Here is a 72,089-nt window from a genome sequence, read left to right on the forward strand (position 1 = left end):
TTATGGAGGTGACGAAGAGCTCGTCGTAAAGGGTTACGTCGATGCTAGCTTCGACACAGATTTGGATGACTCCAAGTCACAAACCGGATACATGTATATTTTGAATGGAGGGGCAGTCAGCTGGTGCAGTTGCAAGCAAAGCGTCGTGGCGGGATCTACATGTGAAGCGGAGTACATAGCTGCCTCGGAGGCAGCACAGGAAGCAGTCTCGCTTAAACTCCATTCGTGAAAGTGTTCAAAATGGAGACATAGATATTTGTAAAGTACATACGGACCTGAATGTAGCAGATCCGTTGACTAAACCTCTCCCTAGAGCAAAACATGATCAACACCAGAACTCTATGGGTGTTCGATTCATCACAATGTAACTAGATTATTGACTCTAGTGCAAGTGGGAGACTGTTGGAAATATGCCCTAGAGGCAATAATAAAATGGTTATTATTATATTTCCTTGTCCATGATAATTGTCTATGTTCATGCTATAATTGTGTTATTCGGAAATCGTAATACATGTGTGAATACATAGACCATAACATGTCCCTACTGAGCCTCTAGTTGACTAGCTCGTTGATCAACAGATGGTCATGGTTTCCTGACTATGGACATTGGATGTCATTGATAACGGGATCACATCATTAGGAGAATGATGTGATGGACAAGACCCAATTCTAAGCATAGCACAAAGATCGTGTAGTTCGTTTGCTAGAGCTTTTCCAATGTCAAGTATCATTTCCTTAGACCATGAGATTGTGTAACTCCCGGATGCCGTAGGAGTGCTTTGGGTGTACCAAACGTCACAACGTAACTGGGTGACTATAAAGGTACACTACAGGTATTTCTGAAAGTGTCTGTTGGGTTGACACGGATCGAGACTGGGATTTGTCACTCCGTATGACGGAGAGGTATCTCTGGGCCCACTAGGTAATGCATCATCATAATGAGCTCAATGTGACCAAGTGTTTGGTCACGGGATCATGCATTGCGGTACGAGTAAAGTGACTTGCCGGTAACGAGATTGAACAAGGTATTGGGATACCGATGATCGAATCTCGGGCAAGTAACGTACCGATTGACAAAGGGAATTGTATATGGGATTGATTGAATCCTCGACATCGTGGTTCATCCGATGAGATCATCATGGAACGTGTGGGAGCCAACATGGGTATCCAGATCCCGCTGTTGGTTATTGACCGGAGAGTCGTCTCAGTCATGTCTGCATGTCTCCCGAACCCGTAGGGTCTACACACTTAAGGTTCGTTGACGCTAGGGTTGTAGAGATATTAGTATGCGGTAACCCGAAAGATGTTCGGAGTCCCGGATGATATCCCGGACGTCACGAGGAGTTCTGGAATGGTCCGGAGGTAAAGAATTGTATATAGGAAGTCCAGTTTCGGCCACCGTGAAAGTTTCGGGGGTCACCGGTATTGTACCGGGACCACCGGAAGGGTCCCGGGGGTCCACCGGGTGGGGCCACCTATCCCGGAGGGCCCCATGGGCTGAAGTGGGAGGGGAACCAGCCCCTGGTGGGCTGGTGCGCCCCCCTTGGGCCTCCCCCTACGCCTAGGGTTGGAAACCCTAGGGGTGGGGGCGCCCCACTTGGCTTGGGGGGGAAGCCACCCCCCCTTGGCCGCCGCCCCCTTGGATATTGCATCTCCCAGGGCCGGCGCCCCCCAGGGGCCCTATATATAGTGGGGGGGAGGGAGGGCAGCCGCACCATAGCCCCTGGCGCCTCCCTCTCCCTCCCGTGACACATCTCCCTCCTCCCGTAGCGCTTGGCGAAGCCCTGTCGGAATCCCGCTACTTCCACCACCACGCCGTCGTGCTGCTGGATCTCCATCAACCTCTCCTTTCCCCTTGCTGGATCAAGAAGGAGGAGACGTCGCTGCTCCGTACGTGTGTTGAACGCGGAGGTGTCGTCCGTTCGGCGCTCGGTCATCGGTGATTTGGATCACGACGAGTACGACTCCATCAACCCCGTTCACTTGAACGCTTCCGCTCGCGATCTACAAGGGTATGTAGATGCACTCCTCTCCCTCGTTGCTAGATTACTCCATAGATTGATCTTGGTGATGCGTAGAAAATTTTAAATTTCTGCTACGATCCCCAACACATGTAATCTCTCTTTTATGGTATGAATAGTAAGATCTGAATGATTTAAAGCAATATTATATAATTTCATATAACGACATCAATACTCAGGAATACTAACAAACAATCATGCCTTTCAAAATAAAAATGCTAAAGAAAGTTATCCCTACAAAATCATATAGTCTTGTCATGTTCCATCTTCTTAACACAAAGTATTTATCATGCACAACCCCGATGACAAGCTGAGCAATTGGTTCATACTTTTTAACGCGCTTCTGCTTTTTCAACCCCCATGCAGTACATGAGCGCAAGCCATGGATATAACACTATGGGTGGAATGGAATGCAGTGGTAGAGATTAACAAGGAGAAGTCAAAAATGGAAGATAGTCTCACATCGATGCGGCTAATCAACGGGCTATGGATATGCCCATCAATTGATATCAATGCAAGGAGTCGGGATTGCCATGCAACGGATGCACTAAGAGCTATAAGTGTATGAAAGCTCAAAATGAAAACTAAGTGGGTGTGCATCCAACTTACTTTCTCATGAAGACCTCGTACATTTGAGGAAGCCCATCATCGGAATATACAAGACAAGTTCTATAATAAAAAAATTCCACTACTATATGAAAGTGACTACATAGGAGACTCTCTATATGAAAAACATGGTTCTACTTTGAAGCACAAGTGTGAAAAAGGATAATAACACCATCCCTTCTCTTTTTTTGGTGGGATCTTTTTGGCCCCTTTTTCTTTCTTTTTTATTTCCTCACTGGGACAATGCTTTAATAATGATGATTATCACACTTCTATTTACTTACAACTTAATATTACAACTCGGTACTAGAACAAAATATTACTCTATATGAATGCCTTTGGCAGTGTACCAGGATGTGCAATGATGCTAGCGTAACATGTATAAAAAATGATGAACGGTGGCTGAGCCACAAATACTATGTCAGTTACATAAGGAAACTTCATGGAATTACTATAGGGCTATAATTTTGAAATAATTTTTAAAAGGGGAAGATAAATTGTGGGTCTATAAATGATATAAATTGAAACTTGAGTAGTTTTTTATAGTATAATTTGGATCAATGAGAGTTTATTGATAAATTATGATGTAGTTCCAAAGTGAATATTAACTATATGGAGATATAGCAGTTGAACTATATGGAGATATAGTGTTACTATAGAATGGTCTATATGGAGATATAGTACTAACCATTAAAGTAATAAAAAGAACTACATAATAGAACCAGGTATTACCGACATAAATTGGGATTTGAAGAATGCCAGATTCGGTGACAAAGACTCTACCACTAGCAAATCATGGACAACACAGTATAGGCATGGGTGTTACACAAAACATGCAACTAGATTATTGACTCTAGTGCAAGTGGGAGACTGTTGGAAATTGAAGGAAATATGCCCTAGAGGCAATAATAAAGTTTTTATCTATATTTCCTTATATCATGATAAATGTTTATTCCGGAAACTTGATACATGTGTGGATACATAGACAAAACACAGTGTCCCTAGTAAGCCTCTACTAGACTAGCTCGTTAATCAAAGATGGTTAAGTTTCCTAACCATAGACATGAGTTTTCATTTGGTAAATGGGATGACATCATTAGGAGAGTGATGTGATGGACAAGACCCATCCGTTAGCTTAGCATAATGATCGTTAAGTTTTATTGCTATTGCTTTCTTCATGTCATATACATATTTCTTTGACTATGAGATTATGCAACTCCCGAATACCGGAGGAATGCCTTGTGTGCTATCAAATGTCACAACGTAACTGGGTGATTATAAAGATGCTCTACAGGTATCTCCAAAGGTATTTGTTGGGTTGGCATATATCGAGATTAGGATTTGTCACTCCGAGTATCGGAGAGGTATCTCTGGGCCTTCTCGGTAATGCACATCATAATAATCCATGCAAGCAATGTGACTAATGAGTTAGTTGTGGGATGATACATTACGGAACGAGTAAATAGACTTGCCAGTAACGAGATTGAACTAGGTATGAAGATACCGACGATCAAATCTCGGGCAAGTAGCATACCGATGACAAAGGGAATAACGTATGTTGTCATTATGGTTTGACCGATAAAGATCTTCGTAGAATATGTAGGAACCAATATGAGCATCCAGGTTCCGCTATTGGTTATTGGCCGGAGAGGTGTCTCGGTCATGTCTACATAGTTCTCGAACCCGTAGGGTCCGCACACTTAACGTTCGATGACAATTTTATATTATATGAGTTATGTGATTTTGTGACCGAATGTTGTTCGGAGTCCCATATGAGATCACAGACATGACGAGGAGTCTCGAAATGGTCGAGAGGTAAAGATTCATATATAGGACGATAGTATTTGGACACCGGAAGTGTTCCGGGGGTACCGGGTACGTATCGGGTCACCGGAAGGTGTTCCGGGCAACCCCCGGCAAACTATATGGGCCTAATGGGCCAAGAGATGGATAGACCAGCCCCTAAGGGGCTGGTGCACCCCCTATAGGCCGAAATAAGGGGGATAGGAAAGGAGGGAAGGGAGAAGGAAAGGGGAGGATTCGGCCTCCCCCTTTCCTTCCCCTCCCCCCTCTCTTTAATTTCCTTCCCCCCTCCAATGCATATGGAAGGGGGGAGGCCGACTTGGAGGAGGCGCCCAAGTAGGATCCCTCCTACTTGGGGTGCCCCTTGCTGCCCCACTCCCTCTCCCACCTATATATATGTGGGGGGCACCGCTAGAACACACAACATTGATTCCTAGCCGTGTGCGGCGCCCCCCTCCACAGTTTACGCCTCCGGTCGTATTGTCGTAGTGCTTAGGTGAAGCCCTGCGCGGATCACTTCACCATCACCGTCACCACGCCGTCGTGCTGACGAAACTCTCCCTCGACACTTTGCTGGATCAGGAGTTCGAGGGACTTCATCGAGCTGAACGTGTGCAGAACTCGGAGGTGTCGTACGTTCGGTGCTTGATCGGTCAGAACGAGAAGAAGTTCGACTACATCAACCGCATTGTCAAACGCTTCCGCTTTCAGTCTACGAGGGTACGTGGACACACTCTCCCCCTCTCGTTGCTATGCATCTCCTAGGTAGATCTTGCATGAGCGTAGGAATTTTTTTGAAATTGCATGCTACATTCCCCAACAGAAATATGCCCTAGCGGCAGTAATATTTGTATTATCATATTTCCGTATTCATAATTAAAAGTTTATATTCGATGCTATAACTGTTATGATCCTGGAACATGTGATTCAGTGGAAAACTCATGTGCACGTGTGGGATAATAAACAGTAAATAAAAGATTCCTAGTCTCGCCTCTGAGACTAGCTCAAGTGTAAGGTCTAGAAGTATTTAGAACATTTTATATAATTTAAATATCAACATGCCTTAAAAGACCAAGAGGTGGAAGGAGTTATGGGCCACAAGGGCCCATAAGGAAGTGCCCCCTTGCCATATGGGGGGAGAATTGGACTGGGGAAGGATTCCAAGTCCTTCCCCTTGGCCGGCGCCCCAAGGGGGGACTTCCCCCCCTTGGTGGCTGCCCTCTCCTCTGTAGGGGAACATAGCATGAAATTTCAAAATTTTCCTACGATCACGCAAGATCTATCTAGGAGATGCATAGCAACAAGACGGGGAGAGTGTGTCCACGTACCCTCGTAGACCGAAAGCGGAAGCGTTATGTTAACGCGGTTGATGTAGTCAAACGTCTTCACGATCCAAGTACCAAACGTACGGCACCTCCGTGTTCAGCACACGTTCAGCTCGATGATGTCCCTTGAACTCTTGGTCCAGTAGAGGGTCGAGGGAGAGTTCCGTCAGCACAATGGCGTGGTGACGGTGATGGTGATGTGATCCGCGCAGGGCTTCGCCTAAGCACTATGACGGTATGACCGGAGGAGTAAACTGAGGAAGGGGGCACCGCACACGGCTAAGAGCATTCTTGGTGTGCCTTTGGGGTGCCCCCCGCCCCCGTATATAAAGGAGGGGAGGAGGAGGCCGGCGGCCAGGAGGGGCGCGCCAAGGGGGGATTCCTACTTGGACTCCTAGTCCAAGTAGGATTCGCCCCCCCCCCTTTTCCTTTCTCCATCGGAGGGAAAAGGAAGGAGAGGGAGAGGGAGAGGGAAAGGGGGGCGCCGCCCCCTCTGTCGGTGTCAAAACCGGCGGATCTCGGGTAGGGGGTCCCAAACTGTGCGTCTAAGGTCGTGGTAACAGGAGACGGGGGACACAATATTTACCCAGGTTCGGGCCCTCTCTATGGAGGTAATACCCTACTTCCTGCTTGATTGATCTTGATGAATATGAGTATTACAAGAGTTGACCTACCACGAGATCATAATGGCTAAAACCCTAGAAATCTAGCCTGTATGACTATGATTATTCTTCGAACTAAGCCCTCCGGTTTATATAGACACCAGAGGGGACTAGGGTTGTACAAAGTCGGTTACAGAGAAAGGAATCTTCATATTTGGACGCCAAGCTTGCCTTCCACGCCAAGGAGAGTCCCATCCGGACACGGGTAGAGTCTTTGGTCTTGTATCTTCACATCCCATTAGTCCAACCCATGTCCAACAGGCCGGACGCCCGAGGACCCCTTAGTCCAGGACTCCCTCAATAGCCCCTGAACCAGGCTTCAATGACGAGGTGTCCGGCGCGCAGATTGTCTTCGGCATTGCAAGGCGGGTTCCCCTTTCCGAATACTCCAAGATATTCTTCGGACGCAACTAACGTGTCCGGATCTGCAACACAAGTACCACACTCAACCGCAGAGAGTATAATATTTCACGAGTCCAATCCGCTGACAATTTTTTGTAAGGTGACATCACGTCTACCCGGTTATTATTTCGAACCATTTTCTTCTGCCGTTCCACGTTTTGAGATGCGGTTTTCATTGGCACGTCTTGTCAAAGCAGAGACCGTGTCCCCTTATTGCGAGATTCTCATCAATACGGGTGTGGGTAATCCAACCGTGCCGTTTGCACAGCCCTTGGGAACAGGCGAGTTTTAAGGCGAGTGGGGAGGCACTTGATATTCACTGCCTTTATAAGGGGATAAGGATTCCCTTCTTTCACCCACGCCTTCTCTCTTTCTCTGCCCTTCCATTCTTGAGCTCCAGCGCCCAAGTCCTCATCTTTTCCGCCTCAAGAAAGCACTCAACCATGTCCGGATCTGGAGGGCAAGGCAAGTGGATGGCCTCCTCCGTTAAGGAGAAGGACATCACTGAGCTTCGGGAGGCCGGGTATCTGGCGAAAGAAATCGCTCACCGGCTTCTGACCAAGGGGCAAGTCGTCCCCATCCCGAAGCCCAATGAGAGGGTAGTGTTCATCCCCCATTTCGTCCGCGGGTTAGGGTTTCCTCTCCACCCTTGCGTCCGCGGACTTATGTTCTATTACGGGCTAGATTTCCATGATCTAGCCCCAAACTCCTTCCTCAACATCTCGGCATTTATTGTCGTGTGTGAGGCCTTCCTCCGCATTCCTCCCCACTTCGGACTATGGCTCAAGATCTTCAACGTGAAGCCGAAGGTGGTGGATGGCCATCACGCAGAGTGCAGAGGTGCCATGGTGAGCAAGATGCCCAATGTCACATGGCCCAAGGGTACTTTTTTGGAGACCGTCAAAGAGTGGCAGAAATTGTGGTTCTATATCACAGAGCCCCGCGACGCCACCTGTGCCGGGGCTGCCGAGTTCAAATCTGGAGCTCCAATGCGGCTCACCTCCTGGATAGAGAAGGGCCCAAATTGGTCTTCGTCGGACGAACTGATAGCGCTGCAAACGCGCATCCAAAGCATGGTGGATAAAAACATCAAGCTCGTCAACGTGATCCAGGTGATGCTAGTTCACCGGATCCTTCCATGCCAGAGCCGAACATGCCCTTTATGGGTATTTGATCCGGAGAAGCACCAGACCTTGGAGAGGCTCTTCGGAACCACTCACGAAGATGTCTGGAAGTTGCTCTTTAAAGGCAACGAGACGCCGCCGGACATAGACTCGGACTGCGGGCACGATCTAGCCCATCCTGCCAGTGCGGTAAGTCCCTCACATCGAGGTGCATCCTCTACTTGCTTGTTCAAGGAAGATATCTAAAACTTCACTATCTATTTTTTTCAGGTATGGATAGAGAAAGCGGAGAGGATTCGATGTCCGGCTCCGCTGCCAGAGGAACCAGTCATCCCGCTCCTGGCGAAGATGCTGGTTCCGGCACCCTACAAGGCGCCGGAGAAGAAGGCCAAGGGGGTCCGGAGTGGCCCCCGCCGCAAGGGAGCTTCAGACGTGTCGTCCGAAGACAAGACTCACTCCTCTACCGCCGAAGACGACGACGAGGAGGAGGAAGAAAGCAACTCTCCCCCTGATGGAGGAAAGAAGAAGAGGGCAACCTCCACAAATCTAGAGGCGGAGGCGCCCAAGAGGGGGAAGGGCCCCCTCACGGATAACTCCGCGTGGGACGTCGATAGCAGCCCAGAGCGATGCCCCCGAAGCAAGCCCCTGGCCGCATCGTAAGTACTAAAAACCCGTATATGTCCATGTACCCGGCCTCTCCTCTTCATGGTATTAACATGTTTAATTATGCTAGTGTAGTCCAGCCCACGACAGCTCCCTGCGATCCTCATCAGGAGGTTCGTTGGATTCAAAGGCGATGGCCAGCGAGTCACCGCCAGCCGCTCACTCTCCCAAGGCCAAGGGCGATGACGAGCTGTTGTCTCAAAGGACCTTCCCGGGCCAGGGAGAGGTTCAGGAGGCCATCGGGGTGACGCCAGAGGGCGAAACCTCGGCCGCCAGACACATGGGGGAGCAGATCCCCATGGAGACTGGCGATGGGGGCCATGTTCAGTTCGGCCCCCAGCCGAATACGGTTGCGGAGACCTATACGGCTCCGGAATCCGGCGAGCAGCCTCCTTCGAGAGAAGGAGGTGTGCCTATCCCGCCGGTGACCTCTGTCCAACCAGAGGCATCGGATAATTTACTGGAAGCGCTACGAGGCGCTTCCATTGTGAAGGAACACCGTATCCTCATGGGTACGGTGATTGAGAAGGTTCAGTCCGTCAAGAGCGGACTGACCGAAGCCTGCAGTAGCCTGCTGACAGGCTTTGAGGTAAGCGACGCAAAAGAAAAAGTCCTAGTATAGACAGTAGCCCCTAAGACACTGTCCGGTGTTCGGAAAGAAAAGGCGGACAAAGGATCAATTTATTTTCGCAGGAAACTAACTAAAGATGTCTTATATGAATAAGCACGCGTCGTTGCTGGCCGCAACCTCTCATGTTGCGGAGGTCTCCGGACTAAAGCAGAGTCTGGAGCGGGCCTTAGAAGAGCTCGGCCTTGTAAAAAAGGCAGCTGGAGGACAAGCAAGGTATGTTGCGACTTGCTGTATATTTAGGAAGAATGAATAATGTGTATTGACCATAGTGCCATAATATTTGTAGGAGCGGCAACCGAGGTCGAGGTCCTTAAAAAGGCCCTGGCCGAGGCTGAGGAGAGAGCTGCCAAGGAACAAGCCGCTTGTAAGAAGCACGAGGCCAGGCTTGATGAGGTCCAGCAAGAGCTCCAGGATGTCGTGAAGAAATGCGAGACCTTGGAGCGTGATGTTTCGGCTCAAGAGACCGAACTCGCCAAGGCTCGCCAAAGCACGGAAGCGGCCCGGGTTGAAGCCCAGGGCGCCCTCCAGGAGATCCAGGAGGCCAAGAAGATCGCGGCGGGTAAGGAGTTTAGTATGCAAAGCAAGTATGTGGAGAAGAAGTATCTCTTACTAACCCGGATTTGGAGTTCTCCAGGGGCGTTTGCGGATCTGCCGCGCAGTGTTTCTGACGCTGCGGAATTCTTCCGAGCCGAAGAAGGGAGCTCAACGGAGAGGCTGTTCTGGTCGCAATACCTTGCGCCGGAACATCCAGTGCCCTTTAGCGACCAGCTAAAACAGCTGGTCGAGCTGCATAGGGTGGCCGAACTGGCCATGAAGGATTTAATAATCCGGCTGTGGCCTACCGAAGCTATACCCAGCAGCTACTTCGGGCTCGTGAAGCGGCTGGTGAATGCCTGCCCTCGGCTGGACGTCGTCAAGCGGTCGGTCTGCATTGAGGGCGCGCGCATGGCCTTCGCCCGCGTCAAGGTGTGGTAGGCGAAGATGGACGCCGTCAAGCTTGTGACCGAGGGACCGCCTGAGGGCAAGGAGCACTGCACGCCCGAGCGGTATTTTGAAGACGTCCTAGAGGGGTCTCGTATTGTGGCGACGCAATGTGCGCAAGACATTATTTTCGAATGAATACATTCATGTTGTCTCTGCCTTGTATGATGAAACAAAGTCGTTATGTAATATAATGTTTGTTTAAAAACTTTCACCTCCTGTGCGGCCGTGTTGTGTGAAATCTGAGAGTTGGCCAGTCGTCGGCTTCTGCCCCCACGTAGGTCGTACAGGGGTGTTCGGAATGTAATCTAAACACTCTTGATCCAATTGTTTGGTCCTTGAAGGAGGTGTTTAGCGCAACGAACCAGGCAATCGGACTATGCAACTTTAGCACCCACACTTAGCCATAGGAGTTTGACAATAAAAATATAGGCGCAGCCCCTAGTATCCGAACTAGGATGCTGTAAACACCTGATTGGGTAAGTACCTATCCCTCGCGTAATGCGGAAAAAATCTCTAAAGATTTGAGACCTCCGAAGAGCTGACCGGCTCTCGCCGCATCATGACAGTCAGTTTTCGGCTTTCTCTACTGAGGTGCTCATCCGGGTGAACCAGGGCACAATCGCAGTAGTTCTCCCTTTACTACCCTAGCCGATATAACAGAACGTAAGGTAGCAAGCACAGGAGCCGGGCAACCCAACTATTGACCAAAGACATGATTCGGAGCCAATGCATATAGTGCTAAATTTGGGGTGCCGAACTATACTGTAAAAAGTGTTCGGACTTTGTTGCCGTATTGCGGGGCGCTATGAAGCCCCTGGCAAATTGAAACGTACCAAAGTGTACGGGTGCTATCTGATAAAGTTATCAACAGAAAAGGAAAACAGGAAAGAAGAAAGGGTAGTAAGCTAGGGCCGCAGAATTTGGGCCGCAAACTGTTTTCATTATAATTTGGTTAATACGTCAAAGCGCATTCATACAAATAGTGCAATAAGCAAAATGCTATTTAACATGCCACAACCAAGGGAGTGCTCCGTGTGGGTCCTGAAAACAGGTAGAGTGATCGTTAAAGAGACCACCTAGAAATTCCCCTTACGTCTGTGCTTCTTGGCATCTTGGTATATTTATCCTTCGAAAGGACCGGTGATCAGGCCATCAGGGAGGGCCTGTGGAAAAGAAACCTGAAAAGGAGAAAAAGGAACAGTGAGAGGATGTGTGTCCGGGGTCGGTCGAGCCGTATTGTGGATCAAGATAGTTATGCCTCCATCTATGCCCATGGTATTTTGAGTGCGTAGTTATGTACGCGCGGTGCGAATGCCGCCACTTAATCGGGACTGGGACGGAGGCCGAATTGCTAGTAGAGCTCTTGACGAGCCAAGCTATCCTGCTGCAGAATAGTCCGGACTCTCTTGACAGTGTCCGGGAGCTCGGCCGCCGAATTAAGGTTCTGCTTGAAAAGGCCGCTCTGTACTTCTGCTGCTAAGGCAGCGGTGTGCTCCTCGGTGCGGAGGGAGCGTTTCGTGTTTCCATTAACTGTTATGACGCCGCGTGGTCTGGGCATCTTGAGCTTGAGATAAGCATAGTGTGGCACCGCATTGAATCGAGCAAATGCGGTCCGTCCAAGCAGTGTGTGATAGCCGCTGCGAAAGGGGACGATATCGAAGATTAACTCTTCGCTTCGGAAGTTGTCCGGAGATCCGAAGACAACCTCTAGTGTGGTTGAGCCTGTACAGCGGGCCTCTACACCTGGTATGACTCCTTTAAAGGTAGTCTTTGTGGGCTTGATCCGTGATGGATTAATGCCCATTTTGCGCACTGTATCCTGATAGAGCAGGTTGAGGCTACTGCCACCGTCCATGAGCACTCGCGTCAGGTGGAATCCATCAATTATTGGGTCAAGGACTAGTGCGGCCGAACCGCCGTGAAGGATACTGGCCGGATGATCCCGACGATCAAAGGTAATCGGGCATGACGACCATGGATTGAATTTTGGGGCGACTGGCTCTATCGCATAGACGTCCCTGAGCGCGCGCTTGCGCTCCCTCTTGGGGATGTGGGTAGCGTATATCATGTTCACTATTTTGACCTGAGGGGGAAACTTCTTCTGTCCCCCTGTGTTCGGTGGCCGGGGCTCCTCGTCATTGTCCTTGCTTTGCGATCCCTTCTCCTTGTTTTTGGCGTTTAACTTGCCGGCCTGTTTAAAAACCCAACAATCCCTGTTGGTATTGTTGGCTGGTTTTTCTGGGGTGCCATGGATCTGGCACGGACGATCGAGTATGCGGTCCAAACTGGATGGTCCTGAGTTGTTTCTTTTATATGGCTTTTTCCACTGACCGGACTTGGAGCCACTGAATCCGACGTTGACTGTAGTGTCATCGGTGTTATCACCATTGCTTCGACGTTTGTGCATATTGCGTCGGAGCTTGCCGTTGCTGTTTTTGACCTCGGAGGTGCCCGCTTCGCTTGCCGTGTTTTTGCTACGGGCCAGCCAACTATCCTCACCCGCACAAAAGCGGGGCATGAGTGCCGTGAGGGCTGCCATGGACTTGGCTTTTCTTGGCCAAGGTGGCGGGCGAGCCATTCGTCGCGGATGCTGTGTTTAAAGGCCGCTAGGGCTTCGGCATCTGAACAGTCGACGATCTGGTTCTTTTTGGTTAGGAACCTAGTCCAAAATTTCCTGGCTGACTCTCCGGGCTGCTGAACTATGTGACTTAAGTCATCGGCATCTGGTGGCCGGACATATGTACCTTCGAAGTTGTCGCGGAAGGTGTCTTCCAAGTCCTCCCAGCTGCCAATAGAGTTTTCAGGCAGACTGTTTAACCAGTGCCGAGCCGGCCCTTTGAGTTTTAAAGGGAGGTATTTGATGGCGTGGAGGTCATCTCCACGGGCCATATGGATATGGAGAACAAAATCCTCGATCCACACCGCGGGATCAGTTGTTCCATCGTATGATTCAATATTCACGGGTTTAAACCCTTCCGGGAATTCATGCTCCATTACTTCGTCAGTGAAGCAAAGAGGGTGTGTGGCGCCTCTATATCGGGCCACATCGCGACGTAGCTCCGATGGAGTCCGTCTGCGGTTTTCGGCCCGGGCGTGACCAGGCTTCTCACGTCCGAATAGATAGCCGTCGGCACGTGTCGGGGCACGTCCTCGTGATCCGTAGATCGATCTGGTATGTCCTGCTCTATTGTCCAGTTCCTGCCGAAGGTCATATGTATAACCACGAGCTGTTTTATCTCTGCCTTTACGATGAGGCGGGGCGGGCTGGTGTTCGGCTTGAATTGCCGCTTTATCCCGACCGCGTGGTGGCCGGTCAGCCGCATTGCGCGATGATGGTACGGGCTCCGGTGCCTCATCATCGAACTGAGGTAGCAATTTGCGCTTCGGGTAACTTTTGGCTGGGCGCTTGAGGCCGTATTCTTCGGCTTCTAGGACATCAGTCCATCTATCGTTGAGCAGATCTTGGTCAGCTTGAAGCTGCTGCTACTTCTTTTTCGGGCTCCTTGTCGTGGCTATTAGCCAGCGCTTAAAGCGCTCCTGCTCGAGAGGTTCCTCAGGCACGATAAAATCCTCGTTTCCAAGGCTCACCTCATCCTCGGAGAGTGGAAGATAATTACTGTCCTCCGAGTCATTGTGTATGGCCTGTTCATCAGGGCTAACTTGCCCGTTTTCCCGTTCCTCCTGTTCGGAAGCTATCTCCACGGGGTCTTCATTATCTTCGGCATCGTCCGGAGTATTGTTTTCTCCCGTGCCAGTATTGCTGTCTTTTCCACGACGTGACTTAGAGCGGCGCCACTAACGCCGGCGTTTTGGCTGTATCACAGGAGGTTCATCCTCAACTGGATCTTCTTTGTCATCGTCGCTAGTTCTTTTAGGTGTATACACCATGTACACGTCGTAAGAAGAGGTGGTCGTCCAGCGTCTGGTAAACGGTGGGTTTTGGCCCAGCTCCTCATCGGCATCGTCGTCCATACCGTCCAGAGCCGTAATCGAGCATGTCGGTTAAATCTTCGACAGTGGCTATGAAGTGGGCGGTGGGTGGGAAGCGAAGTTCTCCGCCGTCAGCCTCCAGTTCAAACCGGATATAATTCGGCTGTGAGCCCCCCGCCAAGGATAGTGCTTTTAACGAGTTTAACACATCGCCCAAAGGCGAGTGCAGAAAAATGTCCGCGGAGCTGAATTCGACGATCGAAGACTGATCGAGCTCGACGCACGTGGACGCACATGGTTCGGAACCTGTAGCCGGAAACGAGTCCGAGGCTCCGGTGACACAGATTCCACTCGAGGTTGGGTCTGTGTGCGGCTCTGACGCCGCTGAGACTGCGACATCCGTGGCGGGGTTGAGCTTCCCGTCTTCGGATGGCGCGATCTGCTCCGGATCTAAGGCCAGAGCAGTCACAGGTGCTATCTCCTGGGTATGGTCCGATGACAGATTTAAGTCATGTTCGTCGTGGTGACGGGGAGTGGCTGCTGTGGTCTCGAATCCGTCGAAGATCAAGTCTCCGCGGATATCCGGGGCGTAGTTCAAGCTGCCAAATCTGACCTGACGGCCAGGGGCGTAGCTATCGATCTGCTCCAGATGGCCGAGCGAGTTGGCCCGTAGTGCGAAGCCGCCGAACACAAAGATCTGTCTGGGGCGATAGACTTCTCCTTGGACAGCATTGCTGTAGATGATTGAAGGGGCCATCAAACCTTTTGAGGACGGCACAGTGGAACTCTCAATGAAAGCACCAATGTTGGTGTCAAAACCGGCGGATCTCAGGTAGGGGGTCCCGAACTGTGCGTCTAAGGTCGATGGTAACAGGAGACGGGGGACACAATATTTACCCAGGTTCGGGCCCTCTCTATGGAGGCAATACCCTACTTCCTTCTTGATTGATCTTGATGAATATGAGTATTACAAGAGTTGATTTACCACGAGATCATAATGGCTAAAACCCTGGAAGTCTAGCCCGTATAACTATGATTATTCTTCGAACTAAGCCCTCCGGTTTATATAGACACCGGAGGGGACTAGGGTTGTACAAAGTCGGTTACAGAGAAAGGAATCTTCATATTTGGACGCCAAGCTTGCCTTCCACGCCAAGGAGAGTCCCATCCGGACACGGGTAGAGTCTTCGGTCTTGTATCTTCACAGCCCATTAGTCCGGCCCATGTCCAACAGGCCGGACGCCCGAGGACCCCTTAGTCCAGGACTCCCTCACCCTTCCCCTAGTCCAATTCGGACTGCCATGGGGGGCAACCCCTTGCGGCCCTCCGCTCTCTCCACTAAGGCCCAATATTTCCCCTGGGGGGTTCCGGTAACCCCTTGGTACTCCGGTAAAATATCCGAATCACTCGGAACCACTCCGATGTCCGAATATAACCTTCCAATATATGAATCTTTACCTCTCGACCATTTCGAGACTCCTCATCATGTCTGTGATCTCATCCGGGACTCCGAACAAACTTCGGTCACCAAAACACATAACTCATAATACTAATCGTCATCGAACCTTAAGCGTGCGGACCCTACGGGTTCGAGAACTATGTAGACATGACTGAGACACATCTCCGGTCGATAACCAATAGCAGAACCTGGATGCTCATATTGGTTCCTACATATTCTACGAAGATCTTTATCGGTCAAACGCATAACAACATACGTCATTCCCTTTGTCATCGGTATGTTACTTGTCCGAGATTCGATCGTCGGTATCATCATACCTAGTTCAATATCGTTACCAACAAGTCTCTTTACTCGTTCCGTAATGCATCATCCTGCGATAAACTCATTAGTCACATTGCTTGCAAGGCTTATAGTGATGTGCATTACCGAGAGGGCCCAGAGATACCTCTGCGATACTCGAAGTGACAAATCCTAATCTCGATCTATGCCAGCTCAACAAACACTTTTGGAGACACCTATAGAGCATCTTTATAATCACCCAGTTACGTTGTGACGTTTGATAGCACACAAAGTGTGTTCCTCCGGTATTCGGGAGTTGCATAATCTCATAGTCAAAGGAATATGTATAAGTCATGAAGAAAGCAATAGCAATAAAACTTAATGATCATTATGCTAAGCTAACAGATGGGTCTTGTCCATCACATCATTCTCCTAATGACGTGATCCCGTTCATCAAATGACAACACATGTCTATGGTTAGGAAATTTAACCATCTTTGATTAACGAGCTAGTCTAGTAGAGGCTTACTAGGGACACTGTGTTTTGTCTATGTATCCACACATGTATCAAGTTTCCGGTTAATACAATTCTAGCATGAATAATAAACATTTATCATGATCTCTACTCCTATAAAAGACTCGGTTGGTGATGATGGTGTGTCTACCATCCGTCATTTCTGACCATTAGATCTGCATCTAACGGCTGTGAGGTAAGTTGTGGCATTTTTGCAACAATAGCTCACATCTCTGCTCCAATTTGCAAAAAAAAAACTTATTATCTTGAAAGCAACCATATCCCTCCCTCACCTTATCGAAACAGCCTGAGAAATATATTGTGAGTGAAGCGTAATATAATTTTAGTGCTATATGTATATCAAAACAAGAGTGTTTTCTTTCAAGTTTGTGAACAAGTACTATTCTACTTTGGATCCGTTGCAACGCACGGGCACATTGCTAGTATAAGGAAATATAAATAACAACTTTATTATTGCCTCTAGGGCATATTTCCTTCATCCTCCTCCTCTAACCTATATATACTAGGGGTTTTTGCTCTCTTGAATATACAAGTTTTGGAGCCTCCTCTAGTTCTTCTAGTTCTAGTTGGTCCTAGTTGACTAATTAGAGCCAGTCTAATCCTTTTGTCCTCATAATTAGAAGTCCAGTGTGGTTTTAATCTTCTCCCTCTAATACTCCGGCGATGATTCGTTCTAGATGGCGAAGCACTGCCGGATCGTGAAGGCTGCACGCTTGCAACCAAGTAGAGAGACCGTACTTTTGGTCTTCAATTCGAGGGATCGTTCGTGGACGGTTCGAGGGACTTCAAATACGATCTACACCGACATGTTCTTCTTCCGCTGTAACCCGGTGACGGTAATGATCATGATCCCAACCCTTTGTGCATCTTTATATTGATCTTGGGTGATCGTAGGCATGGATTTTTTTTGTTTTCTACTACTTTCCCAACATATCAGCCTAACCTCAATCCACAACCCTAGCTCGCACCGCCCCGCCCCATCGGTTGATCTCTGGAGCCTCGCCACCGTACCTAGGGTTGGTCCTCCGGTCATGTTGATCGGCTGCCCTAGAGAATCCTTTTCCTGATCCTTTGATCTGGATTTTTCTCTCATGTCGGTCGTCTTGATCGGCGTTTCTTTTTGGTTTTCAATATAAGATTGGTTTGCGTCGCTCGTCGCCGCTGTCGACCCCCCCCCCCTCGCGCCTCTACAATGACACCGACATGATAACCCGGACTCTTCTCCGACCCGGCGACCCGTCATGGTCGTCGTCCGCGAGTCTGCCCGCCCGTCGTTGTGCGCCAGTTGTCGCCGCCCTATCGTCGAGTACAACGCACCCCTTCACCGTTCGAGCAACAGGTTGCTGCTGCGTCGCCCCGTCCGGCCACAGCATCGTCGCCCCATGGTTCTTTCCGCGGCTGAACCAACCCGTGCCGCCGCTGCGTCACCCTTTCGGGTCGTAGAGCTGCGGCACGCGGTTCACGCCGCTGCCCCGAGGTCGTTCCCGCGGTTACACCGACCCGCACGCTACCGCTGTGTTGCCCCTTCGGGCCGTATTGCCGCGGCCCGCGGTCCACCGCCGCCTTGAGGTCGTCCCTGCGGTTGCACCAACCCGCGCGCTGCTGTTGTGTCGCCCCTTCGGGCCATAGCGTCGTGGCACGCAGTCCATGCTGCCGTTCCAGGCCGTCCCCGCCATTGCACCGACCCTCGCGATGCCGCTGCGTCGCCCCTTCGGGTCGTAGCGAGCGTGGCACGCGGTCCCCGCTGCCGCCCTGAGAGTTTTCTCCGTTGTCGCCCCGACCCGCGCGTTGCTGTTGCGTTGCCCTTCAGGCTGTAGCGCCACGGCACGCGGTCCACTTCGCCGTCCACGCGCGTGGACTTTTGTGTGGCATGCGTCGCCTCCCTAGGCGCGGGGACGCCATCGTCCGCGTCGGTCTTCGTCACGCTGATGGGTTCTTCCTTCCCTACTTCAAGCACCGTCGCCGCGCTCCTAACCTAGCCGCCGCCGCTGCTCCTCTTCGCCAACACCACTGTGCCCATGACAAACACGACGCCTCCTTGCGCCCGCGACTCCACGGTGACTACCTCGACACCGGCCACCCTGACTCGACATCGACCATGGAGTCCTTCACACGGCTACCTTGACCACGACTACACCGCCCTACACTCTCGGCTACATCGACACCGGCACAAAGGACTGCCGCCTTGCTTCAGCAACCTCGTTGAATTGTTCTCCAGTCTCACCGTCTGGCGTCGCTGCCGTTATGACTGCGGGGATGTTGAGTATCGTGATTAGTTAGGAAAGATAAGATAGTGCAGGATTTATTCTACCTTGTCTTGTACTCCAGGTACATCTCCTATATATATATATATATATATATATAGGCTCAAGCAATACAATCATTCAATGTGCCAATCCCTCTCTATTCCTTCTACACGCCACGGCTACCTCGGACCAAATAGTTGGACATGACTTGATAGTTCCCACAATGCTGCGACAATCTTCAATTAAGTGAAGTAAATCAGGCAACTTTGATCCTTTGATCCTAAAGTATACTCCTACCTCCCTTCTAGACACCTGACTTAAACTTCTCTAACTTTGATTTGACTATGGATTATAAAATAACACTCGTAACTCGTCAGATTGTTCAAATAAAAATATAAAATTAAGTGTTTTTCCACGAAAAATGTTTCATAAGAAGAATACTAACATTTTGACGTAATAAATAACATTCAAAGTTGCGTCTTAAAAAGTGCCCATGTCTACAGGTCATGCATTTAAAAACAGGAAATTTTGATTTTATTATGAACTAGTCTTGAATTATAATCGACACAAACGGGCCTTGCATCAATGTCTGAAACATGATCATACTAGTAGTTAGTATACAACCATGGACACAGATAGACCATTAACATGGCAGAGCCAGTAAAATGGCAAAGTAGCCAGCACATATAGACCATTAACATATTCCCCAAGCTCCTGCCTCGAAAACGAAAACAGCCTTTTTTCACAATGGAAGAATACCAGGATATTACACGGTACATGTTCATAAGGTTTCCAGTTTTTACTGGTGCAGTTCAAGCTGGAATTATAAATTATAAGTTCACTTGCTTCCACTGCTACTAACAAATTCACAGTTTTCAGTGGAGACCCGGGAGAAGTGAGAAAAAGAAAATCTGTATATATGGAGCATGTGGCAAGCTTCCGTGACGAAAACAATCTAACTAGTGTAGCTTAGAAATTCTCTTCTCCCTCGCACAGAAGACAGGAATGGGGGTATCTATTCTGTCAGCTTAGAAAAAGGGGCGAAACAAGAATGCTGGGATTTTACTGTGAACAGTGGAAGTTTGATCCAAACATCATGCCCTTCTCCGCTACTGAGTCCAAGGAAGGTTCCCAGAGTATGGCACCATACCGCAATAGGAGAATAGACCCTTCAATTCAGGGCAGCCATTGGGGTATGGAATGGTCCGGTGAAACGGGTCTCTCTTGAGCCTCTTTACACGAAGAGAACCAACACATCCATATGGATCTTCTTGGAACTGAGACCTGACAGAGGCTTCGCCTTTCAGAGCTGCCTCCTTTGCTGTAGCTGTAGCTGGGGTACCTGAGAAGAAGAACCTTTCTTCTGGGAACCCGAGTGCAGACCTGTGCAGTTGTGCAAACCTTTCCTCCTTAAAATCATAGCTTACGACCTAAGCAACAAAATGTTCAGAGTTGCAGATTAGCAAAATATCAGATGTTCATGAGTTAATTGAAAGTGCAGATAAATTATGGGCAATTGGAATTGCCGAAATGATTGTGTGTTTAACAGAACAATAACTCCAAATATTTTGCAAGTTATTTTCCATGCTACAGGATGGATCCATATGTGCTGCTCTCTTTAGGGATGTCAACCGGGTCCCGTTTAATCCCGTTTAAAGTCCACTTATGATATGATAGTTCAAAAAGGTTTTTTGTTTGTTTGAGGAAAATGAACTATCAAGCTAGCAAAAACTAACTAAACGGGATTGTGGACGCCATTTATTTGCCACTTACATCCCTAGCTCTCTTCTTCGTGCGGAGGATCAGGTGCCTATGATTTGGGTGCAACCGTTGGGAGACAGTAGCACAGGATACATTCAACTGGTTCGGGTGGCGTACTAGTGATAGCATTTGTGTTCTGAGGCATGTAATCCCATGGCTGACTGATTGTAGTTAGGCCTAGTTCTATTTCTTATGCTTATATGGATGTTTTGCACTCTTTATTTAGTATAGTTGGCTGTGTCCATCATCTGATGCGGAGGCCGGGGGTACTCCCTCCTTTTCGGAAAAAATATGTGAAATAAGGTTTCAGCAGAAAGTCTCGATGAAAGGGAAAAAAACTTACAGTTATATTCTGTGGGTATGTTCCGGTGAGTTCTCTGAAACGGCAAACGCTAAATAGGAGATTTTCAAAACTATCTCGTGCATGCTCCTCGGTCAGTGCCCGGCTCCTTACACTATCATCATTTCCTGTGCATGCATACAAACAGTGAGCAGCTCATTACATATGGTCGGCAAAATAACTAACAACTCAAAGTGGATACATAGACAATGGTGATAATACTGCACTGAGATGAGAAATGAAGCACTATAAGCTACAGGAAGCATGAACCCTTTTGATCCAACATTCTGACTATCCATGTTAAAGAGATGGTTATGAACTGCATTATATTTCCCGATTTGGAACTCATCAGCCATTTTTCAATGCCATGTACAAATAGGAAACAGCTTTCTATCAATTAGGTCGTTTAGAACCATTTTAACTATTTACTTCCACCACACTAGTAATTCCTAAATCTATGATCATGCATAACAAGCATGTTGTTCGCTTTGCATTTTCATCAGAGCAACTGAGTGCGTATGTAGTAGTCAGAACTCAGAAGTGATTGTGCATCTAGGCCTTGTTTTCGTAAGTTCAGGATACATATGACTAACAACCTCCAAAAAGACTAATCAGCACCAGATTTCCGAACCCCATTGTGCCAATAATAATAATCTTACTAAAGCACGAAAGAAGGAATGTTGATGTAACCTGAAACTCACCAAACCAGCCTTCCGACTCTGCAATAGCCCAGTAGCTCTGCGCCTCGCTCCTCGGCCCTGCATCTTTCCTCGTCTCCCCACCGCTAAACAAGAGGAGCGAGCCCTGATCCCTCGCCGCGATCTCCACCCCCTCCTTGATGTGCGCCAAGAAGGTGGCCGCCTGGCCGGGGTGCTTCTGGTACGGCTCCAAGAACCACGAATCCTCGCGGTCGGTCTTCCCGCAGCTCGCGCTGGTGTATATCGAATGGCCGGCCACCATGACGAGGTTGCGAAGGCCCGGAAGCGGGTGCGCCCCGACCTCATTGCCACCGCTCCTCATCGTCCTGAACCGGGTCTCGTACACGGACAGGAGGATCAGGACGCTCAGCCCGAAGGACAGCAGGATGAGGGCGACCGCGACGGGGTGCGCCTCGTAGAAGAAGCGGATCCTCATCAGCGCCGAGCTGAGGGGGGCGGGGGCGTCGAGATGCGAGGCCTTGGGCTTGCGGCCCTTGCGGGGGATCCCGGACTCGAGATCATAGTCGGCTCTAGGGTAGCGGAAGGACTTGGGGCTCCCGGGGCCGAACCCCTGGCTGCTCATCGAGCTCTCCGGAGCTCCGCCGCCTCGGGGCGGCCGGATCTAGGTGGTGGTGGAGTGTAGGAGAGGATTTAGAGCGCCATTGGATCGGTCGGATTGGAGCTCGGGGCAGGAGGTCGGAGATCAGAGCAGCGTGGGAGAAGATAGAAGGGACCGGAGGAGAAAGAGGCAAAGGTACCGTGCAGGATGGTGGAGGGGAAAAAGTCTAGCCGTGGAAGATCCGATGATTCAGATAGTTGGCTACTTCGTGGCAGATGGAGCCATGGTCCCATGGACGCGGTCCTCCAACCTTGCTCCTCCATCCACACCACCACCATCGTCTACCGTTATATTTAAATATAGTCGTCGGGTACCTCATCTTTCAAAGGACAACATGAATAATACCTTGGCACAGTCCGTAGGGATCCCGTCCATGATGGTGAATTGCACTGCGAAGAACGTCGTCCGGAGGAAGCGACGGCAAAGAAAGTTGCGGCCGAGGAGGTGGTCAACATCGATGTGGATGTGTCCCCTTCATTGTGACTGTTGGCCCCGCACGCGTCCGCCCTGCTACAGACAAGGAAGCCCCTCCCCCTCTCCCTCCCTCATCCGACAATGATCCGTCGTCCAAATGGGGAGGGATTCTGGACGGCTGGACGTAGCCGGAGGGTCTGGAGAAGGTGCGTGACTCGCCGCAGATCTAGTGGGCACAGACAAGCACGGGCAGCTTCGACGCCCGGTCTGCCCAGATCCAGTTTGACAAAATGTCGCAGCAAGACACAATACATTTTTTCCTCCATTTTGTGTTGCTTCTTTCGTTTTTCGCTATGCCATTGGACCAACTTGATACATATGCCATTAGTTTATTTGGGATCGTGATCATTTTCGGACAATTTCATGACGAACATGATCAATGAGGGTTAAGAGTCTATGAAATATGTCTTGGGGGGTCCCAGTTGTCCTACGCATGATGTTGAGGAACATCAGGCCTACCAAAAAAAGGCAAAGATAAGACGGCAAGATGTCTAACATTCTCAACCTACGAGGATGCTTTGTTGGTTGAATCTTGGTTGTCCATAAACATGGACCCTATGTGGCACGGAGCAAAAGGGCAACAAGCATTGGTAAAAGATCCACAAGCACTACCATGAACACAAGGAATATGTGGAGCCGAAGCCAAGTTTATCGGCCACTATGCTTCGGTGGTTGGTCAAAATCAAAGTGGGGTTGGAGTCAATAGTCACATAAGTTGAATTGCTTCGTTTTGTCATCAATTGCATCATCACTCTTGTTTGTTGCATTCTCATGGGTAATTCTTGAATTATAGATGCGTTGGCGGCCACTTTGTACCAACAAACCGAGAAGAAGCCATTCATTTTAAGCCATTGTTGGATGAAATTGAATGGCAAACCAAAGTGGCAACATCTTGTGGATGACCTCAAGAGCAACTACAGGAGGTCGAAGAAAAATGATGGCTCAAGCTCCCAACAATCCACTGGATTGGATGACGAAGAGGAAGAAGTGGTAGGGGAGGATGGATGAGCCACCATGCCAATGTAGAACTGCCAAGGGATGGGAAACAAGTGGAAAAGGGGGAGGACCACCCGTGACGCTGCAACAAGTAAAATGTTCGCCACATTGATGGGCATTTTTTCCATGGGGTAGGAGAAGAAAGAGGAGAGGTACAAGCTCATGTTGGATGCGCAAAAAGAGAGGATGGATTGGGATCGGGAAAGGGTAAACAACAGGTTGCAAATTGAGAGGAGAAGATAGCTTGGATAAGCAAGAGGTGTGTGTCAACTCGGAGCTCGAGAAGGCCCGGACTTTTGGAACCATAGATCTCTAGAAGGAGAGATTGCAACTTGCTTGAGACACAGAGGATTCAAGAATAATGTTGGTGAAATGATTGATATGGTTGACTAGAGGGGGGGTGAATAGGAAACTAGCAATTTTTAGCTTTTCTTAACAAATTAGGTTTAGCAACAAATAGGTTGTCTAGATATGCAACTAGGTGAGCAACCTATATGATGCTAGCAACAACAACAACACAAGCAAGCAAGGATACAACACAAGTAAAGCTTGCACAAAGTAAAGGTAAGAAGTCACCACAAGTGGAGCTGGTGAAGGAGGATGTGTTACCGAAGTTCCTTCCCTTTGAAGGGAAGTACATCTCTGTTGGAGCGGTGTGGAGGCACAATGCTCCCCAAGAAGCCACTAGGGCCACCGTATTCTCCTCACGCCCTTGCACAATGCAAGATGTCGTGATTCCACTAGTGGTACCCTTGAAGGCGGCGACCGAACCTTTACAAACAAGGTTGGGGCTATCTCCACAACCGAATTGGAGGCTACCAACACCACCACGAAGCTTCACCACAATGGATTGTGGCTCTGAGGTGACCTCTTCCATCTAGGGTGCTCAAACACCCAAGAGTAACAAGATCCGCTAGGGATTAGTGGGGAGGATCAAGTATCTCTTGGTGGAAGTATGGATCGGGGCCCTCTCAAGCAAACCCTAGAAAATCAACAAGAGTTGTTGGCTAGGGAGAGAGATCGGGCGGAAATGGAAATTTTTGGACCAAAAGAGGTGAGTACACTTGGGGAAGAAGACTCACTTATATAGTGGGGGGAAGATCCAACCGTTATGCACTCCCAACCCTTGCATAATCGGTAGTACCGCTCGGGCGAGCGGCACTTCCGCTGGAATGGAAGTTCCGGCCTGCACGTGCAACTGAACAAGTCAGAGAGGTGGTAATGCTGCCGGAGCGGTACTACTACTCCCACCAGCGGTACTACCGCGTAGTGTTGAGCGAGCAGGTGAAACTGCAGTAGTAGAGAAGGACAGTGCAGTAGTGCCGCACAGAGCGGTACTACCGCTAGATACTGCCGCTCTACTTCCGCTCGAATGAGAGAGCAATACAGAGGGCATAAAATAAGTGGTACTCCAAGCGGTAGAGAAACGACGGTAGTACCACAGGAGCGGTACTTCCGCTGTACGGTCAGATGCTAAGTAGATATGCGGTAGTGGGGTACTAGTCAGAGCCGCAGTACCGCAGGAGCAGTACTACCGCCCAACTACCGCTCTTTTACAGAGCAGAAGTGCTAGTAGCACTGAACCGCGGCAGTACCACTAGAGCGGTACTACCGCTTATATGCCTCAAGTAAGCCCAAGCATCAGATAGGAAAACCTCTAGTGTCGGGAAGGAAAGTGGGTGCAAAAAGATTGTGTACATGTTGATTCCAACCAAGCCTTTCCGAAGTGGACCCCCTCTTAATAGTACGGTGATCCTACGACTCAAATCCACCAAAAATGAAATGCAAGAAAAACAACCGTCTTCGCTATATATCTCCAAGGGGCACGAATCATCTTGTGCCATATGATATATTCTCTGAGATGCTCAATGCACATGATTAGTCTGCAAAAGTATTGTCATCAATCACCAAAACCACTAAGGGAGAAATATGCCGTAACAATCTCCCCCTTTTTGGTGGACTGATGACAACACGGGATTTGCACAAATATAAAACGAGATAATATGCAAACCCAACATCTAAAAAATATAGACGGGCTCCCCCTACATGTGTGCACTATTTAAGTATGCATTTGGAATGCAAAACACACACACACTAGGATCAACACTCCCCTATATTTTATAGACAAGGAAACACTTGCAACAACATAATATGAGAGACGAGTATGGATGCAAGTCATAGCATGTGAGCATAATGATAAGGGCACAAGATAGATAATATCTCACAAACTAACAAGGTACTTGACATAAAGATAAAGATAGGGTAGCACATGTCTCACACCATATGATAGGTACTAAAAGTCTCACAACCACACCTAAAGCAAATCAAATGAGAAATAGTTCACCAGAGAATCAAAGAAACAACAAAGAAGACACACTCGTGACTCGGCAAATTCCTAAGCTCTCTCCCCCTTTGGCATCAAGAAACCAAAAGGGTAAAGAGCACTAAACCGATCCTAGGTGGTAGAGATGCTCCAGAACACCATCAGTACTCCTCGTGTTCATCACAATCTGTTAGGACCGAGAGTATATCGACCAGAGGGGGTGAATGGGAGATTCAAATTTTCTTACGAAAGCTTTGAAACCAAACCCAATCACAGCAGCGAAACAAAGTATCGAAGGAAATAGTCTGAATCAATCTTCGTCGTCAGAAGCATATTCATCGATGAAAGCATTGACAATAGTACGAGCTTGATGGATCACTGGTTTAACTACAATGAGAGTGATGCAACATGCAACTAGATGTAGCAGAATGAAGCATAACATAGTTGATGCGAATTATAATGCCACAGAATGATTACACAAGTGAAACTGAAATACAAGATGATAACGGAAGTATATAGCTGATGGTAATGAGAAAGATGAACACAGATACACATGATAAAGACAACATAATAAAATGATCAAGTAAACTATCGACACAGAGCACGAATAACAATGCTACTTCTTGAGCTTGCATTGGTTTTCCCTTGAAGAGGAAAGGGTGATGCAGCAAAGTAGAGATAAGTATTTCCCTCAGTTTGAGAACCAAGGTATCAACCCAGTAGGAGGTACATGATACGTTCATTTTGCAGCATGCTTTTATATTGATATTTATTGCATTATGGGCTATTATTACACATTATGTTACAATACTTATACCTATTCTCTCTTATTTTACAAGGTTTACATAAAGAGGGAGAATGCCGACAGCTGGAATTCTGGGCTGGAAAAGGAGCAAATATTAGAGACCTATTCTGCACAACTCCAAAAGTCTTGAAACTCCACGGAAGTTCTTTTTGGAAATAATAAAAAATACTGAGCGAAGAAAATACCAGAGGGGACCCACACCCTGGGCACGAGGGTGGGGGGCGCGCCCTACCCCCGGGCGCGCGCCCCTGCCTCGTGGGCCCCCTGGTGGCCCTCCGGTGCCCATCTTCTGCTATATGAAGTCTTTCGTCCGAGAAAAAAATCATAAGCAAGCTTTCGAGACGAGACTCCGCCGCCACGAGGCCGAACCTTGGCGGAACCAATCTAGGGCTCCGGCGGAGCTGTTCTGCCGGGGACACTTCCCTCCGGGAGGGGGAAATCATCGCCATCGTCATCACCAACGCTCCTCTCATCGGGAGGGGGCCAATCTCCATCAACATCTTCACCAGCACCATCTCCTCCCAAACCCTAGTTCATCTCTTGTATCCAATTCTTGTCTCTAAGTCTGAGATTGGTACCTGTAGGTTGCTAGTAGTGTTGATTACTCCTTGTAGTTGATGCTAGTTGGTTTATTTGGTGGAAGGTCATATGTTCAGATCCTTTATGCATATTAATACTCCTCTGATTATGAACATGAATATGCTTTGTGAGTAGCTACGTTTGTTCCTGAGGACATGGGAGAAGTCTTGCTATTAGTAGTCATGTGAATTTGGTATTCGTTCGATATTTTGATGAGATGTATGTTGTCTCTCCTCTAGTGGTGTCATGTGAACGTCGACTACATGACACTTCACCATTATTTGGGCCTAGAGGAAGGCATTGGGAAGTAATAAGTAGATGATGGGTTGCTAGAGTGACAGAAGCTTAAACCCTAGTTTATGCGTTGCTTCGTAAGGGGCTGATTTGGATCCATATGTTTCATGCTATGGTTAGGTTTACCTTAATACTTCTTTTGTAGTTGTGGATGCTTGCAATAGGAGTTAATCATAAGTGGAATGCTTGTACAAGTAAGGATAGCACCCAAGCACCGGTCCACCCACATATCAAAATATCAAAGTACCGAACGCGAATCATATGAACATGATGAAAACTAGCTTGACGATAATTCCCATGTGTCCTCGGGAGCGCTTTTCTCTATATAAGAGTTTGTCCAGGCTTGTCCTTTGCTATAAAAAGGATTGGGCCACCTTGCTGCACTTTATTTACTTTTGTTACTTGTTGCTCGTTACAAATTATCTTATCACAAAACTATCTGTTACCTATAATTTCAGTGCTTGCAAAGAATACCTTGCTGAAAACTTCTTATCATTTCCTTCTGCTCCTCGTTGGGTTCGACACTCTTACTTATCGAAAGGACTACGATAGATCCCCTATACTTATGGGTCATCAAGACTCTTTTCTGGTGCCGTTGCCGGGGAGTGAAGCGCCTTTGGTAAGGAAAAATTTATATAGTGTGCTGAAATTTACTGTCACTTGTTACTATGGAAAGTAATCCTCTGAGGGGCTTGTTCGGGGTATCTTCACCCCGACCAGTAGAGCAAAGAGTTGCTCCTCAACCTACTGAACCTACTGAAAATGAAAATGTTTACTTTGAAATTCCTTCGAGTATGATAGAGAAACTGCTAGCTAATCCTTTTGCAGGAGATGGAACATTGCATCCCGATTTACACCTAATCTATGTGGATGAAGTTTGTGGATTATTTAAGCTTGCAGGTATGCCCGATGATGTTATCAAGAAGAAGGTCTTCCCTTTATCTTTGAAGGGAGATGCATTGACATGGTATAGGCTATGTGATGATCTGGGATCATGGGACTACAAGCGATTGAAATTGGAATTTCATCAGAAGTTTTATCCTATGCATCTTGTTCATCGTGATCGTAATTATATATATAATTTTTGGCCTTGCGAAGGAGAAAGCATCGCTCAAGCTTGGGGGAGGCTTAAGTCAATGTTATATTCATGCCCCAATCATGAGCTCTCAAGAGAAATGATTATTCAAAATTTTTATGCTCGGCTTTCTGACAAGAATCGCACCATGCTCGATACTTCTTGTACTGGTTCTTTTATGATGAAGACTATTGAATTCAAATGGGATTTATTGGAAAGAATTAAATGCAACTCTGAAGATTGGGACCTCGATGAAGGTAAGGAGTCAGGTATAACACCTAAGTTTGATTGTGTTAAATCTTTTATGGATACCGATGTTTTCCGTAAATTTAGCACTAAATATGGACTTGACTCTGAAATAGTAGCTTCTTTCTGTGAATCTTTTGCTACTCACGTTGATCTCCCTAAGGAGAAGTGGTTTAAATATCATCCTCCCATAGAAGTAAAAGTAGTCGAACCTATTAAAGTTGAAGAAAAGACCATCACTTATAATGATCCTATTGTTCCTACTGCTTATGTTGAGAAACCACCTTTTCCTGTTAGGATAAAAGATCATGCTAAAGCTTCAAATGTGGTTCATAAAAGCAATATTAGAACCTATACATCTCCTGAGCAAGTTAAAGTTGAACCTAATATTACTATAGTTAAAGATCTCTTGGCTGATAATATTGATGGGCATGTTATTTATTTCTGTGATGAGACTGCTAGAATTGCTAAACCTAGTGCTAAAGATAAACATAGACCTGTGGTAGGCATGCCTGTTATTTCTGTTAAAATAGGAGATCATTGTTATCATGTCTTGTGTGATATGGGTGCTAGTGCTAGTGCAATACCTATTGACTTATACAAAGAAATTATGCATGATATTGCACCCGCTGAGTTAGAAGAAATCGATGTTACCATTAAGCTTGCCAATAGAGATACTATATCACCAATTGGAATTGTTAGATATGTTGAAGTCTTGTGTGGGAAAAACTAAATATCCTACTGATTTTCTTGTTCTTGGTTCCCCACAAGATAGCTTTTGTCCCATTATATTTGGTAGACCCTTCTTGAACACTGTTAATGCTAAGATAGACTGCGAAAAGGATGTTGTTACTATTGGTTTGGGCGATATGTCTCATGAGTTTAATTTCTCTAAATTTCGTAGACAACACCGTGAAGAGGAATTGCCTAGTAAAGATGAAATTATTGGTCTTGCTTCTATTGTCGTACCTCCTAGTGATCCTTTAGAACAATATTTGCTAGACCATGAAAATGATATGTTTATGAATGAAAGAAGGGAAATAGATGAAGTGTTATTTAAACAGGGACCTATTCTGAAACACAACTTGCCTGTTGAGATCCTAGGGGATCCTCCTCCACCCAAGGGTGATCCCGTGTTTGAGCTTAAACCATTGCCTGATACTCTTAAATATGCTTATCTTGATGAAAAGAAGATATATCCTGTTATTATTAGTGCTAACCTTTCAGATAAGGAGGAAGAAAAATTATTGAAAACTCTAAAGAAGCACCGTGCTGCTATTGGATATACTCTGGATGATCTTAAGGGCATTAGTCCCACTCTATGCCAACACAAAATAAATTTGGAGAAAGATGCCAAACCAGTTATTGATCACCAACGACGGCTGAATCCTAAGATGAAAGAAGTGGTAAGAAAGGAAATATTAAAGCTCCTTGAGGCAGGTATAATCTATCCCGCTACTGATAGTCAGTGGGTAAGTCCTGTCCATTGTGTCCCTAAGAAAGGAGGTATTACTGTCGTTCCTAATGATAAAGATGAATTGATTCCGCAAAGAATTATTACAGGTTATAGGATGGTAATTGATTTCCCCAAATTAAATAAAGCTACTAAAAAAGATCATTACCCCTTACCTTTTATTGATCAAATGCTAGAAAGATTATCCAAACATACACATTTCTACTTTCTAGATGGTTATTCTGGTTTCTCTCAAATACCTATGTCAGCTGATGATCAAGCTAAGACCACTTTTACTTGCCCTTTCGGTACTTTTGCTTATAGACGTATGCCTTTTGGTTTATGTAATGCACCTGCTACCTTTCAAAGATGCATGATGGCTATATTATCTGACTTTTGTGAAAAGATTTGTGAGCTTTTCATGGACGATTTTTCCGTTTATGGATCCTATTTTGATGATTGCTTGAGCAACCTTGATCGAGTTTTGCAGAGATGTGAAGAAACTAATCTTGTCTTGAATTGGGAAAAGTGCCACTTTATGGTTAATGAAGGTATTGTCTTGGGGCATAAAATTTCTGAAAGAGGTATTGAAGTGGATAAAGCTAAAGTTGATGCTATTGAAAAGATGCCGTGTCCCAAGGACATCAAAGGTATAAGAAGTTTCCTTGCTCATGCCGGTTTTTACAGGAGGTTCATTAAGGACTTCTCAAAAATCTCTCGGCCTCTGACTAATCTTTTACAAAAAGATATACCATTTGTCTTTGATGATGATTGTGTAGAAGCATTTGAAATACTTAAGAAAGCATTAATCTCTGCACCTATTGTTCAGCCACCTGATTGGAACTTACCCTTTGAAATTATGTGTGATGCTAGTGATTATGCTGTAGGTGCCGTTCTAGGACAAAGAGTTGACAAGAAATTAAATGTTATTCAATATGCTAGTAAAACTCTAGACAGTGCTTAGAGAAATTATGCTACTACTGAAAAAGAATTCCTAGCAGTTGTATTTGCTTATGATAAGTTCAGACCTTATATTGTTGATTATAAAGTAACTATTCACACGGATCATGCTACTATTAAATATCTTATGGAAAAGAAAGATGCTAAACCTAGACTTATTAGATGGGTTCTCTTGCTACAAGAATTTGATTTGCATATTATTGATAGAAAGGGAGCTGAGAACCCCGTTGCAGACAACTTGTCTAGGTTAGAAAATGTTCTTGATGACCCACTACCAATTGATGATAGCTTTCCTGATGAAAAATGAAATGTCATAAATGCTTCTCGTACTGCTCCATGGTATGCTGATTATGCTAATTACATTGTTGCTAAATTTATACCACCTAGTTTCACATACCAGCAAAAGAAAAAGTTTTTCTATGATTTGAGGCATTACTTTTGGGATGACCCATATCTTTATAAAGAAGGAGTAGATGGTGTCATTAGACGTTGTGTACCTGAGCATGAACAGGAACAGATCCTACGCAAGTGTCACTCCGAGGCTTATGGAGGACACCACGCTGGAGATAGAACTGCACATAAGGTATTGCAATCTGGTTTTTATTGGCCTACTCTCTTCAAGGATGCCCGTAAGTTCGTCTTATCTTGTGATGAATGTCAAAGAATTGGTAATATTAGTAGATGTCAAGAAATGCCTATGAATTATTCACTTCCTATTGAACCATTTGATGTTTGGGGCTTTGATTATATGGGACCGTTTCCTGCCTCTAATGGGTATACACATATTCTAGTTGCTGTTGATTATGTTACTAAGTGGGTAGAAGCTATTCCAACTAGTAGTGCTGATCATAACACCTCTATTAAGATGTTTAAAGAAGTTATTTTTCCGAGGTTTGGAGTCCCTAGATATTTAATGACTGATGGTGGTTCACATTTTATTCATGGTGCTTTTCAAAAAATGCTTGCTAAGTATGATGTTAATCATAGAATTGCATCTCCATATCACCCACAGTCTAGTGGTCAAGTAGAATTGAGTAATAGAGAACTCAAATTAATTTTGCAAAAGACTGTTAATAGATCTAGAAAGAATTGGTCCAAGAAACTTGATGATGCATTATGGGCCTATATAACTGCATATAAAAATCCTATGGGTATATCTCCGTATAAAATGGTTTATGGAAAAGCATGTCACTTACCTCTCGAACTAGAACATAAGGCATATTGGGCTATTAAAGAGCTCAACTATGATTTCAAACTTGCCGGTGAGAAGAGGTTATTTGACATTAGATCACTTGATGAATGGAGAACCCAAGCCTATGAGAATGCCAAACTGTTTAAGGAAAAAGTTAAAAGATGGCATGACAAAAGAATACAAAAGCGTGATTTTAATGTAGGTGATTATGTATTATTATACAACTCTCATTTAAGATTTTTTGTAGGAAAACTTCTCTCTAAATGGGAAGGCCCTTACGTTATCGAGGAGGTCTATCGTTCTGGTGCCATAAAAATTAACAACTTCGAAGGCACAAATCCGAAGGTGGTGAATGGTCAAAGAATCAAACATTATATCTCAGGTAACCCTATAAATGTTGAAACCAATGTTATTGAAACAGTAACCCCGGAGGAATACATAAGGGACATTTTCCAAAACGTTTCAGACTCCAAAAAGGAATAGGTATGTGGTACGGTAAGTAAACCGACTCCAAAACAGCTCTAATGGCAATTTTTCTCCGTTTTGGAATATTTAAAAAATAGAAAAATAAGGAGCAGTCCGGGAAGGACACGAGGCCTCCACGATGGTGGAGGGCGCGCCCTACCCCCTGGGCGCGCCCCCTTGCCTCGTGGGCACCTCGTGTGTTCTCCGGACTCCGTTTTCTTGCATGATACGTATTTTGGTCGGTAAAAATTCATTATATAATCTCCCGAAGGTTTCGACTCCTATATCACGCAAATATCCTCTGTTTTTATTTCGAGCTGTTTTTCTGACAGATTTAGATCACCATGATATCTCCAAGCGCCCCCAAGGACAAGTTCTTCGAGAAGGTCATCAACCCCTACCTCGCGGAGGTGCTGCAACACCCTCAAACCATTAAGATGCATGAGGGGGTGCTGCACATCCGCGACGTTGAGGGACCAAGGAGGACCGGAAGCGTGGAGACAAGGCTCGAGGCAATGGAGCAACAAGTTTTCAAGTGCCAGGAGATGGTGGAGCGTGGACTTGACTCCAATCACATAATGATCACGGAGTTCACCAACAACCACAAGCTGGATGCCAAGTACAATGGGGAGGCCATCTTCAAGCTCCACGAGAAAATCGAGCACTTCCAAGCCCAAATCTATGATCTGCAAAACCAAAACTGTGAGTATGAATATAGATTCAAGAGGATGAGTTTGGCTGCAGATTTAAGGATCCCGGATGAAGGAAATATGCCCTAGAGGCAATAATAAAGTATTATTTATTTCCTTATATCATGATAAATGTTTATTATTCATGCTAGAATTGTATTAACTGGAAACATAATACATGTGTGAATACATAGACAAACAGAGTGTCACTAGTATGCCTCTACTTGACTAGCTCGTTGATCAAAGATGGTTATGTTTCCTAGCCATAGACATGAGTTGTCATTTGGTTAACGGGATCACTTCATTAGGAGAATGACGTGATTGACTTGACCCATTCCGTTAGCTTAGCACTCGATCGTTTAGTATGTTGCTATTGCTTTCTTCATGACTTATACATGTTCCTATGACTATGAGATTATGCAACTCCCGTTTACCGGAGGAACACTTTGTGTGCTACCAAACGTCACAACGTAACTGGGTGATTATAAAGGTGCTCTACAGGTGTCTCCAAAGGTACTTGTTGGGTTGGCGTATTTCGAGATTAGGATTTGTCACTCCGATTGTCCGAGAGGTATCTCTGGGCCCACTCAGTAATACACATCACTATAAGCCTTGCAAGCATTGTAACTAATGAGTTAGTTACGGGATGATGTATTACGGAACGAGTAAAGAGACTTGCCGGTAACGAGATTGAACTAGGTATCGAGATACCGACGATCGAATCTCGGGCAAGTAACATACCGATGACAAAGGGAACAACGTATGTTGTTATGCGGTCTGACCGATAAAGATCTTCGTAGAATATGTAGGAACCAATATGAGCATCCAGGATCCGCTTTTGGTTATTGACCGGAGAGGTGTCTCGGTCATGTCTACATAGTTCTCGAACCCGTAGGGTCCGCACGCTTAACGTTATGATGATAGTTATATTATGAGTTTATATGTTTTGATGTACCGAAGGTTGTTCGGAGTCCCGGATGTGATCACGGACATGACGAGGAGTCTCGAAATGGTCGAGACATAAAGATTGATATATTGGAAGCCTATGTTTGGACATCGGAAGTGTTCCGGGTGAAATCGGGATTTTTCCGGAGTACCGGGAGGTTACCGGAACCCCCCGGTAACTTAATGGGCCTTATTGGGCCTAGGTGGAAGAGAGGAGAGGAGGCTAGGGCAGGGCCGCGCCCCCCTTCCCCCCAGTCTGAATAGGACAAGGAGAGGGGGGCGGCGCCCCCCTTCCTTCCTCCCCTCCACCTCTTCCCCCTTCCACTCCTAGTCCAACATGGAAAGGGGGGGAGTCCTACTCCCGGTAGGAGTAGGACTCCTCCTGGCGCGCCTCTACCTCCTAGGCCGGCGGCCTCCCCCTTGCACCTTTATATACGGGGGCGGGGGGGCACCTCTAGACACACAATTGATCAACGATCTTTTAGCCGTGTGCGGTGCCCCCTCCACCATATTACACCTCGATAATATCGTAGCGGAGCTTAGGCGAAGCCCTGCGTCGGTAGAACATCATCATCGTCACCACACCGTCGTGCTGATGAAACTCTCCCTCAACACTCGGCTGGATCGGAGTTCGAGGGACGTCATCGAGCTAAACGTGTGCTGAACTCGGAGGTGCCGTGCGTTCGGTACTTGATCGGTCGGATCGTGAAGACGTACGACTACATCAACCGCGTTGTGTTAAACGCTTCCGCTTTTGGTCTACGAGGGTACGTGGACAACACTCTCCCCTCTCGTTGCTATGCATCACCATGATCTTGCGTGTGCGTAGAATTTTTTTGAAATTACTACGTTCCCCAACAGTGGCATCCGAGCCTGGTTTTATGCGTTGATGTTATGCACGAGTAGAACACAAGTGAGTTGTGGGCGATATAAGTCATACTGCTTGCCAGCATGTCATACTTTGGTTCAGCGGTATTGTGAGATGAAGCGGCCCGGACCGACATTACGCGTACGCTTACGCGAGACTGGTTTCACCGTTGCGAGCACTCGTTGCTTAAAGGTGACTGGCGGGTGTCTGTCTCTCTCACTTTAGTTGAACCGAGTGTGGCTACGCCCGGTCCTTGCGAAGGTTAAAACAACACTAACTTGACAAACTATCGTTGTGGTTTTGATGCGTAGGTAAGAACGGTTCTTGCTAAGCCCATAGCAGCCACGTAAAACTTGCAACAACAAAGTCGAGGACGTCTAACTTGTTTTTGCAGGGCATGTTGTGATGTGATATGGTCAAGACATGATGCTATATTTTATTGTATGAGATGATCATGTTTTGTAACCGAGTTATCGGCAACTGGCAGGAGCCATATGGTTGTCGCTTTATTGTATGCAATGCAATCGCCATGTAATTGTTTTACTTTATCACTAAGCGGTAGCGATAGTCGTAAAAGCAATAGTTGGGAAACGACAACGATGCTATGATGGAGATCAAGGTGACGAGCCGGTGACGATGGTGATCATGACGGTGCTTCGGAGATGGAGATCACAAGCGCAAGATGATGATGGCCATATCATATCACTGATATTGATTGCATGTGATGTTTATTTTTTATGCATCTTATCTTGCTTTGATTGACGGTAGCATTATAAGATGATCTCTCACTAAAATTTCAAGATAAAAGTGTTCTCCCTGAGTATGCACCGTTGCGAAAGTTCTTCGTGCTGAGACACCACGTGATGATCGGGTGTGATAGGCTCTACGTTCAAATACAACGGGTGCAAAACAGTTGCACACGCGGAATACTCAGGTTAAACTTGACGAGCCTATCATATGCATATATGGCCTCGGAACACGGAGACCGAAAGGTCGAGCGTGAATCATATAGTAGATATGATCAACATAGTGATGTTCACCATTGAAACTACTCCATCTCACGTGATGATCAGACATGGTTTAGTTGATTTGGATCACGTAATCACTTAGATGATTAGAGGGATGTCTATCTAAGTGGGAGTTCTTAAGTAATATGATTAATTGAACTTGAATTTATCATGAACTTAGTACCTGATAGTATCTTGCTTGTCTATGTTAATTGTAGATAAATGGCCCGTGCTGTTGTTCCATTGAATTTTAATGCGTTCCTTGAGAAAGCAAAGTTGAAAGATGATGGTAGCAATTACACGGATTGGGTCCGTAACTTGAGGATTATCCTCATTGCTGCACAGAAGAATTGCATCCTGGAAGCACCGCTAGGTGCCAGGCCTCCTGCAAGAGCAACACCAGAAGTTATGAACGTCTGGCAGAGCAAAGCTGATGACTACTCGATAGTTCAGTGTGCCATGCTTTACGGCTTAGAACCGGGTCTTCAACGACGTTTTGAACGTCATGGAGCATATGAGATGTTCCAGGAGTTGAAGTTAATATTTCAAGACAATGCCCGGATTGAGAGATATGAAGTCTCCAATAAGTTCTACAGCTGCAAGATGGAAGAGAATAGTTCTGTCAGTGAGCATATACTCAAAATGTCTGGGTATAATAATCACTTGATTCAACTGGGAGTTAATCTTCCGGATGATAGCGTCATTGACAGAATTCTTCAATCACTGCCACCAAGCTACAAGAGCTTCATGATGAACTATAACATGCAAGGGATGAATAAGGCAATTCCCGAGCTCTTCGCAATGCTAAAGGCAGCGGAGGTAGAAATCAAAAAGGAGCATCAAGTTTTGATGGTCAGTAAGACCACTAGTTTCAAGAAAAAGGGCAAAGGGAAGAAGAAGGGGAACTTCAAGAAGAACAGCAAGCAAGTTGCTGTTCAGGAGAAGAAACCCAAGTCTGGACCTAAGCCTGAAACTGAGTGCTTCTACTGCAAGCAGACTGGTCACTGGAAGCGGAACTGCCCCAAGTATTTGGCGGATAAGAAGGATGGCAAGGTTAACAAAGGTATATGTGATATACATGTTATTGATGTGTACCTTACTAATGCTCGCAGTAGCACCTGGGTATTTGATACTGGTTCTGTAGCTAATATTTGCAACTCGAAACAGGGGCTATGGATTAAGCGAAGATTGGCTAAGGACGAGGTGACGATGCGCGTGGGAAATGGTTCCAAAGTCGATGTGATCGCGGTCGGCACGCTACCTCTACATCTACCTTGGGGATTAGTATTAGACCTAAATAATTGTTATTTGGTGCCAGCGTTGAGCATGAACATTATATCTGGATCTTGTTTAATGCGAGACGGTTATTCATTCAAATCAGAGAATAATGGTTGTTCTATTTATATGAATAATATCTTTTATGGTCATGCACCCTTGAAGAGTGGTCTATTTTTAATGAATCTCGATAGTAGTGACACACATATTCATAATGTCGAAGCCAAAAGATGCAGAGTTGATAATGATAGTGCAACTTATTTGTGGCACTGCCGTTTAGGTCATATCGGTGTAAAGCGCATGAAGAAACTCCATACTGATGGACTTTTGGAATCACTTGATTATGAATCACTTGGTACTTGCGAACCGTGCCTCATGGGCAAGATGACCAAAACACCGTTCTCCGGAACTATGGAGAGAGCAACAGATTTATTGGAAATCATACATACAGATGTATGTGGTCCAATGAATATTGAGGCTCGTGGCGGATATCGTTATTTTCTCACCTTCACAGATGATTTTAGCAGATATGGGTATATCTACTTAATGAAACATAAGTCTGAAACATTTGAAAAGTTCAAAGAATTTCAGAGTGAAGTTGAAAATCATCGTAACAAGAAAATAAAATTTCTACGATCTGATCGTGGAGGAGAATATTTGAGTTATGAGTTTGGTCTTCATTTGAAACAATGCGGAATAGTTTCACAACTTACGCCACCCGGAACACCACAGCGTAATGGTGTGTCCGAACGTCGTAATCGTACTTTACTAGATATGGTGCGATCTATGATGTCTCTTACTGATTTACCGCTATCGTTTTGGGGTTATGCTTTAGAGACGACTGCATTCACTCTAAATAGGACACCATCGAAATCCGTTGAAACGACGCCTTATGAACTATGGTTTGGCAAGAAACCAAAGTTGTCGTATCTTAAAGTTTGGGGTTGCGATGCTTATGTGAAGAAACTTCAACCTGATAAGCTCGAACCTAAATCGGAGAAATGTGTCTTCATAGGATACCCAAAGGAGACTGTTGGGTACACCTTCTATCACAGATCCGAAGGCAAGACATTCGTTGCTAAGAATGGATCCTTTCTAGAGAAGGAGTTTCTCTCGAAAGAAGTGAGTGGGAGGAAAGTAGAACTTGATGAGGTAACTGTACCTGCTCCCTTATTGGAAAGTAGATCATCACAGAAACCAGTTTCTGCGACACCTACACCAATTAGTGGGGAAGTTAATGATAATGATCATGAAACTTCAGATCAAGTTATTACTGAACCTCGGAGGTCAACCAGATTAAGATCCGCACCAGAGTGGTACGGTAATCCTGTTCTGGAGGTTCTGTTACTAGACCATGACGAACCTACGAACTATGAAGAAGCGATGGTGAGCCCAGATTCCGCAAAATGGCTTGAGGCCATGAAATCCGAGATGGGATCCATGTATGAGAACACAGTATGGACTTTGGTTGACTTGCCCGATGATCGGCAAGCCATTGAAAATAAATGGATCTTCAAGAAGAAGACTGACGCTGACGGTAATGTTACTGTCTATAAAGCTCGACTTGTTGCGAAAGGTTTTCGACAAGTTCAAGGGATTGACTACGATGAGACCTTCTCACCCGTAGCGATGCTTAAGTCAGTCCGAATCATGTTAGCAATTGCCGCATTTTATGATTATGAAATTTGGCAAATGGGTGTCAAAACTGCATTCCTGAATGGATTTCTGGAAGAAGAGTTGTATATGATGCAACCGGAAGGTTTTGTCGATCCAAAGGGAGCTAACAAAGTGTGCAAGCTCCAGCGATCCATTTATGGACTGGTGCAAGCCTCTCGGAGTTGGAATAAACGCTTTGATAGTGTGATCAAAGCATTTAGTTTTATACAGACTTTTGGAGAAGCCTGTATTTACAAGAAAGTGAGTGGGAGCTCAGTAGCATTTCTGATATTATATGTGGATGAAATATTGCTGATTGGAAATGATATAGAATTTCTGGATAGCATAAAGGGATACTTGAATAAGAGTTTTTCAATGAAAGACCTCGGTGAAGCTGCATATATATTAGGCATCAAGATCTATAGAGATAGATCAAGACGCTTAATTGGACTTTCACAAAGCACATACCTTGACAAAGTTTTGAAGAAGTTCAAAATGGATCAAGCAAAGAAAGGGTTATTGCCTGTACTACAAGGTGTGAGATTGAGTAAGACTCAATGCCCGACCACTGCAGAAGATAGAGAGAAGATGAAAGATGTTCCCTATGCTTCAGCCATAGGCTCTATCATGTATGCAATGCTGTGTACCAGACCTGATGTGTGCCTTGCTATAAGTTTAGCAGGGAGGTACCAAAGTAATCCAGGAGTGGATCACTGGACAGCGGTCAAGAACATCCTGAAATACCTGAAAAGGACTAAGGATATGTTTCTCGTTTATGGAGGTGACAAAGAGCTCATCGTAAATGGTTACGTTGATGCAAGCTTTGACACTGATCCGGATGATTCTAAATCACAAACCGGATACGTGTTTACATTGAACGGTGGAGCTGTCAGTTGGTGCACTTCTAAGCAAAGTGTTGTGGCCGGATCTACGTGTGAAGCGGAGTACATAGCTGCTTCGGAAGCAGCAAATGAAGGAGTCTGGATGAAGGAGTTCATATCCGATCTAGGTGTCATACCTAGTGCATCGGGACCAATGAAAATCTTTTGTGACAATACTGGTGCAATTTCCTTAGCAAAGGAATCCAGATTTCACAAGAGAACCAAGCACATCAAAAGACGCTTCAATTCCATCTGGGATTTAGTCCAGGTGGGAGACATAGAAATTTGCAAGATACATACGGATCTGAATGTTGCAGATCCGTTGACTAAGCCTCTTCCACGAGCAAAACATGATCAGCACCAAGACTCCATGGGTGTAAGAATCATTACTGTGTAATCTAGATTATTGACTCTAGTGCAAGTGGGAGACTGAAGGAAATATGCCCTAGAGGCAATAATAAAGTATTATTTATTTCCTTATATCATGATAAATGTTTATTATTCATGCTAGAATTGTATTAACTGGAAACATAATACATGTGTGAATACATAGACAAACAGAGTGTCACTAGTATGCCTCTGCTTGACTAGCTCGTTGATCAAAGATGGTTATGTTTCCTAGCCATAGACATGAGTTGTCATTTGATTAACGGGATCACTTCATTAGGAGAATGACGTGATTGACTTGACCCATTCCGTTAGCTTAGCACTCGATCGTTTAGTATGTTGCTATTGCTTTCTTCATGACTTATACATGTTCCTATGACTATGAGATTATGCAACTCCCGTTTACCGGAGGAACACTTTGTGTGCTACCAAACGTCACAACGTAACTGGGTGATTATAAAGGTGCTCTACAGGTGTCTCCAAAGGTACTTGTTGGGTTGGCGTATTTCGAGATTAGGATTTGTCACTCCGATTGTCGGAGAGGTATCTCTGGGCCCACTCAGTAATACACATCACTATAAGCCTTGTAAGCATTGTAACTAATGAGTTAGTTACGGGATGATGTATTACGGAACGAGTAAAGAGACTTGCCGGTAACGAGATTGAACTAGGTATGGAGATACCGACGATCGAATCTCGGGCAAGTAACATACCAATGACAAAGGGAACAACGTATGTTGTTATGCGGTCTGACTGATAAAGATCTTCGTAGAATATTTAGGAACCAATATGAGCATCCAGGTTCCGCTATTGGTTATTGACCGGAGAGGTGTCTCGGTCATGTCTACATAGTTCTCGAACCCGTAGGGTCCGCACGCTTAACGTTACGATGACAGTTATATTATGAGTTTATATGTTTTGATGTACCGAAGGTTGTTCGGAGTCCCGGATGTGATCACGGACATGACGAGGAGTCTCGAAATGGTCGAGACATAAAGATTGATATATTGGAAGCCTATGTTTGGACATCGGAAGTGTTCCGGGTGAAATCGGGATTTTTCCGGAGTACCGGGAGGTTACCGGAACCCCCCGGTAACTTAATGGGCCTTATTGGGCCTAGGTGGAAGAGAGGAGAGGAGGCTAGGGCAGGGCCGCGCCCCCCTTCCCCCCAGTCCGAATAGGACAAGGAGAGGGTGGCGGCGCCCCCCTTCCTTCCTCCCCTCCACCTCTTCCCCCTTCCACTCCTAGTCCAACATGGAAAGGGGGGGAGTCCTACTCCCGGTAGGAGTAGGACTCCTCCTGGCGCGCCTCTACCTCCTAGGCCGGCGGCCTCCCCCTTGCACCTTTATATACGGGGGCAGGGGGCACCTCTAGACACACAATTGATCAACGATCTTTTAGCCGTGTGCGGTGCCGCCCTCCACCATATTACACCTCGATAATATCGTAGCGGAGCTTAGGCGAAGCCCTGCGTCGGTAGAGCATCATCATCGTCACCACGCCGTCATGCTAACGAAACTCTCCCTCAACACTCGGCTGGATCGGAGTTCGAGGGACGTCATCGAGCTGAACGTCTGCTGAACTCGGAGGTGCCGTGCGTTTGGTACTTGATCGGTCGGATCGTGAAGACGTACGACTACATCAACCGCGTTGTGTTAAACACTTCCGCTTTCGGTCTACGAGGGTACGTGGACAACACTCTCCCCTCTCGTTGCTATGCATCACCATGATCTTGCATGTGCGTAGAATTTTTTTGAAATTACTACGTTCCCCAACACCGGAGACTCGATCATCCTTCCATGATGGTGAGCCTATGCCTTGGAAGATGAACGACAAGCCTACATCATCAACAACCCCTTCACCAGCAAAGGAGATATAATCACATGGGTATGGGCACTCCCCTTGGCAACTGCCAAGCTTGGGGGAGGTGCCCCGGTATCGTATCACCATCACATCTCTATCTTTACCATTTTTCTTAGTTCGATACTTTTAGTAATATCTTGATCTAGTAGAATAAAGTTTTTGGTATGATTTAGTTTTGACTTTTGCTTTATGATCCCTTTATGTAATCGAGTCCGTGACCTATATAATAAAGATTAGTGTTGAGTCAAGGGCTTGATTATTTTGCTATGATCTTGAGGGAATAAAAGAAAAGAGAAAGAATAAAAAGAAACAAAGAGATCATATTGATCTTATGGAGAGTAATGACTTCACATAGAAAGAGTATGATGATTAAAAGTTGTTGAGAGTTGACAAACATAGCTTTGGTCATCGTTGCAATTAATAGGAAGTAATAAAGAAAGAGAGGTTTCACATATAAATATACTATCTTGGACATCTTTTATGATTGTGAGCACTCATTAAAATATGACATGCTAAAGAGTTGATGTTGGACAAGGAAGACAACGTAATGGGTTATGTTTTCTTATATCTGAAATAAAGTATATTGTCATGGATCATCCAACACGTTGAGCTTGCCTTTCCCTCTCTTGATAGCCAAATTCTTGCACCAAGTAGAGATACTACTTGTGCTTCCAAATAACCTTAAACCCAGTTTTGCCATGAGAGTCCACCATATCTACCTATGGATTGAGTAAGATCCTTCAAGTAAGTTGTCATCGGTGCAAGCAATAAAAATTGCTCTCTAAATATGTATGATTGATTAGTGTGGAGGAAATAAGCTTTATACGATCTTGTGATGTGGAAGAAATAAAAGCGACGGACTGCATAATAAAGGTTCATATCACAAGTGGCAATATAAAGTGACGTTCTTTCGCATTGAGATTTTGTGCATCCAACCATAAAAGCGCATGACAACCTCTGCTTCCCTCTGCGAAGGGCCTATCTTTTACTTTTATCTCTTACCCTTATGCAAGAGTCATGGTGATTTTCACCTTTCCTTTTTACATTTTATCCTTTGGCAAGCACAGTGTGTTGGAAAGATCCTGATATATATATATATATATATATATATATATATATATATATATATCCAATTGGATGTAAATTAGCATGAACTATTATTGTTGACATTACCCTTGAGGTAAGAGGTTGGGAGGCGAAACTATAAGCCCCTATCTTTCTCTGTGTTCGATTAAAACTCTGTAACCACAAGTATTGTGTGAGTGTTACCAATTGTGAAAGACTAAATGATAGTTGAGTATGCGGACTTGCTGAAAAGCTCTGACATAGACTCTTTCCGATGTTATGATAAATTGCAATTGCTTCAATGACTGAGATTATAGTTTGTTGGTTCTCAATGAAGTTTCTGATTCATACTTGACATTGTGAATAGATTATTACTTGAGCATAAGAAATCATATGACAATATCTATATATGTTGCTGTTATAAGAATAATCATGATGCCCTCATGTCCGTATTTTATTTTATCGACACCTCTGCCTCTAAACATGTGGACATATTTATCGCTATCGGCTTCCGCTTGAGGACAAGCGAGGTCTAAGCTTGGGGGAGTTGATACGTCCATTTTGCATCATGCTTTTATATTGATATTTATTGCATTATGGGCTGTTATTACACATTATGTTACAATACTTATGCCTATTCTCTCTTATTTTACAAGGTTAACATAAAGAGGGAGAATGCCGGCAGCTAGAATTCTGGGCTGGAAAAGGAGCAAATATTAGAGACCTATTCTGCACAACTCCAAAAGTTCTGAAACTCCACGGAAGTTATTTTTGGAAATAAAAAAAATACTGAGCGAAGAAAATACCAGAGGGGACCCACACCCTGGGCACGAGGGTGGGGGGCGCGCCCTACCCCCTGGGCGCGCCCCTACCTCGTGGGCCCCCTGGTGGCCCTCCGGTGCCCATCTTCTGCTATATGAAGTCTTCCGTTCGAGAAAAAAATCATAAGCAAGCTTTCGGGACGAGACTCCGCTGCCACGAGGCGGAACCTTGGCGGAACCAATCTAGGGCTCCGGCAGAGCTGTTCTGCAGGGGACACTTCCCTCAGGGAGGGGCAAATCATTGCCATCGTCATCACCAACGCTCCTCTCATCGGGAGGGGGCCAATCTCCATCAACATCTTCACCAGCACCATCTCCTCCCGAACCCTAGTTCATCTCTTGTATCAAATTCTTGTCTCTAAGTCTGAGATTGGTACCTGTAGGTTGCTAGTAGTGTTGATTACTCCTTGTAGTTGATGCTAGTTGGTTTATTTGGTGGAAGATCATATGTTCAGATCCTTTATGCATATTAATACTCCTCTGATTATGAACATGAATATGCTTTGTGAGTAGTTACGTTTGTTCCTGAGGACATGGTAGAAGTCTTGCTATTAGTAGTCATGTGAATTTGGTATTCGTTCGATATTTTGATGAGATGTATGTTGTCTCTCCTCTAGTGGTGTCATGTGAACGTCGACTACATGACACTTCACCATTCACTAGTAGAAAAAGGGCCATTTGTCCCGGTTCTTAAGGCCCATCTGTCCCGGTTGGGGAACCGGGACTAAAGGGTCGTTACTAATGCCTAGGCCTTTAGTCCCGGTTCTTATACTAACCGGGACAGATGGGCCTCCACGTGGCCGGTGCTGCGAGCCCAGGCAGGAGGCCCTTTAGTCCCGGTTGGTGGCACCAACCGGGACCAATAGGCATCCACGCGTCAGCTGTTCAGGGGCTAGGGTTTTTGTTTTTTTCTGAAAGGGGGGGTGGATTTGGGGGTTTTGTATGGTTAATTAAGGTGTTTCATATATTGTGTTAGGTAGCTAATTAATTAATAGAGAGAAGTGTCCTCTCTTATCTCCATGCTTGGTCGACGCTACGTACTATACATAGAGAGGCCCTCGACACGCTAGCTAGTAAGAAAATGAAGGAAACCATTAAGTACAGAAGTTCCTCATGCATACCGAGAGAAGTGATCGACCTCTCCTTCTCCGAGAGATTGGTCGAACAACAAGTTTTCGTATTATCTATCCGCCGCTACTGGCTACATACATATACAATATGTAAGGTCTCTTACAATCCCCTTGCATTTGAAATCAACTTCGACATGGTATTCTCCGGCTTTATTGATGACGTGGTCAAGAAAGAATCCCGCCAATTCCTCTTGAATTGCTTTCATGCGATCTTGTGGTAGGAGTTCATTCCGCATCTGCCACGTCTAATTTGAAGAAGGGGGTTAATACATATATATGAATGAAACTCAACAGAAATGATGGTGTAATAAAATGAAATTGTGAATATTATTGCTTACGCACTTCATATTGTCTTTTAGAGTAGCCCCGCTTATTTTTCAAAGTCGCGTTGTAGATGAACTCGCACACGTAGTATCCACAGTAACCATTCCCTTGTTCCTGCCACAAGCACTTTACGAGAAATAGAGGTTAATCAAACTGATAATGAAGCATTATAAATGGCATTGATGAAAGTAGCTATAGAATCAACGGGAGATGCGCGCAACTAGCTAGCTAGTAGTACTTACTTTCGGGTATGTATATCGCAGCTCCTTCGGCAGTCCCGGAGCTTCTGCGGTGAACTGTTTCCAAACCCTGCAAGACAAAGAAAATAATTATTACTTGAGATATCAGGAAATGAACAAAAAGTTGCCGATATGGTGCGATAATCATCGATTGAACTTACTTGTTGAGAATTTTAGTCATGTCCGCATAGGTTTTGGGATCTTTTCGTCTCGAGTCTAAGACGGTTACTAGTCCCCGCTCAAGCTTAATCTCCAGGAGAATATAGTGGAAGCTGCGCACGCATGCATAACTCATCAATTACATTACTATAACCTCGCTCGAGTAATAAGGGAAACCGAATATGCACACGACAGTAACGCTCACTTGAAGTTGTAAGGAAAGAGTATTAAATCTTTGTTTTGATTGATTAACAATGATTTGAGCAAGTTGGCCTCGGCCTCTTCGGCGTTCTTTGTAACCTGAAATGCATCTATGAGATTTGTGTTAATGAACCCAATATCATACATTTCTGCTTTTCTGCACTCGACGATCTTCAATCTGCATAATATAGTGAGGATAATTATAAATACATGCAATGAAAGAGCTGAGCTATATATAGAGACTTAATGACAGAAGTAGTACTTACAGATAGTAGCAAGTGACCGTTAATTTATCAAGGGCCTTTTGATTGAAGAACTGGAAGAACTCCTCAAATGGAACATGCAACAGATCAGTTCCAACGAGGTCGTGCTCCTCTTTAATTCTCAGATACAAAGTATTCGTCCCCCAGACTCTCAGCAGGTTTTCATGTACCAATTATGGAATCTTCGCATCATCGTTGTTAGAGATTTTTCATCTTTGACGAGAGGCTTCCCGTACTCATATCTGTGTTCGTCCACCTCCAAGAAATCATAATGTACATCGTCGGGCAGGAAATCTCCAAGATTGCTATAACCGGGCACCATCCCCGGAGCATTAGCGACGATGTCGCTAGACACATTGAGCGGGGGGAACGATTGGTTCGCTTGTTCGCCGAGTTGGGCAATTTTTTTCCCAATTGCTCGTCGTTCTTTTAACCTTTGATCACTGACAGTACTTCCCGACCGCTCCGCTTCGATATATGTCTTTAAAGTAATGCGCTCATAGTTGGTTTTCGGCGGAGACTTTGGTGGTTTCCTCAGGGCATCGATAGTGCGCTTTGCTTTCACCAGATCTATCTTCTCCTCCGGAGGTGGATGTCTCTTTGCTTGCACCCCTTCAAAGAAGTCCTTCACTTCTTTTTCCATGATCTTCTTGTTTTCTTCCGCGGTCATCTCGTACGGTAACTTCTCTAGAGGCTTGAGAGGTGGACCATATATGTATTGCCTCCCGCCTCTGGCTGTACTGCTAGACGCCGGAGCAGACGGAGCGGCTGCGACTATCTTCTTTCGTGCTTGCTTACGAGGCGGAGGAGAAGGACTACGACGCGCCGGAGCAGCCGGGGTGACGGCGGGTCTCTTCCGCTCTTGCTGGCGAGGTGGAGAAGGAGGAGGCTGGTGGCTGCTCGGGCACGCCGGCGCAGGCGGAGAAGGAGGCAGAGTGCCGCCACGCGCCGGAGAAGGAGGCTGAGTGCCCTGATCGTCACTTGCCGGAGGAGGAGGCGGAGTGCCCTGACTCGCCGGAGGAGGAGGAGGAGGCGGAGGCATCCAGTTCGGAAGGTTGATGAGCTCCTTCCGCCATAGGCATGGAGTCTTCAGACAAGAACCCAGCCGAGTCTTCCCTTCACCCGTAGGGTGGTCAAGCTGGAGGTCCTCAAATCCTTATGTGATTTCATCCACCATCACCCTAGCATATCCTTCTGGAATCGGCCGGCAGTGAAAAGTTGCGCCAGGTTCAGGAGGTGCAACAGAGCCAACAACTGCCTTGACTTTCAATTCCATCCACTGCGTCATAAGGTGGCAATGCTGAGACTCCGTGATAGCATCTACGGGGTAGCTAGCAGGAGCCGTGAAGGCAGGCTCCTGAAGCAGCTCCGTGGAAGCCACGCTGCTTCTCCGCTGAGATGGCGGGGTAGCTTCGGGTGTAGGTTCGGCAGGTCGCGTGCTGCGAACTGCCTCTCGTTCCTCTAGCGCTTGTACCCTTGCGTGCAGCGCCTGTAGTTGGGTCAACTCCTTTTTCTTCTTCCTCTCCCGGCGTTTGTACCCGCCTGCGTCGGGAAATCCAGCCTTCCACGAAAGGGATCCTGGCGTGCCTTGTGTCCATCTGGGGTGCTCAGGATTCCCGAGGGCCTCTGTGAGCTCGTCGTTCTCTCTGTCCGGAATGAACGTCCCTTGCTGCGCCTTTTCGATATATTCCTGAAGCTTCACGATGGGTGTGTTCAGCTGCTCATCGGTCCAAACACACTTCCCTGTTACAGGGTCCAATTTTCCCCCAACCCCGAAGAACCAAGTCCTACAACGGTCTGGCTAGCGTCGCGTCTCTGGTTCGATCCCTTTATCAATGAGGTCATTCTCAGCCTTGTCCCACAATGGCCGGGCTTTTCAGGTAGCCACCTGACCCCGTGCGATGGTGATGCTTCTTCTTTGCAACATTTTTCTTGTTTGTCGCTGACATCTTCGCTGCTCTCTCAGATTTATTTTTGGTGACAAATTCGGGCCACTGATCTTTGATCTTCTCAAATCGGCCGATGAATTCAGGAGTCTTGTCTTGGTCAACAAACGATGATTTCAGCTCATTCTTCCACCTCCTGAATAGCTCAGCCATCTTCTTAAGAGCATAAGCCTTGATCATTGGCTTTTTAACTGGATTCTCCGGATCCTCCTCTGGCGGGAAGGTGAAATTTTCCTGCAGCCCGGTCCAAAGACCAGCTTTCTGCCTATCGCTGACATAAGACACCTGAGAGTCTTTGTCCTTAGGCTTCAACCATTGCTCGATGCTGATCGGGATCATGTCCCTCACTAGAACCCCACACTGAGCATTAAATTTTTGCTTGGTCCGGAGGGGTTCAATCGGTTGGCCAGCGCGATCAATTTCGATGATCGTGTACCTTTCATCGGGCCTCATCTCGTTACCGAAGTGCTGCTCGATCCGGAGGGCTAGAAAAGAAGAAAAAGAAGAGAGTTAATATGTGTACATACCAAAAACAATTAATGCACATCAATTAGCTATATAGTCAGCACATGCTTAATTAATTAATATATATACCTGGCCGGACTCCGTTCGGTCACCGGAGCCGTCATCACGGTGTCCTTCCCCCTCCATTCAGTCATCGGAGCCGTCATCACGGTGTCCTTCCCCCTCCATTCGGTCACCGGGGCCGTCATCACGGTGTCCTTCCTCCTCCATTGTTTGATCATCGTCGTAGCCTGCTTCTTCATCCAGCTGTCTTTCCAGACCATCGGTGCATGTGTCGTTGAGAAACGACAAGACGACATCACTTCCGTGTGCGATTATCTCCCCCAACACCGCTTCTTTTGCTTCGTCTCGGGGGTGCAGATCCATAGTTTCTGCAAATATTTACAACATGGAAATTATTATTCAAACATGACAGATGGATATATTAGTGGCAAACGTAGAACTAGCTAGCAGCACAATAAGGAATCATATTAGTGGCCTGGCCTCGACGCTTCTCTAGGGTTTGGGGTGGCCTCGGCAACGCTTCAAGGGTTTGGGGTGGCCTCGACAACGCTTCAAGGGTTTGGGGTGGCCTCGACGACAACGCTCTTTTAACTTGGTAAATTTGGGTGGCCTCAAGAGAGTTTGTCGGGTAGGGGCGCGACGGGAGGGGGTAGGAGACCGACATCGTTTTTTTCTAGGGTTTGGGTGTCCTCGAAAGTTTTAGTCGAGCGAGAGGGCCGGGGGTGCTCCCGTGGTATAAGTTATCACGGTCGAGAGGGGGTTATATCGACAACGACATACCCGATAAAAAATAAGAAAAGGAAGAAGAAGAAGAAAAGAAGAAAAAAAATAGGAGAGGAAGAAAGGAATAGAGGAGAAGAAGAAAAAATAGAATAAGAAAAAATAGAATATTTTCTATTTTTTCTTCTTCTCCTCTATTCCTTTCTTCCTCTCCTCTTTTTTTTTCCTTTTTTTTCCTCTTCTTATTTATTTCTCCTCTTCTTCATCTTTTTCTTTTCCTTCTTCCTAAACTAAACATAAACTAAAATAATCCTAAAACTAAACGAAACTTCTCCTCCTCCCTTTATATTTCTTCGTCTTATTTTTTTTCATCCTAAACTTTATGAACAAAATTACAACAGAAAAAACAATAAAAATTCTATGAACAAAATAAAAATTCTATGAACAAAATTACTCGACCAAAAAATCCTATGAACAAAATTACAATAAAAAATCCTATGAACAAAATTACAATAAAAATTCTATGAACAAAAAACAATAAAAATTCTATGAACAAAATAAAAATTCTTTGCATATGAACATATATACAAACATTTGCATATTCTACAATATCATCATCATATTCTACAATAATATCACCGAAAATCCTAACTTTTGCATATGAACAGGGGGCCTGCTTCGTCGTCGGCATCGGGGCGGGCGGCGGCGTTGGGGCGGGCGCGCGGCGGCGTTGGGGCGCGGGGAGGAAGGGGGAGAGGAGGGGGAACGACGCAGTGAGGCTCACACTGCAGGGGAGCGGTGGCGAGGTCGGGGCAGGGGCGACGACGACGAGGTCGGGGCGACGGCGACGACGGAGACGGCGGCGAGGTCGGGGCAGGGGGCGGCGAGGCCGGGGCAGGGCGACAGCGACGAGGTCGGGGCAGGGGCGACGGCGACAAGGTCGGGGCAGGGTGCGGCGAGGCCGGGGCAGGGGCGACGGCGACGACGGAGACGGCGGTGAGGTCGGGGCAGGGGGCGGCGAGGCCGGGGCAGGGGCGGCAGCCTGGTGGCGTCGATGTCGTCGTCATCGTCGGGGCGGCAACCGCGAGATGAGAAGTGAATTTTTCACAAGTCCTGCTTATATACCAAGAGCATTGGTCCCGGTTCGTGGCACCAACCGGGACCAATGCGCCCCTTTAGTCCCAGTTGGTGCCACCAATCGTGACCAAAGGTCAATTTTCGGCAGGCCAAAGGGCGGGAAGTGGCGGCCTTTGGTCCCGGTTGGTGGCACCAACCGGGACTAAAGGGGGGACATTGGTACCGGTTGGTGCCACGAACCGGTACCAATGCATACCTTTCGTCCCGGTTGGTGCTACCAACCGGGACCAAAGGTCCTGTGCTGCTGCGCCCACGTCGATAGTTTAGTCCCAACTCGCTAGTTGAGAGGGGCGCGCAGTGGTTTATAAGCCCCACTGCCGCACCCCTCTCGAGCTCCTCTCCATTGCAGGCTTACGGGCCTAAATGTCACTGCTATGCCTGATGGGCCTACTAGGCCTTCTGCGGGCCTGAATCCTGGCCCATCGATGGGTTTCTAGTCGTATTCAGGCCGTGGCAGCCTAGTAGGTGGCATATTTTTTATTTTTTGACAGTTTTTTGTTTTCTTTTTTGCTTTATTTATTTTGTTTTGTTTCTACTTATTACAAAAAACTTATTTATTTTATTTTATTTTATTTTGTTTCTAAGTACTTATTTATTTTATTTTATGATAATTCTTTTTGCTATTAAAGTTTCTAACAAAAAAGTTCTTTATGAAAATTCTTTTTGCTTTTCATGATTTTGAACAGAAAATACTTCGATAATTTTAGTTGCATCAATTTTATATAATTTTAGTTTCAATAATACTAGAGGTTGCTTATAATGTTTTGAACAGAAAATACTTTGTTAATTTTAGTTTCATAAATGTTATTAAAGTTTATTTTATTTTGTTTCTACTTATATATTTTATTAAAGTTTATATTAATTTGTTTCTAATTACTTATTTATTTTATTTGTTATTTTTCATGCATTTACGGATTATTTTGAGCTATAAGACCCTAAAATTGAAAAGCATTTCAAATGAACTCTGAAAAGGTTGAAAGTTGGCATGGTATCATCATTTCACCCACAGAGCATGTGCAAGAAAGTAGAGAGGCTTACGGCAAAAACTAGATGCACTTAGTGTACAAAACGGACAATCTCTTTCGAAGTATCAGGGTTTCATACGGAAACTCGTCTGTTACAAAGGGATTTCATTTTTTGAACTTATTTGAACTCCATAGTTTTTCTGTGTTCAAAATGCACCATTCAAAGCCACATCATCAATTTTCAACCCTTTCTGACTTCATTTGCATGCATTTACTGATTTTTTTCAGCTATAAGACCCTCAAATTGAAAAGCACTACAAATGAACTCTGAAAAGGTTGAAAGTTGGCATGGTATCATCATTTCACCCACATAGCATGTGCAAGAAATTAGAGAGGCTTACGACAAAAACTGGATGCACTTCGTGTACAAAACGGACAATCTTTTTCGAAGTATCAGGGTTACATACGGAAACTCGTCTGTTACAAAGGGATTTCATTTTTTGAACTTATTTGAACTCCATAGTTTTTCCGTGTTCAAATGCACCATTTAAAGCCACATCATCAATTTTCAACCCTTTCTGACTTCATTTGTTATTTTTCATGCATTTACTGATTTTTTCAGCTGGATAGTGATAAGTGACCAAATTAATAGTAGTTCATCATCACATTAAAACCAAAGTACATACATAGTTCAAATTGAACAACATATAGCTCTCCAGAGCATCTAGTTAAACCATACATTGAAACTATGTAAAACCTTTCAATGCAATAACAAATGCGATCATAATCACAACTAAGGTAGCAATTGATCCAACGGCATAATGATACCAAGCCTCGGTATGAATGGCATATTTACCAATCTTTCTAATCTTCAACCGCATTGCATCCATCTTGATCTTGTGATCATCGACGACATCCGCAACATGCAACTCCAATATCATCTTCTCCTCCTCAATTTTTTTATTTTTTCCTTCAAGTAATTATTTTCTTCTTCGACTAAATTTAACCTCTCGACAATAGGGTCGGTTGGAATTTCCGGTTCAACCACCTCCTACATTAAAAAAATCTATGTCACGTTGGTCGGCATAATTGTCATAAACAATAAATGAACCAAATAGTTATAAAAAGATAATATATACCACTTCCGAATCATAGACAGGACGAGGGCCGACAGGGGCGGATACCAGAACCATCGCACTATATAATAACAAGGAATAATAAAAGTAAGAAAATTAGACAAGTATCTATCTCAAGTAAGAATTTTTTTCTTTCAAAAAGAAAATAAGAACAAGAGGCTCACCACGGTGGTGCCGGCGATGAGATCGGCGCGGGGGATCGACGGCGGTGAAGACGGGGACGGGACGTGATGGACCGCTAAACCTAGAAAAATCTCGGGGAAAATGGAGCTCGGAGGTCGAGTTTCGAGAGAAGAAGTATTAACTAGTGTGGCTCGGACATTTCACCGAACACCTCATGTGCATAGGAGGTGAGCTAGAGTACCCAAATGCCCTCCCCTCGCCGGCCAGCAAAAAACAGAGCATGGACTGCTCTGCTCGCTGGCGATGGGCTATATATAGGCAAATCATTTGTCCCGGTTCGTGGCTGGAACCGGGACCAATGGTTATGGGCCAGGAGCGAGGCCCATTGGTCCTGGTTCGTTCCTAGAACCGGGACAAATGGGTCCAGACAAAACGGGACCAAAGCCCGCGAGGCCCCGGCCGGCCACCTGGGCTCACGAACCGGGACGAATGCACCCGTTGATCCCGGTTCATATAAGAACCGGGACTAATGGGCTGGCCAGGCCCGAACGAAAGCCCCCTTTTCTACTAGTGATTATTTGGGCCTAGAGGAAGACATTGGGAAGTAATAAGTAGATGATGGGTTGCTAGAGTGATAGAAGCTTAAACCCTAGTTTATGCGTTGCTTCGTAAGGGGCTGATTTGGATCCATATGTTTCATGCTATGGTTAGGTTTACCTTAATACTTCTTTTGTAGTTGCAGATGCTTGCAATAGGAGTTAATCATAAGTGGGATGCTTGTCCAAGTAAGGACAGCACCCAAGCACCGGTCCACCCACATATCAAATTATCAAAGTACCGAACGTGAATCATATGAACGTGATGAAAACTAGCTTGACGATAATTCCCATGTGTCCTCGGGAGCACTTTTCTCTATATAAGAGTTTGTCCAGGCTTGTCCTTTGCTATAAAAAGGATTGGGCCACCTTGCTGCACTTTATTTACTTTTGTTACTTGTTGCTCGTTACAAATTATCTTATCACAAAACTATATGTTACCTATAATTTTAGTGCTTGCAGAGAATACCTTGCTGAAAACTGCTTATCATTTCCTTCTGCTCCTCTTTGGGTTCGACACTCGTCCTTATCGAAAGGACTAAGATAGATCCCCTATACTTGTGGGTCATTAGTACACGCAAGTCTCCAATCTATGCACCTGCACAAACAATCAAACACTTGCATCCAACACGATAAAGGGGTTGTCAATCCCTTCACGGTCACTTGCAAGGATGAGATCTGATAGAGGTAGATATAAAAGATTACTAAAATGTAAAACAAAGTAAAAGTAAATAAATCGCAGCGAGGTATTTTTGGGTTTTTTGGTTTATACATCTGAAAATATATGATGGAAAATAGACCCGGGGGCCATAGGTTTCACTAGAGGCTTCTCTCTTGAAAGAAAACATACGGTGGGTGAACAAATTACTTTCGAGCAATTGATAGAAAAGCGCAAAGTTATGACTGATTTCTGCTAGACTACGTCGGTATTTCCCCAAAGAGGAAGGGATGATGCAGCGCAGCGATGGTAGGTATTTTCCTCAGTGATGAGACCAAGGTTATCGAACCAGTAGGAGAACCAAGCAACACTACGTAAACAACACTTACACAAATAACAAATACTCGCAACCCGACATGTTAAAGGGGTTGTCAATCCCTTTCGGGTAATGGCGCCATAAATTGGCAAATAGACGTGAGAAAGTTGTAATAATTTGATAGATAGATATCGCGGGAACGCGAGATAAAATAAATTGCAGCAAGGTATTTTTGTATTTTTGGTTTAATAGATCTGAAAATAAAAGCAAATAAAATAGATCGCAAAGGCAAATATAATGAGAAAGAGACCCGGGGGCCGTAGATTTCACTAGTGGCTTCTCTTGAGAAAAATAGCAAACGGTAGGTAAACGAATTACTGTTGGGCAATTGATAGAACTTCAAATAATCATGACGATATCCAGGCAATGATCATTATATAGGCATCACGTCCAAGATTAGTAGACCGACTCCTGCCTGCATCTATTACTATTACTCCACACATCGACCGCTATCCAGCATGCATCTGGTGTATTAAGTTCATGGAGAAATGGAGTAATGCAATAAGAATGATGACATGATGTATACAAGATCTATTTATGTAGAAATAGACCCCATCTTGTTATCCTTAATAGCAATGATACATACGTGTCGGTTCCCCTTCTGTCACTAGGATCAAGCACCGTAAGATCGAACCCATCACAAAGCACCTCTTCCCATTGCAAGATAAATAGATCAAGTTTGCCAAACAAAACCCAAATATCAGAGAAGAAATACGAGGCTATAAGCAATCATGCATATAAGAGATCAAAGAAGACTTAAATAACTTTCATGGATAAAAAGATAGATTTGATCATAAACCCAAAGTTCATCCGATCCCAACAAACACACCGCAAAAAGAGTTACATCATATGGATCTCCAAGAGACCATTGTATTGAGAATCAAACGAGAGAGAGGAAGCCATCTAGCTACTAACTACAGACCCGTAGGTCTACAAAGAACTACTCACGCATCATCAGAGAGGCACCAATGGACATGATGAACCCCTCTTTGATGGTGTCTAGATTGGATCTGGTGGTTCTGGAACTTGCGGCGGCTGGAATTGATTTTCGTCGACTCCCCTAGGGTTTCTAGAATATTGGGGTATTTATAGAGTAAAGAGGCGGTTCGGGAGGCACCCGAGGTGGGCACACCCCTCCAAGGCGCGCCTGGGCCTCCAGGCGCGCCCTGGTGGGTTGTGCTCCCCTCAGAGCACCCCCAGGTGCTTCTTTGGCCCATTGGATGTCTTCTAGTCCGTAAAAAATCCACAAAAATTTTCGCTGCGTTTGGACTCCTTTGGTATTGATTTCCTGCGATGTAAAAAACATGCAAAAAATAGCAACTGGCACTTGGCACTATGTCAATAGGTTAGTACCAAAAAATGATATAAAATGACTATAAAATGATTATAAAACATCCAAGAATGATAATATAACAGTATGGAACAATAAAAAATTATAGATACGTTGGAGACGTATCAATGACGATATCTAAGGCAATGATTATGAATATAGGCATCACGTCCGTGTCAAGTAGACTGACTCCTCTCTTCATCTACTACTATTACTCCACACATCGACTACTATCCAGCATGCATCTAGAGTATTAAGATCATAAGAATGGAGTAACGCCTTAAGTAAGATGACATGATGTAGAGGGATAAACTCAAGCAATATGATGAAAACCCCATCTTTTTATCCTTGATGGCAACAATACAATACGTGCCTTGTTACCCCTACTATGTCACTGGGTGAGGACACTGCAAGATTGAACCCAAAACTAAGCACCTCTCCCATTGCAAGAAGAACCAATCTAGTTGGCCAAACCAAATTTGAAGAGAAATGCAAAGATATCAAATCATGCATATAAGAATTCAGAGCAGACTCAAATAATACTCATAGATAATCTGCTCATAAATCCACAATTCATTGGATCTCGACAAACACACCACAAAAGAATATTACATCGGATAGATCTCCAAGAACATCAAGGAGAACATTGTATTGAAGATCAAAGAGAGAGAAGAAGCCATCTAGCTACTAGCTATGGAGCCGTAGGTCTGTGGTAAACTACTAACGCTTCATCGAAAGGGCAATAGGATTGATGTAGAAACCCTCCATGATCGAATCCCCCTCCGGCAGGGTGCCGGAAAAGGCCCCAAGATGGGATCTCACGGGTAGAGAAGGTTACGGCGGCGGTATTGAGATAGATTAAATTGTATGAGATTGGATAAATAGATCTAGACAAAACACAAAATAAAATAAATATAGAAAAAGTGAAGCAATGTATTTTTGGATTAATAGATCTGAAAACAATATGATAGGAAATAGACCCGGGGGCCGTAGATTTCACTAGAGGCTTCTCTCAAGAAAATAGCATACGGTGGGTAAACAAATTATTGTTGGGCAATTGATAGAAGAGGAAATAATTATGACGATATCCAAGCCAATCATCATGTATATAGGCATCACGTCCAAGATTAGTAGACTGAAACGATTCTGCATCTACTACTATTACTCCACACATCGACCGCTATCCAGCATGCATCTAGTGTATTAAGTTCATGAAAAAACAGAGTAATGCAATAAGAACGATGACATGATGTAGACAAGATCAATTCATGTAGGAATAGACCCCATCTTTTTATCCTTAATGGCAATAATACATGTGTATCATGTCTCCTTCCATCACTGAGATTGAGCACCGCAAGATCGAACCCATCACAAAGAACCTCTTCCCATGACAAGAAAAATCAATCTAGTTGGCCACACCAAACGAAAGTTTCAGAGAAGAAATACGAGGCTATAAATCATGCATAAGAGAGTTGAACAAATACTCAAATAATATTCATGGATAGAACTGATCATAAGCTCACAATTTATCAAATCCCAACAAACACACCGCAAAAAGTCATTACATCAAATAGATCTCCAAGAACATCGAGGAGAACATTGTATTGAAGATCAAAAAGAGAGAAGAAGCCATCTAGCTACTGCCTACGGACCCGTAGGTTGTGGTGAACTACTCACGCATCACCGGAGGGGCAAGGGTGATGATGAAGTAGCCCTCCGTGATTGTTGACCCCTCCGGCAGAGTACTAGAGAAGGCCTCCAGATTAGATGTCATGGTTCTAGAACTGGCAGCGGCTGGAATTGTGTTCCGTCGACTCCCCTAGGGTTTTGGGATTTTAAAGTATTTATAGAGCTGATAGTCGGTGGAGAAGCCTCACGTGGGCCCCACTGCTCACCAGGGCGCGCCTGGGCCTTCTGGCACGCCCTAGTGCCTAGTGGGCCCCATGGGCTTCCTCTGGTGCACTTCCTTGGCTCCTTGGGTGTCTTCTTTCCAGAAAAAATCTCCAAAAAGTTTTGTGGCATTTGGACTTCGTTTGGTATTGATATTCTGCAAAGTAAAAACAAGCAGAAAATAACAACTGGCACTAGGCACTATGTCAATAGGTTAGTCCCAAAAAATGATATAAAGTTGCTAGTAAATGAATATAAAACATCCAAGAATGATACTTTATTAGCATGGAATAATTAAAAGTTATAGATACGTTGGAGACGTATCAGCATCCCCAAGCTTAATTCCTGCTCATCCTCGAGGAGGTGAATGATAAAACAGAATTTTTGATGTGGAATGCTACCCATCATATTTATCATATATTCTTTTCTTTTGTAGCATGGATATTTGGACTTTAGATGATTCAAAGCAATAGTCTATAATTTGACGTGAAGATTTCAATACTCAAGCATATCAATAAGCAACCATGTCTTTCAAAATATCAACGCTAAATAAATCTATCCCTAACCCATTATGCTCAATCATTGATCCATTCATGAAACAAACTCAAATATTAGCTACATCCAATGCTCAAGTATGATCACAGGGCTCCCTAGTTGGTGCCTTATAAGAGAAGATGTAGACTTAACAAAAATAAAAATTGCATAAAAGAAAATAGATAGGCCCTTCACAGAGGGAAGCAGAGATTTGTAGTGGTGCGAGAGATCAAAGCTTAAATTGAGAGATAAGAATTGTTTTGAGAGGCATGGTTTTCCCGTCAACGAAAACGATCGAGAATTCCCAATACTTTTCATACTAGATACATCATAGGCGGTTCGCAAACATAAAATAAAGTTTATTCCTTTTTCCACCATTCTTTCAAAATCCATGGCTAGCCGTATCCACAGGTGCCTTCCATACCAACACTTTCCAAGGAACTTCTTATTGACAACATAAAGTAAATTTCTTTTTCAATTCGGGACTGGACATCTCTATTACCGGCCACACTCTCGTGCAATGACAAGTGAATAAACACTCATCTTGAGAATAACACATCTAGCATGGAAAACTATTGGTCACCCCCTGCCGCTTCATGAGCGGTACAGGCACACAAAAAGGAAATTCATTTTGAAATTAGAGTTGGCACATACAAATTTGCTTGGAACGGCATGGAAATATCGCATATAGGTAGGTATGGTGGACTCATTTGGCATAACTTGGTTTAAGTAGTTTGGATGCACAAGCAGTCACTGGTACAGCAAGGTGCTCTATAAATGGTTTTTAACCCCTTTCCGTGATGGCATTTGGAACCGCCGCCAAGTGAATGACTATGATAGGGGGGTCCTTCCAAAACGACCAGAAACCGTCGGGGATAGGGAGCCTTGATGCATATACAATACTCCCTACTCATTTGTGCTCGCATTGCCATCGCAGTCGGTATTCTGTGGTGCTACATTTACGATGTGCGGCCCATCAAAAACGGTTCACGATTATAGAACGTGTATGATAAGCAGACAATCACACACATTCGCTTTTCCCAAAACGTATGCGATAACTAATTAAGAAGATTAGCTAATCGTCGTACGAGTGTCGGACATGATTACAAAACGTCGGACCGTCGTAACATCCTCGTACACGACAACTACAGCACACGCTATTCTGTGGTGCAACGCTTATGATGCATACCATATCAGAAACAGTTCATGGTTGCGAATCATGTACGATAAGGCAACTATTACAAACGTTTAGTTTGCCTGCACCGTTTGTGATATTGTTTGACATCACACACGCTTTGCAAATGGCAACTGTGTGCATGCTTGCACACGTTTCCTCTCTGTGAACCATGTCGGATTATGGTGTATATCACAAACGTTTGTGTTTTACCAACCATGTGTGCCATAACGACCTGGAGAGCGTAATTGCATCGTAATTTAATTGATGCTATTTCAAACTGTACCGGATTTGAATTTGAATGTATGCTATAGCTTTATTCATATCCATCAGGTTCAAACAACCAATGCATTATTCGATTCGTAGGTACATATGTTCAAGAATTACATAAGAACCAAATAAAGAATGATGAACCACAGTTTTATACTTGTACTATTAAAGACGGTAAAGAAAGAGGCGAAATACATTCTGGTTGCTAAACAAGGTGAAGCGGAATGCCCATATTGTGCCCTCCTCCATGCAGAAGGCACGCACGACTCTAGTCCAACCCCTTGTGATGGCCGACCGCCCATCCTTCACGGTCTTCATGAAAACATCTAGATAATCATCGTGTTCTGGTAGAAATACTTTAACCTTTGCATGCCCACCAATCATGTAGTTTGAGAGGCAATCTTGAGTAAACTGCTTTGGGAACCACTGCAAAGGAAAAAGATTCAGACATTGTCATCCAACACAACTCATTATGGGCAGTAAAAACAAGGCTGAGTTCTTACTTACCATCCTGCAGTTCGCTGTTGTCTTGGATAAAGTGTAAACAAATAGTTTAATTGCCATCTTTTGACCCATTTTTCTAATAATCTTTATCAGCTTCCTCACTTGATGCTGGTTCATCGATATCTCATTGCCCCATACACAGAAAGGGTCGAAGCGCAGATCTTTACCAATGACATATGTACCTAAAAGCACCAAGTTAATATTAGAAGCTAAACAACAATTGCACAATGATGTAGTACAACACTCTTTTATAATATCTTATAACATCCAATATACTCACACATTAGATGAATTAACATCTTATATTATGGACCGGAAGGGTTTATTGCATTTTTCCAAATTATCGGCTGATTAACTGATGCTATATCCATGGGTTAGAGTTAGTTTGAGCTAGTTTGGGCTCAAATAGCCCTAAAGTATATCCAAACATGAGGACTAGTTTGAGCTAGTTGCATCTAACCCACCCAAAAAACGATCCTACCCAAGAGGTGCTAATTGGAGCTAGTTCTCCTAGTGCATTTATTGTCAATCTAACCCTGTCATCCAAACACCTCTTTGGATGGAGTTAGTTCAGGGTTAGTCATGAGCTAGAAACTAACTCTAACTTCTAGCTAAGTTGAGTATCCAAATAGGGCTGTGTTGTTGTTGTTGCTGCTCTTCTACGTATATTTAGACATCATCAGAGCATTAAGGTAACACTCTTCCTTGTTGCTATGTAGCCTAGGATTGCATATTTAGACATTAAGTACAGTGCATGTTACTATGTAGCCTCAGATACATTACATATGGCCCTAGTTAACCTAACGATAAATGGGTTACAGATATATTCAGTTAAAAGTCCGATTCACCGATTAGTCCCTTATCATCCCACGGCCTATATGGTACCAGCTGCCGATATCCTGAACAGTGAGTATATATAAGCCATGGGATGAAACTAACCTCGATGGAAAACAACATTCGTTCCCAAAATTGTCCTGTGTAGGTACATCGAGAGGCATGTTAAGCACAACAGGCTAGACATCAACCAAATATATCCATGCCAGACAAAATAATCTCCAAAAGATAGCTTCAGTGTGCAGGTTTAAGCACGCTAGTAAAGCAAAACAAGTGGAAGGGTGTGTTAACTGCAACAGGCCTAACATTTAACAACAAGCAAACATAGTCATTCAAACTGGTATTGTGCCGGTCTAAGTACACTGGTTATTGTTAAATAAAAATGGAAAGGCGTGTTAACTACAAGATGCAGCAACCAAATGTAGTCATTCATAGTGGTATTGTTGAAACTGGTATTGATGAAATTGAACTGCATAGTTTATACTTGCACATATAGAACATCACATTGTGAATAACTGGAATAAACAAGGCATACTACGAACAACCAAAGATAGCATTTGAAACTGGACATATGCTAACTACAAAGAACCAAACAATAAAAAAATTTAAAAGAGGCACATGCTAGCTATAACAGGCTTAACATCAAGCAAATATATGCATTCCTATCAGTATGTTTAAGACTGGATTGATGAAATGTACTGCACAGTAAATAATTGCACATATAGAGCATCACATTGTGAACAACTGAAATAAACAAGGCATACTACAAACAAATATAGCAATTAAAACTGGACATATTCTCACTACACTACAAAAGGGACTCGCCAAATCAAATCATGGGTTCCCCCAAAACAAATCATGGGTTTCCTCACTTGTCACAGATGGGCTCGTTCCCGTGGGAAGAGCACGGACCCTGGATGCACTCCATATTGTCGCACATGGGCTCCTTCCCCTTGGAAGAGCATGACTGTAGGGTGCCCTCCCTGATGTCGCAGACGGGCTCTTTCCCCTTGGAAGAGCAGATGGGCTCTTTCCCCTTGGAAGAACCAGAGAGGGTGCCCTCCTCGTGGTCACCATCACTACAAAAAAAGACACATCCATGACATTTTGGGCCGAACGAATTTTTTTCTGTCATGCTTATGACACTTCTATGACGATAATTGTGAGAAAACCCGGTATCATCATAGATGTTGTGGGCTCCTACTTCTATGACAAAAAAATCATGACAGAAAATGGGCTTTTCGTCCTGGGCGGGTCGGAGACACAGCTGCATGGCATTCTTTGGGCCGTCCATGACGGAGAAAATAGTGGTAGAAGCGAGGGCGAGGAAAATATCGGGGAGTTCCCGGTTACGGTGGGTGGTCGGGGCCGAGCGATGCGCGTTTCTCTCATACACGTACGCGCATGGGTGCGATGCGTTGGGCTCTAACTGAACCTGAGCAAGGCAGTCGCCTACTGAACCCGAGCGATTGCACTGCAGGCTACGCGTTACTGAACCCGCGCGATCGATCAATCTGGCTGTTAACTGAACCCGATCGAGCGATTCCTTCGCTACTGCTGCTAGCTGAAGCCGATCGAACCCGCTGCCTCTTGATGAATAGTGAGTGTTGTTGGGGGTTGGATGAATAGTTCACGGTGGGGGTTGGATGAATAGGCCCCCGTGGTAGTAGAGGCCATTGCCGCTGGATGAACAGGACCCCGATCGAGCCGGTTGGGGTGGATGAACAGGACCCCACGGAGGGCTGGTTGAACAGTAGCCGTGGAGGTCTGGATGAACAGTAGCCCATGGAGGGGTGGTTGAACAGGACCCCGTGGAGAGGGCTGGTTGAACAGTAGCTGGTGGAGGAGCGGTAGATGCTGGATGAACAGGAGCCCGTGGATGAACATTAGCTGGTGGAGGCAGGAGGGAGACACCGTGGATGAACAGTCGCAGGTGGAGGCTGGAGGAGGTTGACGGTGGATTAACAGTAGCCCGTGGAGGTTGGAGCGAGGCAGTAGACAGTAGATGAACAGTAGCCCGTGGAGTCCCGTTTTTTGGTACGCCACACCCCTCCCGATGAACAGGACCCCCGTTTCGACCGTTGGTCGAAGAGAAGTCCGTTTCCTCCGTTTTGCGGTACGCCACACCCCTCCCAATCAACAGGACCCCGTTTCGACCATAGGAGGTCGAGGAGAAGTCCGTTTCCTCTGTTTTGCGGTACGCCACACCCCTCCCGGTGAACAGGATCCCATTTCGACCGTAGGCGGTCGAACACAAGGCCGTTTCCTCCGTTCTGCGGTATGCCATGCCTCGTTTCGGCTGTTCCGTCCAAGCCGGTTGGCTCCCGATGAGCACGACACATTTCGTTGCCTCCCGATGAACACGACGACGCGGTTTCTCCGTTCCGACACAGCCGATTGGCTGCCGATGAACAGGACGCCGTCGCTGCCTCTCCATGTACACGAGCCCTGGCCGTACGTATGCACGAGTAGGCGTTCGAGACCCCGCCCGTATGTACGTACGTGGCAGTATTTACTTTGTTGCACCCTGGCTGTATGTACGTGTACATGCTATGTCCGCACCTCTACTACGACACGCCCTTCCTTACTCGGCCACGGTTCATCGCTGCATCCTGCAGACAGACCGATCGACCAGTATGTACGTACACGTTCGCGACCAGAATGACAACGCTACGTACGCTTCGACCAGGTGGGTCCCGACTGTCAGGGAGGATAAGGAGGCACTTCCTTGCGTGCGAAGATGTCGCTGGTGGGTCCTAGCAGTCAGGGGGAAAACATTTTTTCGTGAAATACGGTGGACTGTCCGGTGGGTCCCTGCTGTCAGGTGGAGGAATCATTATTTTGCGCATAATAAGGAGGCACTTCCTTGCTGCGGCCGTGGACCCAGTTGTCAGCCTCTCCATGTACCCGATGGAAGTCGTTCCTTGACCACATTGACCATGCCGCACCGAGAGCACCAAGGCGGTGGACGACGGCGAGGCCTAGGAAGGGGACGACACGGAGCCAGGGAAGATGCAGCAGTGAATGCTCACATGGAGAGGAGTACGAGGGTTGACTGGTTCGGCTGAGGTGTGAGGCTGCCGTCACCGCAGAATAACAGGGGGTGTGGGTGAGTAGAGGGATGGCCTGGCCAGCGGTGGGAGTAGTAGGGGCGGTGAGGCCTCCGCGTCAGCACAACCGACCACGGGAGGCAGGAGCAGACGACATGACCGACGCTGGTTTGGGTGGCTAGAGCAAGAAGACCAGAGGTTGAAGAAGCACTACGGCAGTTGGATGGACATATTATAGTCACTGGAACTAGAATCGTTCATATTGACTAAGTTGACAAAGCCCTCCGTCTGCGTCAACTTAATACACTACTAGGAAAAGGGCTATAGCTAATATGGACATTAATGGCGCACCATGTATGTGGTGCGCCACTGCTATATAGCATTGGCGCACCAGATACAGGTGCGCCATTAGTGTCCTCATTACTAATGGCGCACCAGACACACGGTGCGCCATTACTAGCAAATTTTATCTTTTTGTTTTTCCAAAACTATTAATGGCGCACCACAAGCTCTGTGCGCCACTACTAACAATTTTTTTACTTTTTTTTCAAAACTAGTAATGGCGCACCTGTGTAAAGTGCGTCATTACTAGTTCAAACTAGTAATGGCGCACCACATCCACGGTGCGCCACTACTAACAATTTTTTTTGCAAAACTAGTAATGGCGCACCACATAACAGGTGCGCCATTAGTAACCAGGGTTACTAATGGCGCATTTTTAGGTGGTGCGCCATTAGTAACCTGAGACCAGCTAGATATTTTGGACAGCCACCTCCCACACTCACTTTCCCCACTTCATTCTCTCCACCTCCTCCTCCAAGCTTGTCTCGGCTGCCTCCTCCTCCTCACCTCATTTGCACCATAGATTCACCCAAATTAAGTGGTTAAATTACCTTTTTTTGATAGGTAAGTAAGGGGAAAGCTTTCTTTATGTTGTAGGTCTACTTTTTTCTCCCTCCAACAGCGTGCACATGCACTTTTTATGGCCTAGCTAGATCTACGTATGTTTGTGGTGTTGCATATGTTTGTGGTGATGCATAGATGTTTGTGTTTGCAGGTACCGGTATTTGAAATGCGATAGTTGCCAATATTTTGCCGGAATGTTGATTCATTTCCGTTTCGGCGAGAATTTGGCACTATGCATTCTTTTTGGTCCTATTTTTAGGCAAAGTCATGCCAAATTTTTTTCTTGGTTCTAAAATATCGTTTTGCTCTACCCCGCAGGCGACCATGGTCCGCACGATGACCGAAGGCATCGTGAATAGGTTTTTGAGCTCCGCAAAGGCCGAGATGCTTCAAAAGAACGAGACAGAGATAAGATGTCCATGTCGAAGATGCAAGCTGAAGAGCCTTATTGCGGACCCGGATTCCGGACAGGTGCGGGACCACCTACTCTTGCGTGGTTTCATGGATGGCTATCGGTGGCAAGGTGATGAAGATGACTATGAAGTCATCCATGGGGGCCGAGCAAGAAATGAGGAAGGGCAGCAAGACAACCGCGACGAGGGCGGGCGAGAAGACGAAGAATCTCCAGGACATGATCACGATGGTGATGCAGTACACAGTCATCATGTAGAAGATGTCGGACATGATGATGAGGAAGATCAAGACGAAGGGCATGATCATGAAGATGAAGATGCCGGAGTAGACGACGATGGACCATCGATGGGCTGGGTGTAGGACCCTCATATTCAAGAGCTGCTTCTCAAGCAGACGGATAACACAAGAGCTGCCGCCCGAGAGAAAGCCAAGCTAGATCAACTGGAGATAGACCCGGTTACTCCATTGTATGAAGGATGCAGGCCCGAGGATACCCGCCTGAAAGTAACGCTCATGGCTCTGGAGATGAAGGTAAAACACAAAATGACCGACGCATGCTTCGATGAGAACATGTCATTCTGGCACGAACGTCTTCCCAAGGGGAAAAAGTGCCCGACCAGTTTCGAGGAGGCAAAGAAAATCGTGTGTCCTCTGGATTTACCGAACGTGAAATACCATGTGTACATGAACAATTGCATCATTTATCAGGACGAGCACGCAGACTCTACCATATGTCCGGTGTGCGGCGTCACTCGATACAAGAAGAGGAAGAAAGCTCCTCGAAAAGTGGTGTGGTACTTTCCGATCACTCCTCGCCTGCAGCAGTATTTCGCGGACCCTAAGCTAGCAAAGCTCATGCGTTGGCACGCGGATAGGGAGGAGAAGAAGCGAGAAGCTGACAGAAATGATCCGGAGATAAATAAAAAATACAAGATGCTGAGTCACCCTAAGGATGCGAGCCAGTGGCAAGCGTTGAACTTCGAACACCCAAAATTTGGGGACGATCCAAGGAACATCATGCTAGGCACGAGCACCGATGGAGTCAATCCGTTTGGCAGCCAGAGAAGCACACATAGCACCTGGCCTGTGTTTGTGTGGATGTACAACCTTCCCCCCTGGTTGTGCATGAAGAGGAAGTACATTCACATGAGTATGCTAATTGAAGGGCCGAAACAACCAGGGAACGACATCAATCTGTATCTGGGGCTGCGGAAAGAGGAGCTAGACACGCTGTGGAAAATGCCAGCCAATACGTGGGACGCCGCAGAGAAAGAATATTTCCCTATGAGAGCCGCACTGCTGACGACAGTGCACGACTATCTTGGTTACGGATATCTCGCGGGGCAGGTGGTCCATGGATTTTCTGGATGCGTCAGGTGCATGGATGACACAACGTATCGCCAGCTAGATAGACATCCCGGGTCTTCGAAAACCGTGTTCATGGGACATCGAAGGTGGCTTCGCGACGATGACCCATGGACAAAACGCAAGGATCTGTTCGATGGTGAAACCGAACCCCGAAGACGCCCGCGTACGAGGAGCGGCGAGGAAATAGGCAAGCTGTTGAAAGATTGGAAAGATTGCCCACTGCCGGGAAAGAAGCAAAAGGCGATAGAGCCGGGAAAGAAGCGAAAGGCGCCAGAGCCGCTGCTGAAGGTATGGAAAACGAGGTCTGTTTTTTGGGACTTGTCGTACTGGAAGATCCACCATGTGCCTCACAGCCTTGATGTCATGCATATCACGAAGGACGTGTGCGAGAGTCTGCTTGGTACCCTGCTCAACATGCCAGAGAGGACCAAAGATGGGCTGAAATCAAGGGCAAACTTGAAATCAATGGGCATCAGGGAGGAGCTTCACGCTAATGATGATGATGATGAGGCGCAGCAGGACACGGAAAGTCGTCGCAAAGGCAAAAAGGCTAAGAAGATCGGAAATGACTACCCTCCCGCGTGCTTCACTCTAAGTCAGGAGGAGATCGAGCAGTTGTTCACCTGCCTCGTAGGAGTAAAACTTCCTTACGGTTACGCGGGGAAGATAAGCAGATACCTAGACTCAGCGAAGCAGAAGTTCAGCGGGATGAAGACTCACGACTGTCACGTGCTGATGACGCAGATACTTCCAGTTGCAATCCATGGGATCATGGACGCGCACGTCCATGAAACGCTATTTGGCCTATGCAACTTTTTCGACGTCATCTCTCGGAAGTCGGTTGGCGTGAGGCAACTCAGAAGGCTACAGGAAGAGATCGTGGTGATACTATGCGAGCTTGAGATGTACTTCCCGCCCGCATTCTTCGATGTTATGGTGCATCTGCTGGTCCATATCGTGGAGGATATCATCCAACTCGGGCCGACGTTCCTGCATAGCATGATGCCGTTCGAAAGGATGAATGGTGTCATCAAAGGATACGTTCGCAACATGTCACGTCCAGAGGGAAGCATAGCCAGGGGCTTTCTGACCGAAGAGTGCATCTCCTACTGCACGAATAATCTAGGCATCGAGAACCCCGTTGGTCTGCCCGTCAACAGGCACCTCGGCAGGCTCGCTGGATGGGGTCACCGCGATGGTCGCCGTGAAATGCGTTGGTTCAAGGAGAAGCTTCTGTCGTACCCTTTACATGAGGATTCTTCCGCGGAAGAAAAACTCATATTCGCCTTGTCACAGGGCGCCGAGCACAACCTGATGACCTATGAGGCGTACGATATCAACGGCTACACATTCTACACCGAGGACAAGGACATGAAGAGCGATGGTTACCAGAACTCCGGGGCAACGATGGAATCCTACTCCGGTAACGACAAGGACAGATACTACGGAAGGATCGAGGAGATCTGGGAGCTGAGCTACGCTAGAGAGAAGGTCCCGATGTTCTGTGTCAGATGGGCCAAGAGCGTCATAAAAGAAGACCGGTATTTCACCACCATGGTTATACCCGAAGCCAAATCCAAGACCGCGGGTGCAAACGTCACCGCAAAAAATGAGCCATGGGTACTGGCTTCCCAAGTGGACCAATGCTTCTTCATTACCGACCCGTCAAAGCCCAGTCGTGTTGTCGTGAGGAGAGGCAAAAGGAAGATCATCGGAATGGATGGAGTCGCCAATGAGCAAGACTTCGACAAGTACAGCGACCCGAAGATGGAACATGACGACGACGATGAAGTGCCATACACCACAAGAAGAAGCAGGACCACCATACCTAAAGGACGTCCGTTCAACAGAAGAACTCCATTTGTGAAAAAGAAGGGAAAGAAGATTGTGAAAAGATAGCTAGCTAAGATCGATTGTATTTAAATTGTAGTCTTCATTTCTCGATTGTATTTCGACATATGGAAATGGGCGGCACTTTTTGAATTCATGAATATTTTGAAATCTGATGATATTTTTTCATATTCATAAATGTTTTCTAAAAAAATATTAGATGCAACTAAAAATCCAAAATAATAATAATTCAAATAACAAATTTGATGATATTTTTTCATATTCATAAATGTTTTCATATTCATATTTTTTCATAAATGTTTTGAAATCTGATGATATTTTTCCACATTCATAAATGTTTTCAAATTTGATCGTCATTTTCTAAAAAATTATTAGATGCAACTAAAAATCCAAAAAAAAAAACAGTTAGTAATGGCGCACCAGGGGAGGGCGCGCCATTGCTATGAAGGTATTTATGGCGCACCCGAATGAGGTGCGCCATTGATATACAAATTTTTATTTATATTTATTCTTGCATTTTATTTTTCAGTGTTCCTTTTCCTGCTTAAATTTCATGGGCACTTTTTGAATTCATGAATATTTTTTCAAATTTGATGATATTTTTTCATATTCATAAATGTTTTACCAATTCACAAATTAATGCAACTAAAAATCCAAATTTTTTTACTAATGGCGCGGTGCGCCATTGCTATCCAAAACAATTACTAATGGCGCACCGCTAGGTGGTGCGCCATTGCTATCCCTCCCCGACTAAACTCCCAAATCCCCGATCCCCAATCTCACATCTCTCTCAGCCCCCCACTGCACGCCGCTGCCCTGACCCACTGCGCCGCCGCCCCTACGTGCACCGCCGCCCCCGCCGCCTCCCTCTCCCCATTCTCCCCTTCCCCCCGCACCCTCCCCCGCTCCACCTCGCCGCCGCCGACCCCCCGCCCCCGCCGCAACAAGTTGATTCGCTTCGTGTCCTTCTCACCCCGCCTCCTCGCCGTCGCCGCGCCACCAGGGCCAGGGTTTCCTGTTCGACTTCGAGCAAGCCAGGTACTAAAGGATCCGCTTTTCCTCTCCTTCCGTTCGCTCCCTGCTGCCGTCTCACCGGATTTCCCTTCTCTTCCCCAGTTCCTCGTCTCCGGTGCTTCCGCAGGTGCCATTCCGACGACCCCCCTTGGGCTCCGCTGCCGGATCCAAATCTTCAACCACCGCAGGATAGCGCAGGTACCCCAGTTCGTCCCCTTCTCCTTGCTTATCTAATCTAAGCCGGATCCCAACTAATTTGGCTGTTCTTGTTTGTTATCCAAGAGTTTTTGTTCATGTCTCAATGGTATCCATGCTGATAATGCTAGGTAGATCTACCGAGTGCAGCAATTGTGTGCTACCAATCCACTTTTCTGGAAAATACTTGCTAGAAAACCATCTGAAACATGTGATGCTTGCTACTGTATAATATAGGAGTATGTATGAAGAACTGCCACTTAATTTACTCTACTTAATTACCCATCTGAAACTGGCTTCAAGTTCAAGAGGATTACTTGTGCATATTTTTCTTGCATTCTGATTTGTCGGTGCATCTTTTTTTCCCGCTACTTTTAATTGATACTGGCATGCAGTGAAGTGCAGAGTCTGTCTATCGGTCTGCTGCCAACTACGTAGTACAACTAGTTTAGTGTAGTAGTAGTAGAAGAAGAGGTGACAGAGACAGACAGTGACATGTTCTAGTTACTGTACCTGCCTCTGCCTGCCTGTAAAGCTAGTCAAGCTAGTTCAGCTTAATTCAGTCAGTCAGTCAGTTGAACTAAAATCAAACGCTCTCCACTAACTGGGGCTTAAGTACACCAGACCAGACCAGAGCAGATCATGCATGATGATATCTTGAGACATTGTCATCCTCTTTAATTGAATTGAATGATGATGGATGGATGCATTTATATATAATTCACTCATCATCAACTAACTAATCTGGGTAATTAAGTAGAGTAAATGATTAGTGGTCCTTATATATGGATGGAGCATTGTGCTGCAAGGCAGCTTTTTTCTTTTTCTTTTTCTACTAATCCTATATTAAGTGGCAGTTCTTCATACATACCCCTATATTATACAGTAGTTGTACAAACTAATAGTAAGTATGAATTGTGTTGTACAAACTATGAATTGTGTACCCACTGCTCATTGGAGTATGAAAGTTGTCAGCAGTTGCTTATGCTAGAGAAGTACTCCTGAAAATTTAGCTGTACTCCAGTGAGTACTCCATGGAGTTACTTACTCCAGTAGCTTAATTAAGTGCAGTTGATTCACTTACTCCAGTAGCTTAATTAAGTTGCAGTAGTGCTTGTAAGTTTGCAAGTTTTGTGTACTGTACTGCTTGCATCAGTACTTTTGTGTAATCTGACTGTAGTGCTTGTATAGTTTCAGTAGTTTTTCTTCAATTAATTTGTTTGGTTGTATTAGTTTAGTGTAGGACAAGAGGAGTAGAGGATAAGAGGAGTAGGACTTGCTCTCTTCTCTTTATCTTCTCTTCTCTTCCAGCATCTGTTTTTAATCGAATGTAGTATGAAATGACCTATAAATTTTCCAAGCTCTGTTATGATGAGCAGAGTTTTTACTTGCTACTTTCAGTTTCTCTCATTCCTTGGGAAAAGTTTTCCAAGTTCTGTTATGATGGCACTATTGGACACATACAGTAGAGCAGAGTTTTTAGTTGTTATACTTTCAGTTACCATCACTGCTTGGGAAAGGCCGAATTGCATGCATTCAGGTCTGCAGTTGATAATTTTACATATCATATTGTGATCAATCAACTTGCTTTGCCTTCCATACTTTCTTCCACTTTTGCAAGAACTATAGGTTTTGTGGTAGTATCATGTTTGCTCTGTGATACTCGGTCCGCATTTTATAACACAACTTGTTCAAATAACTATCAAAATTAAGTTCCTTCTTTTTGCCTGCATTGTTGTATGCTCCTATGAAGATCCAAATGTATCATCATAATGTAGGTGCTGTGTTGTGTGATTCTTCATGCTGAGAACTTCAGCTTTTTCAGTTATTGCACTTCTGCAGGTTTGG

General features: G+C 45.6%; 1 protein-coding gene across 1 annotated transcript; it reads right to left on the reverse strand.

Annotated features, from left to right (window-relative positions):
• Positions 1-19,391: 19,391 nt before the first annotated feature.
• LOC109750726 (uncharacterized protein C57A10.07) lies at positions 19,392-22,352 on the reverse strand. Its single transcript, XM_020309676.4, has 3 exons — positions 21,472-22,352; positions 20,774-20,898; positions 19,392-20,099 (listed from the first exon to the last, which is right to left on the reverse strand). Exons 1-3 carry the CDS (start codon positions 22,049-22,051, stop codon positions 19,779-19,781), a joined length of 1,026 nt encoding a protein of 341 aa, XP_020165265.1. The 5' UTR covers positions 22,052-22,352; the 3' UTR covers positions 19,392-19,778.
• Between the last annotated feature and the right edge of the window lie 49,737 nt (positions 22,353-72,089).

This window comes from Aegilops tauschii, chromosome 2 (genome assembly GCF_002575655.3).
Source record: "Aegilops tauschii subsp. strangulata cultivar AL8/78 chromosome 2, Aet v6.0, whole genome shotgun sequence".
NCBI lineage: Eukaryota > Viridiplantae > Streptophyta > Magnoliopsida > Poales > Poaceae > Aegilops > Aegilops tauschii.

Bases quoted from the DNA above. Each gene is read 5' to 3' on its own strand.
- LOC109750726 (XM_020309676.4), bottom strand. From the start codon at position 22,051: ATGAGCAGCCAGGGGTTCGGCCCCGGGAGCCCCAAGTCCTTCCGCTAC. The intron at 20,899-21,471 runs GTGAGTTTCAGG...ATGCATGCACAG, and splicing joins AGAGTCGGAAGGCTGGTTTG to GAAATGATGATAGTGTAAGG. The intron at 20,100-20,773 runs GTAAGTTTTTTT...TTTGTTGCTTAG, and splicing joins CATACCCACAGAATATAACT to GTCGTAAGCTATGATTTTAA.